Consider the following 72,089-nt stretch of genomic DNA (forward strand, 5'->3'; position numbering starts at 1 on the left):
TGCTCACAAAAAGGGGTGATTTACCTTATTAAATGCTCTTGTAATTTATTTTATATTGGTGAAACCACTAGAATGCTACGAGATAGGATTAGAGAGCATCTCTGCAACATCGAAAAGGGTAATCTGGATACCCATCTCTATAAGCATTTTAGGGAAACCCACAATAATAGTCTGCAACACTTCAAATTTTGGGGTATACATATAGTGAGAGGAGACTGGAGAGGGGGCAATTTTGAAAAAAAGTTATTAAAGAAGGAATCTGAACTCATATATCAATTTGACACCCTCCATCCAAGAGGTCTGAATTCAGAAATGGACCTATCACCATTTCTAGGAGTCTAAAAGCAAGAGAGACCCCCCAAATTATAGACTATATGTAAAGTATAAGCCCAAAGTGACCAATTCACATCTTCTGTTTTTTATATAAAAAAAAATTCCCAGATTTCTAATAATATGTACTACCGAAAAAAACAATAACACAATTCTATGACAAAGCCAGGCATGGACCATTTAACAGTACCGATATACATCTTAAAATGTACCTTCAGGAGAACAAATTCTAATAAATAAAGTCCATAAAAGATATCATATTTAGAAGCCAGTAAAGAATACAGAGTACAATCTGATTACTAACTCCTTTTATTTAGAGTAAATTGTTTAAACTATAGAGTAAATTTAGAGTAATTTTTAAACTTTGGAATACCACCTAATGGAATATACCACCCTAATAATGTTTTTTCTGTTAATGCATTTAGCACTTTATACTTCAAATAGTATTTTGAAGAAAAACTTTAATGTACGGATATAACCCATGTCAAATAATCGAAATTTCCTGGGGCCAGTAAAAACTTATAGAAACTCCTTTAAATGACTAATATTCAAATGTTGCAGCAAAAAAGTTTTGCTCTGGATCTCTACATACCACCTTAACAAGCAACTCACCTTAAGATCTAATTGAGGAAAATGATCATCCAATTGAAACACAGCAGCGGATTTTTAAACATGAGTTCCGGGAGCAACTATCATGTTGAGTAAGCCCATCTACACGGGTGAAACGCGTAGAGAAAGAGAGTTGCTGACCCTGTCAAGAACTTACAACTAGGTACCTAGTAGATTACCCGCGCGTGGAATACGCTAAGAGCGGAGGTTGCTTCACAATATCAGCTCAGCTGATTACCCTTTTGCTACAGCTGCATACAACCAACGGAGGTGAAAATCTGTAAAGACGCTGATTGGAGAGGTAACGGTTTCAGAGAAGAAAAGATTCCGGCATTACCCCAGCTGCCTGTCAAGTGTGGTCATCTGATATACAGCCGTTCAAGATTGTCATCGAACTTGGCGAGGAAAAGATTCCGGTATTACCCCAAGCTGCCTGTCACAAGCGATCATCTGGCACACAGCCGCTTAAGAGTGTCATCGCACTTGGCGAGGAAAAGTTCCGGTAAAAAGTATAAGTAATTTTTGCTAAGTAAAATGTCATACAGCAGGCTGTTAAGGTGAGAAGTGTATACAAATACTAATAATCAGTGACTATCGAACAAGGCTCACAGAGTCAATATTCATTTATCTGTAGTGATCCAAATATACCTTTCTTCATAAACAAAGTCCCACCTACTGCACATTCTGCATATACTGAAGCAGTATTTTGGCCTACACATAAGATTATGGGAAACAATTGCTATATGTGTTAACACTTGAGGAGTTGATACAAACATAAGGAGTAACTACTATATTGACACTTTCTAATCAGCAACATTTGTTTTCCAACCCTGATACACACTGGATCCCACAGCAACAAAGAGGAACATCTGACGTTTCCTTAGATTGGACATTCTCTTAGCCAGCAATATTGTTTTTTAGATTTTTGTTTTTTGTTTTTTGATTTTTGATATTTTTTCATTTTTTACATTTTTAATTTTTAGGGTGGTATTCCATATAGTACTTTTCTTTTGATTTATTTTATTTGTAATATTTATCCTCTGCAGGGAGACGTCCCGCATATTGTGCAATTTATTTTTGATAGTAAAACTTTTTAAACTACTTGGTGTATTGTTTTCTTTATTATGGATGCCTAATTAATGCTGATTAAGTGTGTTGGTTTCTCTTAGCTTTTAGCGCCCTCTCATTTACGGTTTTTGTTGAACAAAGCAAATTTGACAATAGATGAAAATTGAAACGTTCTTTAAAATTACATGCGTTATCTGTCCATGAGCTAGTGACGTATGGGATATACAATCCTACCAGGAGGGGCAAATTTTCCCAAACCTCAAAATGCCTATAAATACACTCCTCACCACACCCACAATTCAGTTTTACAAACTTTGCCTCCCTATGGAGGTGGTGAAGTAAGTTTGTGCTTGTTTGTCTGCTATGATATGCGCTTCTCAGCATTCTGAAGCTCAATTCCTCTCAGAGTACAGTGTTTGTCAGAGGGATGTGAAGGGAGTATCGCCTGTTCATTCTATGGTTTTCCTCGAGGGAAATCTTTTTCATAGGTTCTCTGTTATCGGTCATAGGGATTCATCTCCTACCTCCCTTTTCAGATTGACGATATACTCTCATATTCCATTACCTCTACTGTTACAGTACTGGTTTTGCTATCTGCTTTATGTGGAAGGGTGTCTTTCGGTAAGTATGTATCATTATTTAAGACACTCTCAGCTATGGTTTGGCGCTTTATGTATTAATATAAAGTTTTAAATATATGTATTCTACTTCTATTTGCTATGAATCAGGTCTATGTGTATTTCCCTTTTGCAGTATAAACAGTTTCAGTATAGGAATCATGTTTGGGAAGTTTATTTAAACTTTTTTTCTTACTTGGGGTTCAGTGTTTTTCTAATTTGACTTTCTTTTTTTCACGGGCAAATCTAGGCTCGCGAGGGCGCAAAATGCTGTTTTTTATTGCGTAATTTTTGGCGCGAAGTTGCACCCTTGATGTTGCAAATTTCATTATTTCCTGTGTCATTGTTGGCGCTAGTTGTTTTGGCGCCAAATCGAGTTTGTTATGACAAAGCAGGAGCAAGCTACATTGAATGTAATGGCGCGGTCGGGCCAGGCTGTGACTAGACAGCTGACCAGATGTGCTCAGAGTGAAAACCAGACCCGCTCAGTAGAGCACAGAGGGCGGGGTCTGAAAAATCCTCTTTTTTAATAAAAATTCCAGCGGCAATATTATATTACATAAAGCTAGCACTAATATAATGTTATATAATTCTGCACTATGTGCAGAATTATATAACATTATTTTCTAGGTTTACTGCCCCTTTAAGTTTTTTTCTACTGATGAAGGTTTCTTTGGCTCAAAGGCTCCTGTATCAGACAGTTTGTTGAAAATTCTCCTTATTTTTCATTTGAACATTTTTTGTTCTTTGTATAGGACATTTATAGCTTTTAGGAGTCTAATCCTCCTATTAACTTTCAGCCAGATTACGAGTTTTGCTTATGAGTGGCTCACTAATAACTTGCAAGTTATTGTCACCGCTCACCTTTAATAGCGCTGCTATTACAAGTTTGAAAAAACCCGGCGTTTAAGGGCGATATGGCTGCGTTGAGTTCCATACCGCACACAAATACAAGCGCTGCTTTGAGCTGCTTTGACGTGCTTGTGCATGATTTCCTCATAGACAACAATGGTGAGAGCCAGCTAAAAAAAGCCTAACACCTGCAATCACGGAGCGTAAAGCTCCGTAATGCAGCCCCATTGATGTCTATGGGGAAAGAAAATGTATGTTTAAACCTAACACCCTAACATAAACCCCGAGTCTAAATACCCCTAATCTGCCACCCCCGACATTGCCGACACCTACATTACACTTATTAAGCCCTAATCTGCCGCCCATATTGTCGCTGCCACCTACATAAATGTATTAACCCCGATTCTGCCGCCCCCAAAATCGCCGGCACCTACATAAATTTATTAACCCCTAATCTGCCGCCCCTAATGTCGCCACCACCTACATTACACTTATTAACCCCTAATCTGCCACCCCCAATGTCGCCGCCACTATACTAAAGTTATTAACCCCTAAACCTCTGGCCTCCCACATCACTAACACTAAATAAATATATTAACCCCTAAACCTAACCCTAATCCTAAATCTAACCCTAACGTAACCCTAACACCCCTAACTTTAACGTACTTAAAATAATTCTAAATAAAACTTACTATTAATAACTAAATAATTCCTATTTAAAACTAAATACAGGTGAAACTCGAAAAATTAGAATATCGTGCAAAAGTTCATTAATTTCACTAACTTAAAAGGTGAAACTAATATATGAGATAGACTCATTACATGCAAAGCAAGATAGTTCAAGCCGTGATTTGTCATAATTGTGATGATTATGGCTTACAGTTCATGAAAACCCCAAATCCACAATCTCAGAAAATTTGAATATTGTGAAAAGGTGCACTATTCTAGGCTCAAAGTGCCCCACTCTAATCAGCCAATTAAGCCATAACACCTGCAAAGGGTTCCTGAGCCTTTAAATGGTCTCTCAGTCTGGTTCAGTAGGAATCACAATCATGGGAAATACTGCTGACCTGACAGTTGTGCAGAAAACCATCATTGACACCCTCCATAAGGAGGGAAAGCCTCAAAAGGTAATTGCAAAAGAAGTTGAATGTTCCCAAAGTGCTGTATCAAAGTACATTAATAGAAAGTTAAAAAAAAAATGTGGAAGGGAAAAGTGTGGAAGAAAAAGGTGCACAAGCAGCAGGGATGACCGCAGCCTGGAGAGGATTGCCAGGAAAAGGACATTCAAAAGTGTTGGGGACTTTCACAAGGAGTGGACTGAGGCTGGAGTCAGTGCATCAAGAGCCACCACACACAGACGGATCCTGGACATGGGCTTTAAATGTCATATTCCTCTTCTGAACACCAAACAATTTCAGAAGCGTCTTGCCTGGGCTAAAGAAAAACAGACCTGGTCTGTTGCTCAGTGGTCCAAAGTCCTCTTTTCTGATGAGAGCAAATTTTGCATCTCATTTGTAAAATTTGTATGGAGGAAGAATGGAGATGCACACACTGCAAGATGCTTGAAGTCCAGTGTGAAGTTTCCACAGTCTGTGTTAATTTGGGGAGCCATGTCATCTGCTGGTGTTGCTCCACTGTGCTTCATTAAGTCCAGGGTCTACAAAGCCGTCTACCAGGAGATTTTGGAGCACTTCATGCTTCCTTCCGCAGATGAGCTCTATGGGGATGCTGACTTCATTTTCCAGCAGGACTTGGCACCTGCCCACACTGCCAAAAGCACCAACACCTTGTTCAATGACCGTGGGATTACTGTGCTTGATTGGCCAGCAAACTCGCCTGACCTGAAACCCATAGAGAATCTATGGGGCATTGCCAAGAGAAAGATGAGAGACATGAGACCGAACAATGCAGAAGAGCTGAAGGCCGCTATTGAAGCATCCTAGTCTTCCATAACACCTCAGCAGTGCCACAGGCTGATAGCTTCCATGCCACGCCTCATTGAGGCAGTAATTGCAGCAAAAGGGGCCCAAACTAAGTACTGAGTACATACAGTATGCATGCTTATACTTTTCAGAGGTCCGATATTGTTCTATGTACAATCCTTGCTTTATTGATTGCATGTAATATTCTAATTTTAGGAGATTGTGGGTTTGGGGTTTTCATGAGCTGTAAGCCATAATCATCACAATTATGACAAATCATGGCTTGAACTATCTTGCTTTGCGTGTAATGAGTCTATCTCATATATTAGTTTCACCTTTTAAGTTGCATTAGTGAAATAAATGAACTTTTGCTCGATATTCTAATTTTTTGAGTTTCACCTGTACATACTTACCTGTAAAATAAAACCTAGACTAGCTACAATTTAACTAATAGTTATATTGTAGTTATTTTAGGTTTTATTTTAATTTCACAGCTAAGTTTGTATTTATTTTAACTAGGTAGTTTAGTTAGTAAATAGTTATTAACTATTTACTAGCTACCTAGTTAAAATAAATACAAACTTAGCTGTGAAATAAAACCTAACCTGCCTCACACTAACATTACAATAAAATAACACCTAACATTACAATAAAATTAAATAAATTAAATTAAAAAAATACATTTATCTAAATTACAAAAAATAATAAACACTAAATTACACAAAATAAAAAAAGAAATTATCAAAAATAAAAATGAATTACTCCTAATCTAATAGCCCTATCAAAATAAAAAAGCCCCCCCAAAATAAAAAAACCCTAGCCTACACTAAACTGCCAATAGCCCTTAAAAGGGCCTTTTGCGGGGCATTGCCCCCAAGAAATCAGCTCTTTTACCTGTAAAAAAAATACAAACAACCCCCAACAGTAAAACCCACACCCACACAACCAACCCCCTCAAATAAAATCCTATCTAAAAAACCTAAGCTCCCCATTGCCCTGTAAAAGGCATTTGGATTGTCATTGCCCTTAATAGGGCATTTAGCTCTTTGACATTGCCCAAACCCTAAGCTAAAAATAAAACCCACCCAATAAACCCTTAATAAAACCTAACACTAACTCCCGAAGATCAAATTACAGTTTTTGAAGACCGGACATCCATCCTCATCCAGCCAGCAAAGACCTCATCCACGCGGCAAGAAGTCCTCAACGAAGCCGGGAGAAGTCTTAATCCAAGCGGCAAGAAGTCCTCAACGAAGCCGGGAGAAGTCTTCATCCAAGCGGCAAGAAGTCATCATCCAGGCGGGCAGAAGTCTTCATCCAGACGGTATCTTCTATCTTCATCCATCCAGCGCGGAGCGGGTCCATCCTTAAGACATCCGGCGCAGAGCATCCTCTTCATACGGTCCCAGCTGTACACTGAAGGTTCCCTTTAAGGGACGTCATCCAAGATGGCGTCCATTGAATTCCGATTGGCTGATAGAATTCTGTCAGCCAATAGGAATTATGGGATTGAGCTTGCATTCTATTGGCTGTTCCAATGTACTGCTGGGACCGTATGAAGAGGATGCTCCGCGCTGGATGTCTTGAAGATGGACCCACTCTGCACCAGATGGATGAAGATAGAAGATGCCATCTGGATGAAGACTTCTGCCTGCCTGGATGATGAATTGTTGCTGCTTGGATGAAGACTTCTCCTGGCTTCGTTGAGGACTTCTTGCTGCTTGGATGAAGACTTCTCCCAGCTTCGTTGAGGACTCCTTGCCGCTTGCGTTGAGGACTCCTTTCCACTTGGATGAGGACTTTGCTGCCTGGATGAGGATGGATATCCGGTCTTCCAAAACTGTAAGTGGATCTTCGGGAGTTAGTGTTAGGTTTTATTAAGGGTTTATTGGGTGGGTTTTATTTTTAGCTTAGGGTTTGGGCAATGTAAAAGAGCTAAATGCCCTTTTAAGGGCAATGCTCATCCAAATGCCCTTTTCAGGGCAATGGGTAGCTTAGGTTTTTTAGATTAATGTAATTTATTTATTTTAGTGTAATGTTAGGTTTTACTGTAAGACAGGTTAGGTTTTATTTTACAGGTAAATTTGTAATTATTTTAACTAGGTAGTTAGTAAATAGTTAATAACTATTTAATAACTAGTCTACCTAGTTAAAATAAATACAAACTTACCTGTTAAATAAAAATAAAACATAAGCTAGATACAATATAACTATTAGTTATATTGTAGCTAGCTTAGGTTTCATTTTACAGATAGGTATTTATTTAGTTTTAAATAGGAATAATTTAGGTATTAGTTGTAATTTTTATTTGGAATTATTTTAATTATGTTAAAGTTAGTGGGTGTTAGGGTTAGGGTTACGTTAGGGTTAGGTTAGACTTAGGGTTAGGTTTAAGGGTTAATAACTTTAGTATAGTGGCAGCGACATTGGGGGCAGCAGATTAGGGGTTAATAAGTGTAGTTAGGTGGCGGTGATTTTGGGGGCAGCAGATTAGGGGTTAATAACAGTAATGTAGGTTGCGGCGATGTTAGGGACAGCAGATTAGGGGTTAATACGTGTATGTAGGTGGCAACAACATTGGGGGCAGTAGACTAGGGGTTAATATTATTTAACTAGTGTTTGCGATGCGGGAGTGCAGCAGTTTAGGGGTTAATATGTTTATTATAGTATTTGCAATGTGGGAGGGCCTCAGTTTAGGGGTTAATAAGAAGTTTATGGGTGTTAGTGTACTTTTTAACACTTTAGTTATGAGTTTTATGCTACAGCTTCGGATGCTTTATCTGTGGCTGACATTACTGTTCTCTCATCCTTTAGTTAAGAGTTTTATGCTACAGCTTTGTAGAGTAAAACTCATAACTACTGACTTTAGATGGCGGTACAGATCTTTTAGTTATAGGCTGTACCGCTCACTTTTTGGCCTCCCAGGAAAAACTCGTAATACCGGCGCTTTGGAAGTCCCATTGAAACATGACTTTTTAAAAAGTGCGGTACTTACGTTGCGTGACGGCCAAAAAGGTGTTCGGTACAGCTATACCTACAACACCTGTAATACCAGCGGTAGTGAAAAAGAGCCATAATGCTGCTTTTCACTCATAACGCACAACTCATAATCTAGCTGAAAGTTAGTAATCCTTTTCAAATCTGGATTTTAACATTTTTGCTTTTGAGTTTTTTTCCTATTCAATATACTATCTGTATTATATTCTAGAGTATGGTTATTCTGATTCCTTCTTGGGACTGTACTACTATTTCTATGGAAATTGGTACTTGTTTTCAGGATTCTTTAGAATTTGAATATAACCTTAATAGAGCATATTCACATACTGTTTATATTTTAGCTCAGCTTTATCTGTGGCTGACATTACTGTTCTCTCATCCTTTGTTGAACAGTTAGCATAAGCAGTTTTCATATTCTTAAGTATATAACTCTGTTTATTTATTTTAGATGTATTCATTTAATTATGTTTACGATATCTATTATTATGATTTCAAATATATTTTATTATCTCTCTCTTGTTAGGATAATACATTATTTTGATTTCTATTATCTCCATTATTTCTGGAGGTTTAGAGTTTTTTTCTGTCCTACTTTTAGTCCAGTGATATAGATCAGTTGGTGAATGTCCTGACTTCAAATGCTTGTTCTAGACCCAAGGGTCATAGATTCATTTCCCGGCAGTGTTATTACAGCCCTTTGGCCTTTGAGATCAATTGATTGTATTTGGGTAATAATAACTACTGTTTTTATCAGCTGCTAATCTGGTTAACTCCAAGTGTAAGCACTGAAGAAGCATTTTTTTTGTATCCTTCTGGGTGTAAAACGCTATATAATTACTAGTTATTAGTCTGCATAAAGGAGGGCAGATTACATTGTTTTTGGATGAATTCAGTCCAAATTCTATAATATTCTTAGAGTTTGAATAGATTACTAGAATGAGACCTTCTATGGGAAGAATCTTTCTTTCTCAGTACACTCTGTTAATTTTTTGCAGGTGTGATTATGCCAGTTCTTTTTGCAGGAACAGGATTTGGGGTTCTATTTCAATTCTATTCTTTGTCTCTAAGAAGGAAGGTTTATTTAGTCCATTCTTGTATCTGAAGACTTTTTTGTTTTGTTAGAGTCTCCATTTTTAAGTTGGTGATTACAAGGACTATTATGCCTTTTTGTTAAGGCCATTGCATGCCCACTTCATTTTTAAGGATGTTTATCCTCATATTTTATTAAATTCAGACCACTTGTGGTTTCTGAGATTTTCTTTTAAGCTTTACCAATTTGTCGCTTTTCCTTTTGGTTTAGTCACAGCTTTATGAATCTTTTCAAAAGTGCTTGGTGCCCTTCTTTCTGTCTTCAGACAGTAGGGTATTGTGGGGCTTCCTTATTTGGATGGTATCTTGGTATTAGCATAAACTTTTCTTTTACTAAAGTCAGACAGATAGCTCAGCATACTAATGCACTGTGACTGAGCTCTGTAGCAACATGAGGGTTGCAGGTTTGATTCCCGGTGAGGTCTATTCAGCCTTTCATCCTTCCGAGGCCGATTAATTGGGCAGCATCTTGTGTCCCCTACGGGTGATTAGACATGCTTTATGAGTACCCAATACATATGAAAGAGCAGTTTTCAAATATATGGATTTTCTTTTTGTGGAATCCCTCATAATTCAACTAAGTTTTGCTTCTTCAATACATGGTTAGAGGATTTAATTTACCGAAGAGTTTCGTGTTTCCTCAGACAAGGATCACTTCTTTTTGAGTTTCTAGATAGATTCTGTGTTCATGTCTTTGTCTTTATCGGACAAAAGTCAATTGTAAGTGGCATTAGCCTGTCTAACTTACAGTCTAGAACATTTCTTTCAGTGGCTATGTGCATGGAAGTTGTAAGGTCTCATAACTGCAGCATCGGGCATGGTTCCCTTTGCTTGTTTTTCATCTGAGATCTCTTTTTGATTTGCATACTGAATCAATGATACAGGGTTTGTTTTTAAATATCACAATTGATATTTTTAAATCCTAACACTCTACTCTCTCTGTTTTGGTGATTAGTCTATCGTTATTTTATTTAGGGGGCCTCCTTTTGTTCATCCTACCTGGACTGTATTAATGGATGCAAGTCTTACAGGTTGGGGAGCTGTCTGAGGGTCTTTTGACAGCACAAGGAGTTTGGGAACTTCAAGAGGCGAGGTTTCCAATCGATATTTTGGAACTCTGTGCTATTTTTCAGAGCTCTTTTTTTAGGCTTGGCCTCTTTTATGAGAGAACTTTTTTTCATTTTTTTGCTTTCAAACATTCAATATCACAACTGTGGTATATGTCAATCAACAATAGGCAATAGGGACTCGCAGTTCCTTAGCAATTAAGAGGTATCTTGAATACGTTCTTAGATGGAATTCATCTCCTGTGTATTTTCTACGATTTTCGACATTTGAGAGGGGAATTATCAGTCTTTACATCTGGGAGAGTGGTGTCTCTATACAGATGTGTTTTCTCAATTTCCTAGGTACCTTTTCAGGTACAGGGATCCTAAGGTGGAGATGGTGGATGCATTAGCAGTGTCTTGGTTTTTCAACCTGACTACATCTTTCTGCCTTTGTTTTTTTCTTCCAAAGGTGATTTTTAAGATCATATTGGAACAGTGTCATGTGTTTCTGATAGCTTTAGCATGGCCTCACAGGTTTGGTATGTGGATCCTGTTCGGATGTCCAGTTGCCATCATTGGCCGCTTCTCTTTGGCCAGCCCTATTGTTTTAGAGACTATATTTTCCATCGGGATCTCAAATTACTAATTTGGGGGTATGGAAATTGATTAGTGTTGAGTCATAGAGGTTTCTCTGACTCAGTTATTATCGCTATGTTGCAGGCTTATAAGTCTGTGTCAAGGAACATGTATGTTTGGAAAACCTATATTTTATAGTGTTTTTTTCATAAATTCTCTTGGTGTTCTTTTAGAATTCCTAGGATTTTACAGTTTTTCAGGATGGTTTGGATACGTTTGTCTGCAAATTTTAACTTCCTGATATTCACTGTTTTGTTCAGGATTTGGTTGGTATCAAGCCTGTTCATTTATTAATTTCTCCTTTTTGGAGTCTTATTTGGTTTGAAGAATATCTACTTTCTTGGAAAGTGTTGTTTCTTTTGACTATATCTCTGCTACAAGAGTTTCTGATTTATCAGCTCTCTCTTGTGTGTCTCCTTATCTGATTTTTTCATCTAGTTAAGTTGTTTTGTGGACTTCTTTTTTTCCTAAGGTTGTGCATTTGGACAACATTAGTAGAGAATATGTTGTCCCTTCTTTGTGTCCTAATCCTAAAGAATTCTTTGAGAGTTCTTTACATTCTTTGGATGTGGTAAGATCTTTATATTTCTATATCAAGGTTACTAGGATTTCAGAAGACTTCTAGTCTATTTGCTGTTTTTCTGGTTCCAGAAAAGGTTAGGGAGCCTCTGCCATTTCTTTGGCATCCTGATTAAAGCTTTTGTTTTTCAAGGATTATTTGGAGGCGGGGCAGGCTCCACCTCAGAGTTTTACAGCTCATTCTACTAAGTTCAGTCACCATTTTTTGGGCTTTTCAGAATGAGGCTTAGGTTGATCAGATTTGCAAATCAGTAATTTGGTCTTCTTTGCATACTTTTATTGTTTTTACCATTTTGATGTATTTGTTTCTTCTGAAGCAGTCTTTGGTAGAAAAAGTTCTTCAGGCAATAGTTTGATTCTACTGCTTTTTATTTAAGTTTTTTTGAGAAAAAATGTCATTATTGTGTGGATTTAATTTCTCAGTGGAAATGGCTGTTGTTATTTTATCCCTCCCTCTCTAGTGACTCTTCTGTGGACTTCCACATCTTGGATATTTCTATCCCATACATCACTAGCTTATGGACTCTTGCCAATTACATGAAAAAAACATAATTTATGTGCAAGAGTCCATGAGGCCCACCCTTTTTATGGTTGTTATGTTTTTTGTATAAAATCACAATTATATTTCCAGTTCCTCTTTTTGTATGCTTTTTTACTCCTTATTTTATCACCCCACAATTTGGCTATTCATTAAACTGAATTGCGGGTGTTGTGAGGGGTGTATTTATAGGCATTTTGAGGTTTGGGAAACTTTGGGAAACTTTGAGGTTTGGGAAACTTTGCCCCTCCTGGTAGGATTGTATATCCCATACATCACTAGCTCTTGGCAATATGAAAGAAATGAATTTATCAGGTAAGTTTTTACATAAATTATGTCTTATTACTTTACTATCCCTTCATGGGATGTATATTTTATCTCTAACTTAATTTGACTAAGATAGTCAATGGGCGAATTTGGTAAAAGTGCAATTCACTTGGTAGAAGAAATAGTCCTGTGGATATTCGTTTTGGATAATAAAATGTTGATAAGAATGAAAATCCATTCAAATTTGGTAGTCAAATGTTATTTCCGGTTTTTGAATGTTCCTTTCATTTTCAAATGTTCAGAATTAGATTGAATATCCATCAAATTTAGTAAATTTATACATAATAGATAAAAATATATCAATTCAAAATGTTCTATTTAGAATATTGCATTATTTGAATATTACAATAAAGAGAGCAATAGAAATACTATTACAAATATATCAATTCAAATTTTTCAAGAATTGCATAATTCGATTTAAATTATGCAATATTTTATTTAGAAAAAAATGAATTGAATATTACATTTAAGGATAACATTAAAAATACTATTACATTAAACAAATATTTTATCATTTGAAATAAAAAACAAACAAATTCGATTCATTTTTTGAATGTTGCAAAACATTCGCCCACCCCTAGTAACAGGTGATTGAAGAGACAAAGGCTTAGATTCAATAAAACCCACTCATGTAACTAATGCTTTGTAGAAAAACTCACTGCAGCATTATGACTTGAAAATTTGTCAATTCAAAGAAATTTGTACTTGACCCTCATCACATCAGTGCATTGCAAGTAACTATTTATTCTAATCAAAGAAGCCGCATGTGTCTTCCAGCAATTCACCTACTGGCACATAAATGAGTTTCACTATGAAAACCTAACAGAAAAAAATGACTTAAAATGGGATAAAACACCATAAATTAACATATATGTATATAAACATATGCACAAAAGAAAACTTAAAAAAAGTAAAATAAAACAAAAAATAAATAAAATTAAATCAGGACAACCTTGTCAATTCTGAAATAGTAAGATAAAAATTCAAAACAAAATATTTCACAAGAGTACAAAAATATATTTATTTCATGTAATTGGCAAGAGTCCATGATCTAGTGACGTATGGGGTATGTGACGCATGGGATATACAATCCTACCAGGAGGGGCAAAGTTTCCCAAACCTCAAAATGCCTATAAATACACCCCTCACCACACCCACAATTCAGTTTTACAAACTTTGCCTCCTATGGAGGTGGTGAAATAAGTTTGTGCTAAAATTTCTACGTTGACATGCGCTTCTCAGCATTTTCAAGCCCGATTCCTCTCAGAGTACAGCGAATGTCAGAGGGACGTGGAGAGTATCACCTATTGAATGCAATGATTTTCCTAACGGGGGTCTTTTTCATAGGTTCTCTGTTATCGGTCGTAGAGATTCATCTCCTACCTCCCTTTTCAGATCGAGGATATACTCTCATATACCATTACCTCTACTGATAACTGTTTCAGTACTGGTTTGGCTATCTGCTATATGTGAATGGGTGTCTTTGGGTAAGTATGTTTTTATTACTTAAAACACCTCAGCTATGGTTTTGGCACTTTATGCATTTATATAAAGTTCTAAATATATGTATTGTACTTATATTTGCCATGAGTCAGGTTCATGTATTTCCTTTTGCAGATTGTGAGTTTCATATTTGGGGAAAGTTAATATTAAGAAATATTTTTTCTTACCTGGGGTTTAGTCTTTTTTCAATTGACTACTTTGTTTCAAATTGCGGGCTGACTTAGGCTCGCAGGTGCGCCAAATGCTATACTTTATTGCGTCATTCTTGGCGCGAGAATTTTTTGCCGTGAAAGGCACGTCCGTTGATGCAAGTTCGTCATTTCCGACGTCGTAATTGACGCAGAGGTTTCACATAGGGTTGTGTCGTTAGTGACGCGAATGTGTCATTTCCGGACATGGTTGGCGCCAAACAATTTTTAAGTTATGTTGTGTGTCATACTTGGCGCCAAACTTTTTTCATTATTTATTTGCCCTATTGCTGTTTGCCTCTTGCCTTTTTCTATGTCAGAGGGCTATGCTATTTGCTTTTTTTCCCATTCCTGAAACTGTCATATAAGGAAATTGATAATTTTGATTTATATGTTGTTTTTTCTTTTACATACTGCAAGATGTCTCAATCTGATCCTGCCTCAGAGGTATCTGTTGGAACTTTGCTGCCTGACATCGGTTCTACCAAAGCTAAGTGCATTTGTTGTAAATTGTGGAGATTATATCTCCTAATGTCATTTGTATTAGTTGCCATGATAAACATTTACATGCAGATAGTGTGTCCATCAGTAATAGTACATTGCCGGTTGCAGTTCCTTCAACTTCTAATGTACATGATATACCTATGAATTTTAAAGAATTTGTTACTGATTCTATTCAGAAGGTTTTGTCTGCATTTCCGCCTTCTAATAAGCGTAAGAGGTCTTTTAAAACTTCTCATAAAGTTGATGAAATTTCAAATGACCAACAATATAATGAATTATCCACCTCTGATGAGGATCTATCTGATTCAGAAGATCCTTCCTCAGATATCGACACTGACAAATCTACTTATTTTTTAAAATGGAGCATATGCGTTCTTTGTTAAAAGAAGTGTTAATTACTTTGGATATTGAGGAAGCTAGTCCTCTTGATATTAAAACCAGTAAATTCGTGGTTACTCCAGAGGTTTTTCCTTTTCCTGATGCTATTTCTGATATGATTTCTAAGGAATGGAATAAGCCAGGTACTCCTTTTAATCCTTCTGCAAGGTTTAAAAAATTGTATCCTTTACCAGCAATTTCAATAGAGTTTTGGGAAAAGATCCCCAAAGTTGATGGGGCTATTTCTACTCTTGCTAAACGTACCACTATTCCTATGGAAGATTGTACTTCCTTTAAGGATCCTTTAGATAGGAAGCTTGAATCTTATCTAAGGAAAGCCTATTTATATTCAGATTAAATTTTTTAACCCCTAATCTGCCGACCGCACACCGCCGCCACCTACGTTATACTTATGTACCCCTAATCTGCTGCCCCTAACACCGCCGACCCCTATATTATATTTATTAACCCCTAATCTGCCCCCCTCAATGTCGCCGCTACCTACCTACAATTATTAACCCCTAATCTGCCGACCGGACCTCACCGCTACTATAATAAATGTATTAACCCCTAAAGCTAAGTCTAACACTAACACCCCCCTAAGTTAAATATAATTTAAATCTAACGAAATAAATTAACTCTTATTAAATAAATTATTCCTATTTAAAGCTAAATACTTACCTGTAAAATAAACCCTAATATAGCTACAATATAAATTATATTTATATTGTAGCTATTTTAGGATTAATATTTATTTTACAGGCAACTTTGTATTTATTTTAACCAGGTACAATAGCTATTAAATAGTTAATAACTATTTAATAGCTACCTAGTTAAAATAATTACAAAATTACCTGTAAAATAAATCCTAACCTAAGTTACAATTAAACCTAACACTACACTATCAATAAATTAATTAAATACAATACCTACAAATAAATACAATTAAATAAACTAACTAAAGTACAAAAAATAAAAAAGAACTAAGTTACAAAAAATAAAAAAATATTTACAAACATTAGAGAAATATTACAACAATTTTAAACTAATTACACCTACTCTATGCCCCCTAATAAAATAAAACAAGCCCCCCAAAATAAAAAAAATGCCCTACCCTATTCTAAAATTAAAATAGAAAAGCTCTTTTACGTTACCAGCCCTTAAAAGGGCCATTTGCGGGGCATGCCCCAAAGAATTCAGCTCTTTTGCCTGGAAAAAAAACCATACAATACCCCCCCCTCCCTCATCAATGATAGACGATAAAAAAAGGGTATATAGACACAAAAACATCAGCTTTTTTATTTGTACCTCATCCAAAAACCCCAGTATTCCATATGTTCCCAAAGGTACATAAATCGCTAGATGTGATGAAAGGCAGACCAATTGTCTCCGGAATTGGGTCAGCATTAGAACCTCTATCCCAATGGGTAGACAGTATCCTTCAACCTATGGTGGTCCAGCTGTGGAGTTATCTGAGAGATACGAAACATCTTTTAAATCTTCTCTCAGACTTTGAATGGAAAGATACCCACAGCTGGATCACCATTGACGTAGTGTCACTATACTCTTCTATCCCCCATAAATGGGGTTTAGAATCTATCAGATATTTTTTGGAGTCAGCAACAAATTTTAACAAAGACCAAGTAGACTTTTTTGTACATATAGTACAATATTTGTTAGAGCATAACTACTTTGAATTTGAATCCACTTTTTATCTCCAAAGATGTGGGACAGCCATGGGCGCAAACTTTGCGCCCTCCTATGCCAACCTATTTTTAGGTTGGTGGGAGGCGTCCCACATCTTTGGGGATAAAAACCGTTTTCGATCTTCAATCTCCTTTTACAGGAGATTTATAGACGACCTTATTATTATATGGGAAGGTACACAAATAGAAGCAGATCAATTCCTTAACTATTTGAATACCAATGATATAGGTATAAAGTTCACTATGGAAACACATAATACAAAGATTAACTATCTTGATGTTACATTATCAGCAAATATAGCCACAAGACATATTGAGACATACACATATCGTAAACCTATAGCTAAAAACAATCTTCTCCATAGTACAAGTAACCATCCAAAAAATACAGCGAAAGCTATTGCCAAAGGGCAATTTGTACGGATGAAGAGAAACTGCTCTACAAAAGAGACCTATCTAAAAGAATGTGAAAAGCTAAGTAGAGTTCTAATGCAGAGAGGTTATAGTACCAAAACTATTTCAAGGGCATACAGAGAAGTTGAATCTATCCCAAGGAAAACGATGTTGGAAGATAAAGTTATTACTAAAGCCAAACATCAGAAAGATAAAAATCCGGTCACTTTTGTAACAAACTATAGTGACCAATACTATGATATCTGCAAAGTAATTAGAAAACACATGCCGATACTGTTAGCAGATACTAAATTGAAAAAGATAGCTGAGGCAGGATGTCGCTTCTCCTATCGAAGAGGGATTACTTTAGCTAATGTGCTATCACCTATAGTACTCCCAAAGAAAAGAGGAGGTAGCAGTTGGCTCACCCATGTAGGGACCTTTAAATGTGGCAGCACGAGATGTAAAGCATGTGAACATATAACAGTGACGTCAGAATTCCAATCATACAGAACAGGCAAGGTCTATAACACCTCACAGTGCATAAACTGCAGTATGTGTTATGTAGTCTATCTAATTTCCTGTATAGAATGTAAGTTGCAGTACGTGGGCCTCACCACTAGGGAGGTGAGGTCCCGTATTCGTGAACATTTAATTAACATAAATTGTAAAACGGAAAGTTCTGCACTTGCAACACATTTTATACAAAGGCATAATCAGTCAGTAATTTCATTCAAATGGCAGGCCATAGAACTAGTTAACAGCCCTAGAAGAAGTGGAGATAGAGATAAGGAATTGGCCCGCAGAGAGGCATACTGGATATTCCAACTTGAAACAAGATATCCTAAAGGGTTCAATTCAGTATATGATATTATGAACCATTGGGAAAGATAGATTCTTCTGTAATTTTTTTTAACATCTATCTCTTTAGTGAGGAAATGCTTAGGAGATATAGAAATGGAGAATAATCTTATAACTTAAAAATAATCCTTAAAAACAATTCTTTTTAAAAATAACCCTCAACAAACAAATCCTTTGATTAACATCTGACACACATGTTTGAAGATAGAATCTAAAATAAGACCCCTACCAGGCTCAAATATTACAGTATGTTAATTTAGAAACTAGAGATAGCATATGAGACACTTCTGGTAAGTTTAAATATGGTCTTACAGTTTAAATATGGTCTTACAACTTAAAGTTATATCTTAATTATAATCTAGATAGATCTCTACCTAAAAGAATATTACTGTTTTGATCTATATCTGTTTCTTTCTCTTGGATTTCTATCTTGATTATCTCAATGACAATTTTTAATATTTGTACAAAACACTACTATAAACAAGACTTACTATAAATATTACCTAATTATACAATGTCTAGGACAAAGTAGTACAGTACAAATTACAAAATTCTAAGACTATTTATCACTATAGATTATAGTTAGTCAGATACAAACTGATAATACCTTATCACTAAGTATACTCGTATTTAGTAAATTCCTTAAGATGATATCATTATTTTAAAATCCTACTAACTCCTGATCTGGCTTTTGTTCTTCAAGGCAATTTTATTGTTAGATCATTTCTAAATATAGATCAATAGTTGAAATTGATAACAATAAGGGTACTAGTTACAAATAACATTATATCAATAAAACCAAAAATGACGTTATATGTGATATACTTTGTAAGTCATTTGGACTTTTAACATTTTATGCTTACAAAGGAAATGATATTACATAAATTTTAAGTATTGGGAACGAAATTCTTTAGCACAGTTAAATATATTTAAACAAACAATCAAAAAAGTGTTAGTTTTGGTTATTTACATAAATCAATTGTAAGCAGTGATATAAAATTGCAATAAGAGGCTAAGTTCAATAATAAAAAGTTGAGATAACAGGCTGAATAAGTAGGTTTCACTTAGACATTTATCATCATGCTTACAAATGAAAGGGTAACACATATATCTGAATTACAGGGAATGTAATTTTCTAGCATTAGAATTGCCCGTTTAAACAAACATTTTAGAAAAGTTTCAGTTTTGGTCAGTGATATACATTTATTGCAAGCATTGATATATAGTTGCAGCAAGAGGCTAAGTTAAATAATGGAATTGTTGAAATATCAGACTGAATAAGTAGATATGATATATATGACCTGTTAAAACATTTAATGCAACTGTAAATAAGTTAGAGACTGATAATACGTGCAGTGTAAAATATGCTTTGCTAGTAGCTAATAAGATGCAGTAAGAAAAGCGAGGTTAAGAAACAGTTAAGTAACTGAGCTGAAATAGTAACTTAGTAATCATGCATCAGGTGTGTAAGTGCAGGTGAAGACATAAGTATTAACAGGCTACTCCCACAGCTATGTGTGAATACGGGGCAACCCGAAACGCGTCCTTTCTGTGAGGATGTCTGTTTGTAACAGTTTTTAAATTTGTTATGCTTGTATCACCCTCGTTGGTTTATTTTTATATGCACGATTTCTACAATAAAGGATGTTTTATATAGCCGCTCTAGCAACTACTTTTTTTTGTGATGTTTTATTTTTATCCCTACCTCTCTAGTGACTCTTGCGTGGAGTTCCACATCTTGGGTATTTGATATAATTTAAAGGGGAGAAAACTTTTGGGTAAACTATCCCTTTAATACATATTCTGCTATGTGCAGAACATTTGATTGTGAAATATGTACAGTAAATACACAGTATAACACTTTATTAAATATTGCATAAATATGCTTTTACATGTTTTCATCTACTTATAGGGACATTAAACGCAAAAAAAAAATCATGATTCAGATAGAGGATACAATTTTAAACAACATTCCAATTTACTTCTATTATTTAATTTGCTTCATTTATTAGATATCATTTGTAAAAGAAATAGCAGTGCACATAGGCAAGCCAATCACATGAGGCATCTGTGCAGCCACCAATCAGCAGCTTCTGAGCCTATCTAGATATGATTTACAGCAAAGCATATCGAGACAATGAAGCAAATGAGATAATATAAGTAAATTAGAAAGTTGTTTAAAATTGCATGCTCTTTCTAAATCATGAAAGAAAAAAAATTGGGTTTCCAGTCCCTTTAACTGCAAAGGGCTCCGATGCACTTATATATGTGTATAGTATATATACTTATGCATTTATATGTGTATATATGTCTGAAACTACATAGATACACATATAAATACATACATACATATGTACACACATATATATATATACTGTATATATGTACTGTATATATATATATATATTTATTTAGACATGTATATGTATGTGCCTCTATGTTAAAGCCCTTTGCCAGCCTTTTTTGTTTCTTACACCTGAGACCTCATATCATTTTGCCCTTATAACTTTTTTGAGCAAATTTTTTTTTCATAATTTTTATTAGATAGTGTTAGTAAGAATTTAACTGTGTTTTGTAATGCATTTTAATGTGTTTTGTAACACTTTTTTGTTTAGCAAAACAGTTAACCAGAGCTCTGAGGACGCACTATCCCGACGCAAATTAAATTCACTTGCTCTCAAGCAATTGCATTTACTTTCAATTTGTAATATGAGTGATAAACCTGATGCAAGCAAACACCCACGATAAACCCCTTTTCGCTTGTGTGTAACTGTTAACATGCTGCTAGTAATCTGGCCCTCTATCTGCTGTGACATTTGGTTCCTGAGGGATACTCTTTTATTGCTCTTTGGATAGGACACTGGCAATTCTTCTGGATTACCCCTGGGTGCTGACGCTTGGTTCTGCTTATCTGTCAATGACCTTGTCCTGTTCCTGACATCCGTTACACATTTCTTGCAAGCTTGGTTCCAGACCTTTAACAAAGTAAATCCCTTATTACCTTATTATTAGGGTGACCATATTGCTGCTTTAAAAAGGGACACATACAAAACATTTCTTTAAACAGCCCTGAAAACAGCCCTGACATATGTATTTTTCATATGTGTCCCTTTTTAAAGCGGCAATATGGTCACCCTACTTATTATGAGTTTATGATTCAATGACGACTGTCAGTAATATTTTCAGACACAAAATCTACTACTCAACTTAAATTCAGAGAATATGTTATTGCCTTGACTCCTTATAATGCATTTGTTCATCATGCAGTTCTACTGTATTTAATGCTCCTTTAGGATCTACCATTGCATAAAGCTGAGACTGTGATGCATTTAGTTTCTGTTCCCCTGAACCTCCTACCCAAACAATTTTATCTCATATTTGCCTCATATGATTCTCACAACCAGAGACCAGGGATTATGAGGGGTAACATGCACACCCATAAGACAACCATGGATCCCTGATTTGTAATACAAATAATAATTAAAACATTACAGAGCTTAAGAGAGGTTAGACGTTGTGCCATGGAACTGGACCTTACAATGTGATGCTCCCCTAAGTACAGGCCTAGTTAAAGGGGTAATGTAAGAGGTTAGTTACTATGGAGGTCTGGTTGCTCAGGGGTTAGCTGTGATATGGGATCTGGTGTATAGGGGGTTAAGAACCATGGGGTCTAGCTGTTAGGGAGTAAATTATTGTGGAGAATCTGGTGATTATGGGATTAGTTGTGGTTGGGAGTCCTGTGGTTATGGTGTAAAATGCCATGGGTGGGGGTCTGATGGTTAGGGGTTTAGTTGCTGTGGAGGGTCTGGACTTGAGGTTAGGGGTTATTTGAGGTGGGAGGGCTGTTGTTAGGGGGTTAGTTGTGGTGGTGGGTTCAGGGTTAGAGCATTGAGGATCAGGCTGTTAGGAAGTTAGTTGCGGTGAAGGAATCCAATGGTTACAGGTTTAGTTAAAGCTGATGTTCAGCGGGATAGTTACAGTGAGGGGACCAGCATTTAATTGATGCCTTAACCCATCATCTGCAATTCATAGCAGTTGCACCGCATTATTAGTTTTAATAATAACAAGACAGATATTGAAAAATGTATTAATTGTTTGCATTCTGCCAATATACAGTTCTGTGTTTGTGATTTTTTTTTATTATTATGACTTAACTAATAACTGCAATTTTATATAATCAAACTTTTTAAATAACACAATGGATAAACGTTTAAATAACATAATGTATATCTTATGCAACTATTGCTGCTAGGAGTATATGTTCTCTCAACATTGAATACATTTTGTTTCATGCTTTTTAAAATAGGAAACAGCCATCCATAAGAAGAAACAGGCAAAAATATTTTTGAAAAGGCAATTGTAAAATTACTCAGAAAATCTTGTAAATGATTTATAAGAAAAAAATCACACCCCTCTAAAATATTTGTGGAAAAATAAAAAAAACTGGGACGTTCATTTGCAAAAAATATTAAATGCCAAAGTTCAAGTTCTTATTAAAATACACAAAAACTGTGATATTTTGAAGTTAAACTTTCCACACTCCCTGGGAGGTTTTTGTGACTTAATCAAGGACATTGCAGATCAAGGAACAAATTATATTACTTGACGCTTAATGGAGCTTGAATGTTAATATAGACATGCTTGATAATACTCCTGAAAATGCATCCACAAGTTGGTTACCATGTAAAATAGATAGAATATACATAGGTGAGGATACACCCCTCCAGCACATATGGCCAAGCAATGATCAACTAACATCTACATTAGTCTAGAAACCAAAATGCAAGTGGCTATTTTTTTTTCTTTATAACATTTAACACAATAGTAACTATTTCCCAAATAATAGTATTTTTTAAAAGGGGTTTATTGCAGCTGTTTGCATGCATTGGATTTACCTCTTGTATAAAAAGTTTAAAGTAAGCACAAACTCATGAGCGCAATCGCACTGGTTAACTTTTGCAAAACAAAAAAAGTATCACAAAACACATCAAAAACACTTTACAAAGTATACACTCATAAAAACACTATCTAATAACAATTATTTAAAAAAAATTATTGCACAAAAAAGTTACAAAGGCCTCAAAGATATGAGATCTCAGGTGTATGGCTTTAACATACATATAGATGCATATACATGTCTAAATATGCGTATATGTATATGCAGTATATATATGTTATATGTATGTACATATGTATTTGTGTTTATATGTATTCAGAGCCGCCATCAGGGGGTGAATAGGATGACTCCTGTCAGGGGCCCAGTGGGCCAGGGGGCCCAATGAGGCAAGCACAACTATTATTTAAAAAAATATTTTTTTTTACATTTTGGCAGCCACCAGAGGCCCTTACAGAAGAGTGCTATTGAGCGTGGGAAATGTCATTACAAGGAGTAAAGCATTAGCATTTTAAAGGATTTCTGAGTGTTCACTAAACCACTATGCACACTGTGAGACCGACTTGGCACTTGGTACAGTGTGTGCCAGTGTCAGACGGCAGATCACTTTCATTTGCAGAGTAGGTAGGACTTACGTGTGTTATTTATTTGTGCAATTTCTGATTGTAACTTCAATGTGGTAGTTGTGTGGTGGGGCCAGGAGTCCATAAAAACACATTTGTTTTAGGAATATGCAGCAGTGTATTTATGATTATTTGATAATGCTGAAGTAATTCTATATTTAAAACCATGCAGAAATGTTTCCTCCTCAATACACAAATGGTAGGTGCCCTTTTGGCTGATATGATTTTTTTTATTTATAAAAATATTTTAATTACATCCCAGTTTACTGTCCTTTTATGCAAGGACTTTCCAGATGCCAGGAGGCATTTTATCTAAGATTTTTACATCTGCATAAAATGTTATACTCTCAGGCTAAGATTGCTCAGTGTTTGAAATGAGACAGGTTAACTTAATACTGTTCAGTTTACATTACAGCTGAGTTAATTTGAAATACATACAAACAAGCCTTAATTCTGCATTTAACCAGATTTAATGGTATGAGACCTAGTGCCACAGCTTATGGTTCCACAAAGACCATATAGAATACAGGATTTTCAAAATCCATAAGTGCAGCTGACAGATGGGAACATTTGTATACCAGATTTGAAGTGGTGCTCTTGGTTGGGGAAAATGGTGGGTGGGGAACCCCAAACATATGTTGACCTTTCAAAAGTACTTTTCTTCATCTACCCATTCTGTGTAAGGATATGGATATACTAGTATCCTGATATTATGCAGGACCACTCAGTCTCACACCTTACCTCGGGTTCACTAAGATCTAACTTGTGGAACCCTGTTATGCTCATAGATCTGAGGGTCACTACTGTTGGATACAGTGTGAAGATGTTAAAATGGAGAATAAGGAATGAGTTAAACCAGGGTATGGTACATGATATTGGATAGCTCTAATTCCAAAAGGGTAGTAAAGTCAAAATGAGAATCACTTTCCAGAGATAAATATTCAATCTTCGATCACAGTCATATAAAATATATACATAGGTTTGCACACACACACACACAGAGAATCTTGAGGTTTACTTATGCAGAGTAGATTCACAGAGTCATATATAGAGATCAAGGAGGATTGAGAAGCTGATATGATGAACTTAGTTTTAGCACATGTAAGATGATAAACCTTAATGCCTGTGTAAGCAAAGCCTGGAAGTGTTATGTCAGAATAGACATAGTTGCAGTCGGTTAGCAAGTAAACTTTTATGAGGCAAACAAGCAGATGAAATGGTAGCAGGTTAGCGTATGCATATGCTGATGTAACAACACAATATGGCAGACAGACTAGTTTACTTGAGGCAAATAGCTTCCAACAGTTATGCAGATAGAGAGTAGTCTTAGCGGTACAAAACATACAGACCGGAATTTGCTGAGTGCTTTCTTATACAAACCGGCTTCCCAGTGACCTTAGTGTAGCGTAGTCCTTGAGCGGAAGATCAGAGGAGGAGATGTAGTCAGCGTGAGCCGAGTCTGTGTGTGTGCGGTAGCAGCCGTTGAATGCAGAGACAAGTCGGGCGTGACGTCACACGCCAAGCAAGCATGCGAGGGAGATCCGGAAACAGGCAGCAGCGAGACAGCCACTGAAACTCTGTCTGAACAGAGAACTATTTCCCAGGTGAGGTGCTGCAGTATCACAATGATAGAGTAAGTTAAAGTTAAGCAGCAATGCAAGGAAATCCCAACTTAGACAGAAGGGAATAGCTGGAATATAGCGATCAGTAACTCCAGGAGACTGAACAAATTACCAAGCAATGATCAACACTAGGTGGAGCCTTAAATAGTGATATGGTAATTAGAAGTTAAAGGCACAGAGAGGAGAATGATGCATGAATCCTGACATTCTGGTAGATCAATATTGTACAATTTTGAATTCACAGAGGTATTTTTGTTTGCACATTTACAAATATGATTCTCTAAAAAGTGATCTCTTAATTTCTGTTTTTTTTATCATGCATGTCACACACTGTTGATTTAGGGGATGGCAATGTGCATAAATGTTACCTCCTGTGATTGTTGGGTGTCTGTGTTTATGTCTTTGTGCTTTTGTTGGTATCTCTATGAGTGTGTATGTAATGTTTTTCTGTGGATCTCTCTGTGAGGGTTTGTGTGTCTGTCTTTGTGAATTTTTAATGGATGTCTCTATGAGGGGGTGTGTGTGTATGTCTTTGTGTGTTTTCTGTGGATGTCTGTGAGTGTATGTCCGTGTGTTTTCTGTGGGTGTCTGTGAGTGTATGTCCGTGTGTTTTCTGTGGATGTCTGTGAGTGTATGTCCGTGTGTTTTCTGTGGGTGTCTGTGAGTGTATGTCTGTGTGTTTTCTGTGGGTGTCTGTGAGTGTATGTCTGTGTTTTTTATGTGGCTGTTTCTGTGGGTGTTTCCTTGGGTGTATGTGCAAGTTTGTGTTTGAGTTTGTGTGTCCATTTGACATTTTGACCTTACTACTGATTATTCACACCATTCTACGGACTTTGAGACCAATGAGACCTTTCTGGAAGTCACCAATCCACTACTTAACCTTTAAGTTATTGTTTATGCAGTTCAGGGCCCTTCATTTCAGCCACTGCATGCTGTTGTCATCATATAGTTGGCATCTTCCTTGACAAAAAGATAATCAGAATTCCATATTTTGTCTTGTAAATCTCCTTTTTTGACAAAACTGTAGCCTACCTCATTACTTGTCAGGTCAATGTAAACAGGTGCTGAGTGTCTGTGTGGGTGTCTGTGTCTGTGTGTGTTTGTGTGTTTCTTTGCTTGTCTGCTAGAGTGTCTGTATGTGAATCCTTATGTGTGTCTGTTTTTCTCTGTGTTTGTGTGTTACTAGCTTTACAACATTTCCAAGTTTGACTACACTTAAGAATAAAGTGCTTATATACATTTTAGTCAATTGGTCAAAAATTGCACATGTCAAAGGGGGGGGGTGATCAATGGTTAAGTAAGGGGCCCCAATATTTCTAGTGGTGTCCCTGTATGTATTTACAGAAATATATACACATAAATACATATGTAGACATACTGTATATAGACATATAGAAGTGCATTGGAGCCCTTTGCAGTTAAGTAGATGAAAACATGTAAAAGCATATTTATGCAATATTCATATTGAATAAAGTGTTATACAGTGCATTTACTGTAAATATTTAACATTCCAATGTTCTGCACATATCAGAATATGTTCTCTGTATTTATAAATAGATATTACTTTATACAGTTTATATATATGTAAATATTTATACCTATATAGGGTGTTGGTTGTTTTTTCCCACTGATTTTGCTCCATTGAGTTCTAGGGGGAATACATTATCGCATGAGTGATATTCTAACTTCGGCATTTTACACATATCTTGTTAGTGCGTAGCCGAAAACTGTTTACTTTCAACTTGTAATACAAGAGCTACCCGACGCATGCAAAAAGCTTACTTCTTGCAGAGTTAGCACTCAAGTGGGAGTGTTAAATACTTCTCCACAAGTAATCTTGCCTTTTATGTTTAATCATTTTCCAGACCCAGCAATAGACTAAGTGGTCAGTTTATAAAACCAGGAACAGTCATTCACTTTGTATTTTGTATCATCGTACTTAAAGGGACAGTCAAGTCCAAATTTTTTTTTGCATGATTTAAATAGGGAATGTAATTTTAAACAACTTTCCAATTTACTTTTATCACACATTTTGCTTGGTTCTCTTGGTATTCTTAGTTGAGAGCTAAACCTAGGAGGTTCATATGCTAATTTCTTAGACATTGAAGACTGCCTCTAATCTGAATGCATTTTGACCACTAGAGGGCATTAGTTCATGTGTTTCATATAGAAAATACAAGTCTGTCAAAAGAACTGAAATAAGGGGACAGTTTGCAGCGGCTTAGATACAAGGTAATCACAGAGGTAAAAAGTGTATTTCTATAACATTGTTAGTTATGCAAAACTGGGGAAAGGTTAATAAAAGGATTATCTTTCTTTTTAAACAACAAAAATTCTGGTGTTGACTGTCCCTTTAAATACACTCTCATGGATAAAAACAAATAATTCCCAAAGAAAATAAATCTTAATTTGTGCATTGATGCTCAAACTGTTTTCAGCCACTGTGCAAAGCTCAACTGTTTCCTGGATTTATCAGTTCTTGAATGCTAGCAAAATTACACTCTGAACAGCAGTTTACATTCTCCACTAATGAAGACACTCACTCCATATGAAGATACAAGAGCCCTGCATCCTTTTTTTGTTATTATACAAATTAAAGTGTTAGGAGGCACATACATTGCAATAGTAGTTTAACACCCCTTGCTGAGCAGTGAGCAGTGTTAGCTTATTTAAACCATAGAATTTAAACCATAGAATTCAGAATATTCATACATTTTACAGCTGCTATTATAAAAATATGTTGTCACATTGTACTAAATATAATAAATAACAAAATAATATGTTATAACCCCACAGACAAGACCAGCCTTGTGTAACTCTACCCATTATCTCTTAATGTAATACTATAATTAAAAGTGTGAAACTTTAGGAGGTCATTGATGTTGTGATATGTCCTATGACCAGTGATGCTATTGATGATAATGCTGTAGATGTTTTTAACCCCTTAGTGACCACAGTACTTTTCCATTTGTTGACCGTTTGGGACCAGGGCTAATTTTTAAATTTCTGCAGTGTCTGTGTTTAGCTGTAATTTTCCTCTTACTCATTTACTGTACTCACATTATTATATACCGTTTTTATCGCTATTAAATGGACTTTCTAAAGATACCCTTATTTTTATCATATCTTATAAATTACTATAAAAAAAACTATAAAATATGATGAACAAATGCACTTTCCAATTTTTCCAGCGATAATTGCTTTGGAACACTGATATCTGTCAGGAATCTCTGAATAACCCTTGACACACACACACACATATATATATATATATATATATATATATATATATTAGTAGACAACCCAAAGTATTGATCTAGGCCCATTTTGGTATATTTCATGCCACCATTTCACTGCCAAATGCGATCAAATAAAAAGAAACGGTGACTTTTTCACAAACGTTTTCACAAACTTTAGGTTTCTCACTGAAATTATTTACAAACAGCTTGTGCAATTATGGCACAAATGGTTGTAAATTCTTTCCTGGGATACCCTTTGTTCAGAAATAGCAGACATATATGGCTTTGGCATTGCTTTTTGGTAATTAGAAGGCCGCTAAATGCCGCTGCGCACCACACCTGTATTATGCCCAGCAGTGAAGGGGTTAATTAGGGAGCTTGTAGGGTTACTTTTAGCTTTAGTGTAGAGATCAGCCTCCCACCTGACACATACCACCCCCTGATCCCTCCCAAATAGCTCTATTCCCTTCCCCACCCCACAATTGTCCCCGCCATCTTAAGTACTGGCAGAAAGTCTGCCAGTACTAAAATAAAAGACTGTCTTTTTTTTTTAAACATTTTATAAATATATATATATATACATATATATACTGTATATTGAGCAGTGATGGATTCCCCCTTAGCTCCCCACCTCCCTGATCCCCTCCAAACAGTTCTCAAACCCTCCCCCACGCTACCTATTTGCACCCATCTTGGGTACTGGCAGCAGTCTGCCAGTACCCAGTTTTCCAGATAATTTTTTTTTTAAGTCCAAATTTTCTGTAGTGTAGCTGCCCCCACCTCCATTACCTACTCCCCACCCCTCCCAGATCCTTGGATAATATTTATCCCCCCCCCCCCACTCCATAATTTTAGCTTTTTACTTTTCTATAGTGTAGCAGTCCCACCCACTCCCTCCGCTCCCACCCCCGTGTGCACACCCGTATCCATGCGTGCTCCCGGTGCCCATGCACTCAATCCCGTCCCCCTGTAAAGCATTTCCCCCAGCGATGGGCCACCCACCTGCCTCCCTGCAATTGCTCCCACCCACCAACAATTGGCACCTTTGATGGCCGATGCATTAGTGGGTAAAAAAGGTATTGCAGTGATGCCTCTATATCGAGGCATCACTGCAATACCTTTAAAGCAATCACGGTCGCTTCCACTGCTTGAAACCCCAGAGAACGTGTTAGGCATGTCCTTGGTCCTTAACTGTATTTTTTTGTATGACGTGCCTGACACCTCCTCGGTCGCCAAGGGGTTAAAGGAACAATTAAAAGTCCAAATTAAACTTATATGATTCAGATAGAACAGGCAATTTTAAACAACTTTCCAATTTACTTCCATTAACAAAATATCCACAGTCTTTTTATATTTACACATTTTGAGCCAACTCCTACTGAGTTATGCGAGAAATCACAGAATTTAGGTATATGCATTTGTGATTGGCTGATAGCTGTCACATGATACAGGAGTAGTGGAAATAGACATAACTTTGATATTTGTCAGCAAAAATCTACTACTCATTTCAGACTGCTATTGCATTGTTTTTTTAGCACGTGTTTGTTGATTTTGCTAAACTACTGTATTTACTAATACCTTTAAGACAGGTATCATCAATGATGACATAAATTAAGTTTTATGTGATGTCATCAATTATCTCAATGATGATGTAAAGAATCCCATGGATGGCATAAACTTATGCCACAAATGGGATATATAGAGAACTAGTGTAGGGTTATAGCCAAATGTTTAGTTACAACTTCACACTACTATATTCAGCACATGAGCAACTTGCAAACCATCCTTGTTAAAGGGCTAAACTTTACCTTCAGGGGCTCCATAAAATTTATTGGAAAAGCTCTTTGAATAGAATTTTGAAGAGAAACAAACTGTTTTCAAACATGAAACCATTTTCCAAAAGAAGAAATGCAAAAGGGACAGCACAGACCTCAAACGTATAGGGAAAGCCAGGACCTGAGTTTTGTAGTATGCCTCATAGAAATCTAAAAGGGGAGGGATTTAGCGCAGTCATGCTATAAGCATGTTAGCCAGCCTGAGGCTTTCACTCAAGTGCTACCTTCTTTATTTGAAATTAAATATGAGAGCAAGAATAAGAGCGCTATCGATTTAACTTGAGATGTGTTAGCACTCAACAGCGCTTATATTTTTGTGCTCCACTTGTAATCTGGGGCATAGTTAAAATCAGCTTCAGAGGCATTTAGTGGCACATGTGTGCAACTACCAATCACCAGCTAGTTCCCAGTAGTACATTGCTCCTCCAGAGTCTACCTAAGTATGCTTTCGAACAAAAGATACTATGAGAACAAAGTACTTAAAATAAAAAAAGTCTATTCAAATTGTATGCTTTATCTGAAAAATAATAGTTTAATTTTGAATTCCATGTTACTTTAAAATGATAAAATATTTAAAATTATAAAACAGTCACAAAAAATATATCAAAAGGTTAATCAAACAATGAATTGAGCTTGTTAAGAATATCAGAAAAACTGCAGTCAAACACCCAAGAGAGTCAGTAGTTATAATAAAACATGTTTTGCATGGTGTTAGTCTTTCATTGGCTGCTTATTGTGTAGTTTTTTGTGTGTTTTTCTCAGTCTGAATATAGGAAATTCCCACATATTTCTAATTGACTGGAATATTGCCAAAAGGAAGACAATAAACTCCAAAAGATTAGAAACAAGGCCTGTGTTTCACACACAATAAACAGTTTAAGAAATATAAACCCCACAAAACAGTATACAAGATGCAATACACTGTTTTAAAACTTTTGATGAGATGGGTGCATGACGCAGTGTCTCCTCCCACAAACACCTTACATAGGGCCAGATTACAAATGGAGTGATATTTAATGTTTATACGATAACTCCGCTAGAAGTAAGCTTTTTGCATGTCGGATAATGCTCTTATTACAAGTTGAAAGTAAAAGTTTTTTTCTATGGCGTGCGCGCAAAAAGTCGGTTAGAATATCGCAAATTGTTAACATATTCCCCCATAGAAGTCAATGGAGCAAAAAAAGTGGAAAAAACACCCTGCTTGCATGTAAATCCAATCACATTTTCTCAAATGCGCTAACCGACATGTAAATATGAATATTTCACATTCCAATGTTCTTTACATAGCAGCATTTATTCATGGATATATATATATGTCTACATATATCTCCCCCTCCACCACTCTCAGTACCTTCCAACCACTGGGAATGAAGTGAGTTCCCTAATATCTTCCTCTCACCTCACTACCTGCCCACTTGACCCTATCCCTTCATATCTAATACCTTCTCTGTCTTCTACCCTCACCCCAGTTCTTACTCACATATTCAACCGATCCCTTACTATTGGTTAATTTCCATCATCCTTCAAACATGCAAAGGTCACCCCCATCCTCAAAAAACCCTTCCTCGACCCCAATTCTCCTGCAAACTACCGCCCCATATCACTGCTTCCGCTAGCTTCAAAAGTCCAAGAAAAACTAGTTTTTGATTGCCTAACCCACTTCCTCTCCTCCAACTCATTGCTTGACCCCCTTTAATCTGGCTTCCGTCCCCAACACACAACTGAGACTGCCCTCACAAACAATGGCCACTATTCTATACTTATCTTACTTGACCTATCTGCTGCCTTTGACACTGTTAACCGTCCCCTCCTCCTACGGACTTTCAGCTCCCTTGGGCTCTGTGACATTGCCCTCTCCTGGATCCACTCTTATCTCTCTAATAGGTCCTTTTCTGTCTCATTTGCTGGCGACTCCTCCTCTCCATTGCCTCTGTCTGTTGGAATATGTCAAGGCTCTGTTCTAGGCCCTCTTCTCTATTTATACTTCCTCACTGGGTAAACTTATCAGTAGCTATGGCTTCAACTATCACCTCTATGCTGATGATACTCAGATCTACCTATCCACCCCTGCACTCTCTCCTTCTGTCCTTTCCCACATCAGTGTCTGCTTATCTGAAGAGAAACAAACTGTTTTCAAACATGAAACCATTTTCCAAAAGAAGAAATGCAAAAGGGACAGCACAGACCTCAAACGTATAGGGAAAGCCAGGACCTGAGTTTTGTAGTATGCCTCATAGAAATCTAAAAGGGGAGGGATTTAGCGCAGTCATGCTATAAGCATGTTAGCCAGCCTGAGGCTTTCACTCAAGTGCTACCTTCTTTATTTGAAATTAAATATGAGAGCAAGAATAAGAGCGCTATCGATTTAACTTGAGATGTGTTAGCACTCAACAGCGCTTATATTTTTGTGCTCCACTTGTAATCTGGGGCATAGTTAAAATCAGCTTCAGAGGCATTTAGTGGCACATGTGTGCAACTACCAATCACCAGCTAGTTCCCAGTAGTACATTGCTCCTCCAGAGTCTACCTAAGTATGCTTTCGAACAAAAGATACTATGAGAACAAAGTACTTAAAATAAAAAAAGTCTATTCAAATTGTATGCTTTATCTGAAAAATAATAGTTTAATTTTGAATTCCATGTTACTTTAAAATGATAAAATATTTAAAATTATAAAACAGTCACAAAAAATATATCAAAAGGTTAATCAAACAATGAATTGAGCTTGTTAAGAATATCAGAAAAACTGCAGTCAAACACCCAAGAGAGTCAGTAGTTATAATAAAACATGTTTTGCATGGTGTTAGTCTTTCATTGGCTGCTTATTGTGTAGTTTTTTGTGTGTTTTTCTCAGTCTGAATATAGGAAATTCCCACATATTTCTAATTGACTGGAATATTGCCAAAAGGAAGACAATAAACTCCAAAAGATTAGAAACAAGGCCTGTGTTTCACACACAATAAACAGTTTAAGAAATATAAACCCCACAAAACAGTATACAAGATGCAATACACTGTTTTAAAACTTTTGATGAGATGGGTGCATGACGCAGTGTCTCCTCCCACAAACACCTTACATAGGGCCAGATTACAAATGGAGTGATATTTAATGTTTATACGATAACTCCGCTAGAAGTAAGCTTTTTGCATGTCGGATAATGCTCTTATTACAAGTTGAAAGTAAAAGTTTTTTCTATGGCGTGCGCGCAAAAAGTCGGTTAGAATATCGCAAATTGTTAACATATTCCCCCATAGAAGTCAATGGAGCAAAAAAAGTGGAAAAAACACCCTGCTTGCATGTAAATCCAATCACATTTTCTCAAATGCGCTAACCGACATGTAAATATGAATATTTCACATTCCAATGTTCTTTACATAGCAGCATTTATTCATGGATATATATATATGTCTACATATATCTCCCCCTCCACCACTCTCAGTACCTTCCAACCACTGGGAATGAAGTGAGTTCCCTAATATCTTCCTCTCACCTCACTACCTGCCCACTTGACCCTATCCCTTCATATCTAATACCTTCTCTGTCTTCTACCCTCACCCCAGTTCTTACTCACATATTCAACCGATCCCTTACTATTGGTTAATTTCCATCATCCTTCAAACATGCAAAGGTCACCCCCATCCTCAAAAAACCCTTCCTCGACCCCAATTCTCCTGCAAACTACCGCCCCATATCACTGCTTCCGCTAGCTTCAAAAGTCCAAGAAAAACTAGTTTTTGATTGCCTAACCCACTTCCTCTCCTCCAACTCATTGCTTGACCCCCTTTAATCTGGCTTCCGTCCCCAACACACAACTGAGACTGCCCTCACAAACAATGGCCACTATTCTATACTTATCTTACTTGACCTATCTGCTGCCTTTGACACTGTTAACCGTCCCCTCCTCCTACGGACTTTCAGCTCCCTTGGGCTCTGTGACATTGCCCTCTCCTGGATCCACTCTTATCTCTCTAATAGGTCCTTTTCTGTCTCATTTGCTGGCGACTCCTCCTCTCCATTGCCTCTGTCTGTTGGAATATGTCAAGGCTCTGTTCTAGGCCCTCTTCTCTATTTATACTTCCTCACTGGGTAAACTTATCAGTAGCTATGGCTTCAACTATCACCTCTATGCTGATGATACTCAGATCTACCTATCCACCCCTGCACTCTCTCCTTCTGTCCTTTCCCACATCAGTGTCTGCTTATCTGGCATTTCTTCCTGAATGGCCTCTAACCACCTAAAAATCAACATGTCCAAGACTAAGCTTCTTCTAACCCCCCCATCTAATTCTACTCCAGTTTCTAACTTTACTATCACTGTTTGTGACACCACTAAGTCTGCTGTGTAGGAGTTACACTTGACTCTAATCTGTTCTTCATACCCCACATCCAATCGCTCTCTTCATCCTGTCGCAACCTCCTATGCAATATCTCCAAAATTCATCCTTTTCTGAGTGCTGAAGCTACTAAACAGCTAATCCATTCCCTAGTAATTTCCCGGCTTGACTACTGTAACAACCTACTAAATGGCCTTCCTCTCTCCCACCTCTCCCCCCTTCAATCCATCCTAAATGCCTCTGCTAGGCTAATCCACCTCTCCCGATGCTCTGTAACCGCTATACCCCTCTGTGAGTCCCTTCGCTGGCTCCCAATTCACAACAGAATTAAATTCAAAATTCTCACTCTGACCTACAAAGCCCTTACCAATGCAGCCCCCTCCTACCTGTCCTCACTCATCAACAAATATACTCCAGCCCGTCCCCTAAGATCCAACAATGATCTACTCCTTGCCTCTTCTACCATCACCTCCTCCCATGCTAGACTACAGAACTTCTCTCGTGCGGCACCAACCCTCTGGAATGCACTTCCTCGAGCTGTCAGACTTTCCCCCAACCTCTCTTCCTTTAAACGCTCCCTAAAGAGCTTCTTGTTCAGGGAAGCCTATCACCAAATCAGTAACTAATGAATTCCACTTGCCTAATAGTTGCCCTCATCTAACTCCACACTAACATCATTCCCACCTTTGCAGTCCCCACCTCCTGTTTCTCACTCTCCTACCCATTTAGATTGTAAGTTCCCCCGGCTCCCAATTCACCCTGTATTTGTTTGTTAAATGTTGTCTGGTGTCTCATATTGTACTGTCCTTTTATCTTTGTTACCCATGGACAGCACTGCGGAATCTGTTGGCGCTTTATAAATAAAGAATAATAATAATAATAATAATAATAATAAATACAAATATATACTTATAAAAATACTCTACCACCTGAGACCTTATATCTTTGAGACCTTATTATTTTTTGTGCAATTTTTTTTTAAAATCATTTTTATTATATAATGTTAATATGAGGGCAACTGTACTTTTAAATGTACTTTTGATGTGTTTTGTGACACTTATTTGTTTTGCGAAATAGTTAACCACAGCTCTATCCTGATACGCAATAATATTTATTGTGCTCAAGGGATCACATTTTCTTTCAACTTTTAATATGAGCGATACATCCGGCGCACACAAACATCCACAATAAACCCAATATCGCTCGGGAGCAACTGTGAGCACCACTCGTAATGTGGCCCATAGTAAGGTTCAGCAACAAAGTCCTCAGCAGATAAAAAATAACCAGAAAATGGCCCAGGCAGCAATGTAAAATCCAATTTTATTTAGAAAATTTTAAAACAGGGCAACACATCATAAATTGCGTAAAGACAAGGCCATGATCAACTGCGGGGCATCAGCAAAAAGTCTGTGGAATACTTTATCCTACTTGTTTCCTTGTTTTTACTCACTTTATAATATGTTGCCCTGTTTTTAAAGGGACAGTAAAGTCATATATTTTCTTTCATGACTCAAATAGAACATGCAATTTTAAACAACTTTCCAATTGACTTCTATTATCCAATTTGCTTTATTCTTTTTGTATCCTTTCTTTAGAAGCATATCTAGGTAGGCTCAAAGAGAAGCCATGCACTACTGGGAGTTAGCTGCTGATTGGTGGCTGAACACATACATCTCTTCTTCAATAAAGGATACCAAGTGAATGAAGCAAACTGGAAAGTTGTTTGAAATGGATATATGCTCCATTTGAATCATGAAAGAATAATTTTGGATTTTACATTGATGCCTGAGACATTTTGTGAGTACCAAAAGAGTACAGAGGATTTTGTGGATGCTCCTTACACTGTTTTAAAGGGACATGGAACCCATTTTTTGTTGTGTTTTATAGAGAGCATGCAATTTTTTTTTGTAATCTTTTATTTATAATCTAACAGTGTAAATCATAAGTCAGTCATTTTCCCTTGCAACACGCAGGATGCCAGGGGAGAATCAGAGAAAAGAAATATGAAGACAACAAAATGACATCTGTTCTGTCTTATACATAAATCAATAAATGATCATTGTAAAATAATCTCTATGTCATAATTTAATCTATGAAACACTAGTTCAAGCAAAATAAACTATAATTCACAACCTCATATTTGCTCTGAGGTACCTTTAACAAGTATCCTATAATCAATTTTACTGACTTTATTCAAAGAATACTAACACTGTTTTTCTTTTTTCTTTTAAAAATGCAAGACAACAAAAACAACAACAACAAAAAAACAAAACAAAAAACCCATGAACATATATTGATATTACTCCTCCTCTCTCCTCCTCCGTCCCCCCATCCCCCCCAGTCTCCCCCCGTCCTACAACTCATATTCTCGACTATTCTCTTAGAAGCTAGCGGCTAGCACTGATACATATAATCAATCTCTAACATTTCATATCCACCTTGTCATATATTCCTGATATCAGGGACCAATCTCCCTGGGTCGCGTCAACCAAGCTGGGGGGAATAAATTAGATATAACAAGCTCTGCACACGAGATAGAATTCAAAAATAGGGTGAGCATACATCTCTGAATTGGGAGTGGGCAGGATTTAATTAATGGAAGCCAGTCCTAGTTTCAGCTAAGAATTTCATATGATAGGATTCGAACAAGATCTGATGCTGGATTTCTTTCAAGAAAAATGAAAAACTCGGAGCTGCATGGTCTTTCCAGCTTTTAACTATTAAATGTCTTGCAGTAAGAATAATAGTATTTAAAACTTTAGCCATTCTTTTAGGTCTGAGATCAGAACTTATTATCAGCTGTAAACTGTCTCAGATCTTTATAGAGTTTGCTATAACAATACCAAATCTTTTGCCAAAATTGCTGAATTTTAGGACAAGACCAAAACAAATGCAGAATATCGGCTTTGATAAATGAGCAGCGTGGACACCCAAAGGTTTGTGATGGGTAAAATCTAGCCATTTTATCTGGGGATAAGTAATAATTATTAATTAATTTTTTATGTGATTCTCTCCATGACACCGAAATCTGTCATTTGTCTACTGCCAAGGAACTTTGTTTTATCCTGGCCTCTTCTAAGGCGGGAAAATACTCCCCCCAAAAGTTAAATAATTTATTTACATATAATTCCCCCTGTTTGGCCAGCATGATGTCATATAACAAAGATATTGAAGTAAAACCTAATGAAAATCTACGAATTATATTCATGATATCGGACCAGTCAGACAAGGCTTCAATGTCCCATTTCTGAGAAAAAACAAAATGACGCAACTGGAAATAAGCATATAGATTAGACCTTGGAAGACTAAACTTTTGAAAAAAGGACTCTGAGGTCATTATTTGATTTGCAGTAAAAATTTGGTGAACATAAAGTAATCCACGATCCACCCAACCTCTAAATACATCTTGGGATATACCAGGAATAAATTCTGGATTACCGATCATAGGGAGAAACTCTGAAAACATCGGGGACACCTTGAGGACAGTGCAGATTTTGTGCCATGCAATAATAATATTTTTTATAGATATCAGTTTAGCAATATTCTAAGGCAATTTCTTTAATGTGCAGTGTAGGATAGCCTTTAATAAGAATGGTATTAAAAGAAATGAGTCCAGATCTAATGATATAAACCGATTCAATTCGGTGATCCACTCCAAGGCAATCTTGGCCAAGGCTGCACAATTATATAATCTTAGATCTGGTAAAGCCAACCCAGCTGTCAACCGATTTTGCATTAATTTTTTAAGAGCAATCCAAGGCTTTTGTTTGCCCCAGATAAATTTAGACTGCCAGCCATAAAGATCGGAAATATTTTTATTAGATAATAATAATGGAAGATTTTGCAGCACATACAGTAATCTTGGAAAAATTATAATTTTTATCAAATTAACTGTTGCCCAAAGAGAGATTAGCATGTTTCAAGATCAGTTTTAATTTTCTGGAGCATCGGAAAAAAATTCAGTCTATACCATTTTTCTGGATTTCTGTGTAGAACTATCCCCAGATATCGGAAAGAATCAACCAATTTGAATGGATGATGCAATGATTTGAAACCCATTTTTGTTGTGATTTACAGAGAGCATGCAATTTTAAACAACTTTCCAATTTATTTATATCATCTAATTTGTTTTGTTCTTTTGGTATCCTTTGTTGAAAATCATATTGAGATAGGCTCAGGAGCAGCTGATTGGTTGCTGCACATTTATGCCTCATGTTATTGGATTACCGATGTGCTGTTTCTTCAACAAAAGATACTAAGAGATGGAAGCAAAAATAGGAAAATGGAAAGTTGTTTAAAATTGTATTCTCTATCCAATTCATAAAGGAAAAAAATTTGAGTTTCATGTCCCTTTAAACTATTTTGCACCATAATAACTCCTCAGATACTTTGTACTGTGACCACTCACTAACAGTAGCTTGTTAAAACACTTTTCACAGGAGTTTTCATAAGATTTTTCTTATTATTTGATCTGACAATATTGCACATTTTAACAAACATTATTTTCTAGTTTCATTAAAATACTAAAATACTGAGCAAATCAGACTTTTGAAATATGAAACGTGTTCACAAAATGAATCTCTTTCTCTGAAAGGGACATTTTAGCCAAAACTGAAAATCATATCAGTGCATTTCACTCTTGAATAGAAACATTTTTGCAACAAACTTGCTTTAGCAAAATTACTGTTAGAAAATGCTATCACTTTTAAATGAGAGCTTTTTACTTTGCATGTGCACATGAAACATATCTAAATATTCTACATACAATAACATTTAAACAGTGTGTCTAATAGGAGAGATGGCATTGCCTTGTGTTGACGATCACTTAATTTACATGACCCAAATCACCGCCTGTGTTCTATCAGAATCTGCTCCTTTGTCCGAATCTGCTACCTCTGACTGCGCATGCTCTGTATTACATAATCGCACTCCACATATGTTAAACAGGAATGTATGTAATGCGATTATGGAAATCAGCAGCATGGACACTCAGAGGTAGCTGATATTCCTATTTAACATATGTGGAGTGCAATTATGTAATACAGAGCATGCGCAGTCAGAGGTAACAGATTCGGACAAAGGGGCAGATTCTAATAGAACACCAGCTCTCTGAGCAGACACATTGTTTAAAATGTTGGTGCATAAAACATATTTAGATATACCTCATATGCACCAGCACAGTAAAAGCTGTCACTTAAAACGATACTGTTTACTACTAGAACCATTTTCCTAATAAATATGTAATGCAGAAATGTTTGTATTCAAAACCAAAATTAACTGCTGTGCATTTTTGGCTGGAATATCCCTTTAAGTGCTCACATGCTAAAAATAAAATGTCAATTACATTTATGAAGAACATTTTAGTTTAGGGTTGATTGTATACAGTTAGTTAGGAAACAATACCAACCTGCGATAAAATAAAATAAAAGAAGGCAGCATAAATGAATATTTTAGTTCCATTAGTTGCTTTTTACAAACATGGTAGTGATACTGTATTTATGTTATATGTGGTTTGTTTGTGTCCATTTACCATGCAAACAAAACAAATGCCTTTCAATAAGTAGGTTACAACTTTAGAGGTTTTTACTGAAAGTAAACTTTCTTATTTTATTGCTATTTTGTAATGAAACAATTTACTTTTGTGGTAATGAGATCATTAATTTTAAAAATGGTTTTAAGGCTCAACGGTACAAAGTTTTGTTATGCTACTACATTGATCAACCTGATTAATAAACCAATATATAGAGGACAAACAGTAACAAATTCTTTCTATTTCAGATCAAAAAGACCACATACTCCCAAGGGGAAAACACATTTAACAATAATTGCTTTTTTTTATTTGGAACAGATTCAGTCTACAAATTGTAACTCCTAAATGAATGGTTCAGTTAAAGATCACACACATATATTCTTAACAACTGTGTTTAATATTTCCTCTAGGTTAAAAAACAAAAAAAAATGTACCACCCATACACTGCATGAGAAAATGTAACTAAAGTTGTTTTTACACGCAAAAAAAAAACCATGCTAGAGTTTCTCTAGCAACCTAATCTATTTTTAAATTACCCACAATTAAAATGGCTGAATTTGGGCATGAAAAGATCTTTTAACAATTAATAAAAAAGAGCCACTGATTGAATAAAAAGAAAGCATTGAATTAGAAAACGATCATATAAAAAAAAAAAATCAAGTTTTAAACATGAAGACTGCATTTAAAAACTTTATTAAACAAGCACATTACAGGCTTTTCAAGCAAGTTTTCACAATCAGTTTTCAGAGAGCAAAGGCTAAAAGGACATTAAAGGGACATGAAACCTAAAGGTAGGGTTGCCACCTCAGCCATATTTTCCTGGACACTTATGAGTTACACATGCTGCAGGGAGGAACATGTATTGTGTTTCTGGAGAGCACTATTCATATTCCACCCTGCAGCCTGTGTAACTTATAAGTGTTCTGTATTTTAAGGGACGGTGGCAACCCTACCTAAAGCATTCCTTTTATGATTCAGATTTTTAAACCATTTTCCAATTTACTTCTATTAACAATTTTGTTTCATTCTCTTGATATCCTTTATTGAAGGAGCAGCCATGAACTACTGGGAGCTAGCTAAACACGTTGGTAAACCGATGGCAAAAGGCATATATGTGCAGCCACCAATTAGCAGCTAGTTCCCAGCTCCTGAGACTACCTAGGTATGCTTTTCTACAAAGGATACCAAAAGAACAAAGCAAACTAGATGATAGAAGTAATTTGTAAAGTTGTTTAAAATGACATGCTCTATCTAAGTTATAAAAGAAAAAAATATAGGTTTTGTGTCCAATTAAAAACACCTTCTGCTTTTATTTAAATTTGTGCTTGTCCCACTTTCCCTAGGGATGCCAAAAATCTGTACGCTTCAAACCCTACAAATCAAATAGCCGGTTTAAGAATTTTGCACCTGAACTTAACTTAGGTTACAGATCTTGCTTTTTGGCTTCTTTCAGGAGCATGGGACAAAAGTAAAACATTTACACAAAAACAGATCTTGAATGTCCCTTTAAGCAGTCAAATGAATAGAAAACTAATTTAAAGGAACATGAGATCCATTTTTTCTTTAATGATTCAGAAAGAGCATTACAATTTTAAACAGCTTTCAAATTTACTTAATTCTCTTAGTATCCTTTGTCAAAAGAGCAGAAATGCATTACCTGAAACTAGCTGAACACATCAGGTCATATATATTCAGCCACCAAGGAGCAGCTAGCTCACAGTAGTGCACTACTTCTCTATGTATTTCAACAAAGGATACCAAAAGAACAAGGCACATTTGATAAAATAAGTAGATTTGAGTGTAGTTTAAAATTACATGCTCTATCTAAATCAAGAACGTTTAATTCTTACTTTAATCTCCCTTAAATATTGATGATACTGCTGATAGTAGATTTTGTCTGTTAACTAATAATATTAATTCATTACATGCAATTATTAATTTATTTTAAAAAATATGTATTTTTTATTTCGAAAAATGTCTTTAAAATACAATAGCGGTTATACAAAATTGAGTAATTATAAACAAAGCGAGATTTTCAACAAATTGTAGTCCCAGTTTATAATCAGTTGGTAAAAATGTTCCACTGTTTTACTTATCTCTTAACAATTGAGTCAATTTTAATAATAAATATCAATAATATTTTTGTAATGGTAGTTACATATGACAATTGGCGTTTCTAAAGAATGAGTACATGAGAAAAGGAAGGAAAGAGAAAAAAAAAAAGGTTGCGGGGAAGGAAAAAAGTAAAAAGAAATATAAGCTCCCCCCTCTCTACCCCTCTCCCCCTCCCTCAAGCCTCTTCTAAGCCACAGCGTTTCAATTCAATTGCTGGGAGAATTTGTGTAATTTTAAGTTCTAAGGTTGACCCCAAATAGATAATGCACCTGCCCCAGGTTGCAATAAATTCTTCAGTTCCCATAGATTTATAAAACTTGGTATCATAGGCCTCCTGGATAGCTTGCTTACAAAGCATATTTTTATTGCGCCAATCGATGGAGGGCGTCTAATAATCTATTTATTAAAGATTAGTCGTCTAGCTAAAATATATGTCCAATGTTTAAATTTATGAAAAGTTCCCCACGTTACACCTCTATTTAAAAAGGGTATATTTTCTATTTGTTAGAATAATTTTTATCCCTAGTATTAATGAGAGCAGGAACTCTACTTCACCCCAGAATTTACACAACTTCAAGCAATTGTATAATAGATGAGAAATATTATGGTCTTGCTCTAAACATTTCTTGCAAGCGTTTTCAACTTCTTGTAGAAAAACTTTTTAGAATAAGTGAGTCATTATTTGAATTAAGTAATATTCTATTTTAAATTTAAATTTTTAAATATTCTTTAATTGTTTTCCCCTCAAGAGTCGCTTGTAGAAGATTATATATAAGCGATAATAGGCACTTTTAACCATAGGACAATCTAAGAGGGGATGATTCTGACAGAGATAGGGTGAGGTTCTCAGTATCTGGGATAAATAATGTTTTGCTTGCAGAAAATAAAAGCCATCCTTTAAGGGTACATTATATTTTTTCTGAAATTCTTTAAAGTTATAAGGTTGTTTAGTTAAGGGATCCACCAAGTGATTCAAAAAGAAAATCTTTTTTCCTTTCCAGAGTTGGATTACCTTACTATGAAGGCCTAGAGGAAATCGAGGGTTTTCTAACAAGGGTAACAATTTTGTTACTGTATTTCTGGATCCCATTAATTTCATTGTTGTTCTGCAAGCTACAAAAATATCTTTTAATAAAAGATGAGAATAGATTTTAGAACCCAATTCTCTGTTTGAGGCATGGAGGAAAAAAGGTAAGGGAAAGAGGGGTGCAGATTGTTAAATCTAAGCTTCCCTTAGTAAATTTGTCTTATTGAGACATCCAATCTAGGCAAGGTTATATATCTTTATATTAGGTAAAGCCAAGCCCCCTTTAGTAAGTGTGAGATAGAGCTTATTGAGTTTAATCCTAGGCCTTCTACCACTAGAAAGAAAATATCTTAAAGTTTTTAAAAACCTGTCAAGATCTTGTGACTTTATTGACAGAGGCATTCGAAGAGTATAGAGTACTTTTGGAAGGATGAAGATTTTTTCCACTTTTATCAAACAAAACAAACAAAAAAATATCTTATCTATTAATGTGAAATGAGCATGAGCAAAAATGTAAAAAATGCAAAGGAAACAAAAATAAAATAATTCAAAGACATTCAATCTAAAGTCCAAAATGATCTGCCCTGATTGGATCTGTGTTGAATTGTTGCCATGCTTGATATAGTGGTTGATTTCATGTCATAAATACATTTGAAAAGAGTTAGATAACTTGGTTATTATTGCATTTCACATGTTGGAATAGATTTGAATTGGAAAGTTCCCAAAAAATGTGTGATGCATTTTGTAAGGGAATTCTTATTGACTGAAATGAAGCCCAGTGTATTTTTTTAAGAGAGATAAGAGTTAGTTAATAATTTTATATGGGGAAAGAACTAATATTAATTCCTAAGTTTATGGGGGGGGGGGTTAAAGCAGGGAAATTTTGGACTATACACCCACACACATAAACATATATATATATAAACATATACAGTATATATATATATATATATATATATATATATATATATATATATATAATTTTCACTTATGGAATAGGACACTTTCTATCAAAGATAACCACAAGTGTATCATTTAAATGTTCTTCAATTAAAACTCAGCTCATTTTCAGATGAAAACAAAATCAATTTATTTAGTTACAGAGATCCAACTTTTCAGCCCCAGCTTGGGCCTTTCTCATGACCTTGCCGAAGAGAGGATGTTACAATATAAAATGTTACAATACTGTCGGATATATAACGTTTTATATTGTAACATCCTCTCTCTGGCAATTGGATTAAATTCATTTGGGATGGCGCCAATTGTGTGTATATAAACCGATATGGAAGCAGAAGTAATTATAGCTCTTTATCAAAGTTTTAAGCTCTTGAATAAGGCTGTGTAATATTGCTGAAATGCGTTAAGCATACTAAAGCTTATTATTGCTATACTTTTACATGAAGGAGATTTCATTTGGTGTCTTCAATAAACTGGCTGATCGCTATCCATCCTGTAAGTATTTTTATTTTTGGTAATTTTCTACATTGGCATACTACATTATTGTGAGTTCTTCCATAGTGTTGATACGAAATTGCATACTTTGTTGGCAAAGTACCTAAGGTGTTTCCAGCATTTTCAAGTCCCCTTGGATCAATGCCTCCTATATTACCTTGATTATAAACAGCACCATAGTATTTGGAGAACCCTTCTAAAGTACTTATAGGTTTGCATAGTGCACAGGGGTCTGTAAAAATGAATATATAACCTGTGTGTGCTATTTATGCAAGCAAGTATGACATCATATGATATAGCAACATATACTTTGAATTTGTCTACCCAGATTACATGTTACTTTTTTCTTAGGATACCCTAATGCATGTACCAGGCATTTTTTAATTATTTTACAGTCTTCGTGTTTACCACCTCTTATTAAGTCTCATGAATCCATCACCCTTTCTGTAAACATTATACTAACAAACTTCTGTAGTATATAGGATTATGTCTGCACCAAGTTTTTGTGCTGTATAATTATGTCTGGATTAAAGGGACATTGTACACTAGCTTTTTCCTTACATAAATGTTTTGTAAATGACCCATTTATATAGCCCATACGGGAGTGTTTTTGTAAAAATTTATAGTTTTGCCATTTTTTCAATAACACTGATTTTTAGACTCCTAACCAAGCCCCACAGTGTAAGATGTATACTTGCGTTTACAGATTCTTGCTGGCTTCTGTTTATGCTACTGTCTTTTCATATGCACGGAGGGGGGAGTGTCTGCACTTGATATTTTCCGAGCCCCTAACCTCAACAGTGCTAAACTGGGTGCTTCTAAGTAAGTTTTTAAAAGGTTTTATTCCTGTTTTTTTAGATCAGTATCTGTGCATATTATTCTTTATAGTAGTGTCTATTACATGCAGTTAAATGTATATGTGGTGTACAATGTTCCTTTAAAGATATAGTTGTATTTTGTAAAAACTTATATATATATGTAGATAGTAGATATCTACAGGGGTGGGAAAATCTTCAAAGTATAATAAAGCATGTTATATTATTACATTTATCACATACATTTTTTATGATTAATGTATAATGATTTACTTCACTTTTTTACATACATGTTATATCTATACTCTTGAATTTTATGTGCCTAAAATCAGTAATAACCCCTTACTAAGACCTGTTAATTGTCAAATTTTTAGATCCTCTATATTTTAAAGTAAGAGGTTTTCATTATCATGAAAAAACATCTTAGGCTATTGCTGCTGAAACACTTTTAAGTGTCATGTAATTGAAGAAGGATGAGTTAAATAATGAGATTTCTAGCTGCCTGCATTAGCAATAGCCAGTATAAATGTACTGAAAGTATGACACAAAATTAAAGAAGCTATTTCAGATCACTATATCTTCCAAAATAGAATGATCTTTTTTACACTATAATTTTGACTAAAATAGAATTAACTACTTCAGGCTACAGATCTATACTATAACTGCGTTTGTAATGTCCGTCGCTAGTTACGCACGCATCCTCAAAGGAATATTGGCAGTGCGAAGCAGCCAACAGAGGTTCCTCTTCATGCGATCGTCCACCTCACACTGAAGAAAGAATTAAAGGTACCCCATATTTTTTGGGGTACCTTGAATTCCTATTGGCTGAAATTTTCAAAATCAGCCAATAGGATGAAGGCTACTGAAATCTTATTGGCTGATTTGAACAGTCAATGGGATTTCAGTAGCTCTCATTCTATTGGCAATTTTGAAAAATTAAGCAGCCAATAGAATGAGAGCTACTGAAATCTTATTGGCTGATTTGAACAGCCAATAGGATTTCAGTAGCTCTAATCCTATTGGCTGTTTTGAAAAATTCAGCCAATATGAATGCAAGGTACCCCAAATTGATTGCGGTACATTCTTTCTTCAGTATACCATGGACGATCGGATGAAGAGGAGCCTCCATGTCGCCGAGGACCACCACCACAGATGACCGCTGCTTGCAAGGACTGCCACCACCGAGGACCACCGCTGAGGATCGCCACATCTGGGAAGACCGCTCCGGACCTCTGCTCCATGCTGCCTTAGCTGTGGATGAAGATAATGGACCCGCCTGGAAGAAGACCTCCTCCGCCAGACTTCAGAAACCGTGAGTACCTATTTGGGGCTTTAGTTTTTTTGGGCACTTTGAAAAAGAGCTGAATGACCTTTTAAAGGCAGTGAAAAAGAGTTGAATGCCTTTTAAGAGCAATGCCCATACAAATGCCCTTTTCAGGGAAATGGGTAGATTTGGTTTATTAGTGTTAGATTTTTTATTTTGGAGGGTTTGGTGGGTGGGGGGTTATACTGTTAGGGGGGACATTTTTAATGTAAAAGAGCTGTTTAACTTAGGGCAATGCCCTACAAAAAGCCCTTTAAGGGCTATTGGTAGTTTAGCTTTAGATTAGGGGGTGTTTTTATTTTGGGGGGCTTTTTTATTTTCATAGGGATTAGGTTTAATTTTTTTATTTTGGATAATGTGTTTATTTTTTTCTGTAGTTCTATTTTTTATTTTTTGTATTTACAACATATAGACTGCCCTCTGGGCAGGCTTAGCAACTAGTACTTCTATAATCATCATAAAAAAATAACTAATATTTAGGCCTAAATTACAAGTGAAGCGCTAATTTATTGAGCACCTGCAAGCGGGTAAATTTGCCCATTTGCAGGCGCGTGATAAATAACCAGCCATTACAAAATCAGATCTCTGGTTAATTTTATAAATGTCCACCAAATGTCCCCAAAATCAAGTGTAATATACTTTATTATAAAAAAAAACATAGTAGCGTCTTTATTTTTGCACTTAGCAGTTTTTGGGGGCTAAAGTTTCCAGCTGTAGGGTGTTAAAGTGCCCCAAATGCCCTCAAAATAGAGGGTATTATAGTTTTTTATTAAAAAAGTAGCCCCATTTGCTCTTAAAACAATAATACATAATCCTTTCTCTAGACTACCAGCAAATGCTGCACAAATGTATACATTTAAATACATAATATTAGCATGGCAGTGGGTTTGCTCTGAGACTCAAATTAGTTTCTGTAGATCAGAGTTCGTGCCTATATAAACATAGGCAGAGTAAACATTGGACCTGTCCCAAAATTACAAAAATAGCAAAATTGGAGCAAAATTATTTTTTAGGTAAACAGGGTTCACGCAAGTAGTTTAACACTCAAGCCAAGACACATTTTTTTTCTTCTTAGTCATTCTGATGCATATACCAACACTAGATTTATAAATACAATAATTTTGATTGGGTGAAATATTATTCTTAGAAATTGGAAGAGTAAGCAGAAACCTAAGTTTAAGTTTACAAAGTCTGAGAGGTTCCAATGAAAAACAAATGCAACGATTCTTCCTCAAATGGGAAAAGACAATTCTATCCTTACCCTTAGATGCTCAACTACAAATAGTTGCCCCATTGAGAAAATCCAGATGGGTCAGACAACAAATTGAAACAGGAATGTTTCCATCTACAGATTAAAAGGTTTTTTGTTTCTTTTGTTTGTTTTTTCCCTTGTCTCTGTTTGTCTTCCGCTCAACGGTGGGCAGTTGGGTCACAATGATCTATGGAACCTAACCCTGCTCCCAAAGGACGATGCATGTCTCCCTTTTGAGATAGTTATAGAAATTAAGCTACAACAAACAGCATATAAATCAATATAAAGTTCCATAATCATCTATTTTTATGCTTGCCCCCTCATTAGTCGGTCAAAATTTATATGATCTAGTTTAAAATCCTTATTTGACAACATAACTGACATTCTAAAATCATGAATTTGCTATGTTAGACAAATATATAGTCACATATATGTTACATAATTATAAACCATATAAGTTTAAGGGAACTCAATAATAGACACCTTTTTCTTCTAACTTCTTTTTCCTTTTCTTTTTCATTTTTGTTTTACCAATATAGAGATACGTGGAATAAATATATCTAGTTGTATTGGACAATATCATGATATGGAGAAGGAAGTTTCTCTTTTGTTTTTATTTCTTCTGTTTTTGTTAAACTACTACAGGAAGAGTGGTTAATACCAATAATAATGTAATATAGTATCTCACAAAAGTAGGTACAACCCTCACATTTTTGTAAATATTTTATTATATCTTTTCATGTGACAACACTGAAGAAATGACACTTTGCTACAATGTAATCTAAAGAATTGAGTGTACAGCCTGTATAACAGTGTAAATTTGCTATCCCCTCAAAATTACTCAACACACAGCCATTAGTGTCTAAACCGTTGGCAACAAAAATGAGTACACCCTTAAGTGGAAATGTCCAAATGGGCCCAAAGTGTCAATATTTTGTGTGGCCACCATTATTTTCCAGCACTGTCTTAACCCTCTTGGGCATGGAGTTTACCAGAGCTTCACAGGTTGTCACCGGAGTCCTCTTCCACTCCTCCATGAGGACATCACGGAGCTGGTGGATGTTAGAGACATTGCGCTCCTCCACCTTCTGTTTGAGGATGCCCCACAGATGCTCAATAGGGTTTAGGTCTAGAGACATGCTTGGTCAGTCCATCACCTTTACCTTCAGCTTCTTTAGCAAGGCAGTGGTCATCTTAAAGGTGTGTTTGGGGTCGTTATCATGTTGGAATACTGCCCTGCGGCCCAGTCTCTGAAGGGAGAGATTCATGCTCTGCTTCAGTATGTCACAGTACATGTTGGCATTCATGGTACCCTCAATGAACTGTAGCTCTCTAGTGCCAACAGCACTCATGCAGGCCCAGACCATGACACTCCCACCACCATGCTTGATTGTAGGCAAGACACACTTGTCTTTGTACTCCTCACCTGGTTGCCGCCACACACGCTTGACACCATATGAACCAAATAAGTTTATCTTGGTCTCATCGGACCACAGGACATGGTTCCTGTAATCCATGTCCTTAGTCTGCTTGTCTTCAGCAAACTGTTTGAGGGCTTTCTTGTGCATCATCTTTAGAAGAGGCTTCCTTCTGGGATGGCAGCCATGCTGTCAGGGTGCCAGGAATCAGACTGAGACGAGATGTGCAAAAATAATTACACCTTTATTAATAACAAAAAAATAATAAAAAGTCCACAAGTCAAATAACAAGCCAGGAGTCAAAACCGGAGCTGGTTGAAAGACGAGCCGAGTCAGGAGCCAAAGCGAATAGACAGACGAGCCGAGTCAGGAGTCAAAGCAAGTAGTCAGACGAGCCAGAATCAGGAACAAGGAAAACAGCAGAGTCAGGAACAAGCCAGGGATCAGGAACCAGGAGGGACGTCAGACAGCCAAGTAATACACAGGAACTGGAACTCACAAACAGGTCTGAGACAACACAAGGGCAAAGCATACTGAACAGAGGCCCTTTAAATAATGAGTGATGAAATCACAATTCTGAGACTGCAACCTGTCTCACATGGATGATGTACATCAGTCTGGCCATAAAAGTGCGTGCAGGAAATGAGCAGCATCACACACTATGCACCAGAGTCAGCAAGAGAGGTGAGTAAAATGGCTACAAGCAGCACATGGCAAACAAAGCAGGGAAAAAACCCTGACACATGCAGACTAATTTGATGCAGTGTGCAGCATATGGTCTGAGTACTGACAGGCTGACCCCCCACCCCTTCAACCTCTGCAGCAATGCTGGCAGCACTCATAAGACTATTTCCCAAAGACAACCTCTTGATATGACGCTGAGCACGTGCATTCAACTCCTTTGGTCGACCATGGCGAGGCCTGTTCTGAGTGGAACCTGTCCTGTGAAACCGCTGTATGGTCCACCGTGCTGCAGCTCAGTTTCAGGGTCTTGGCAATCTTCTTATAGAATAGGCCATCTTTATGTAGAGCAACAATTCTTTTTTTCAGACCCTCAGAGAGTTCTTTGCCATGAGGTGCCATGTTGAACTTCCAGTGACCAGTATGAGAGAGTGTGAAAGCGATAACACCAAGTTTAACACACCTGATCCCCATTCACACCTAAGACCTTGTAACACTAATGAGTCAAATGACACTGGGGAGGGAAAATGACTAATTGGGCCCAATTTGGATATTTACTCACTTTTGTTGCCAACAGATTAGACATCAATGGCTGTTTGTTGAGTTATTTTGAAGGGACAGCAAATTTACACTGTTATACAGGCTGTACACTCACTACTTCTAGAAAAGTGTAATTTCTTCAGTGTTGTCATATGAAAAGATATAATAAAATATTTACAAAAATGTGAGGAGTGTACTCACTTTTTTGAGATACTGTATGTTCTGTTGTTTTCTTGTTTTTCTCTTATCTTAAATGATGGGATTAGTTAAAATATGTGGTCACAATGTTTTTGTGGGTATTTCTGTACAAATAACATTTCAGAATTTGTATTGTATGATGATGATCTTATATATATTTGAACTTGTATGTGATGAAACAGATACAATTTATTATGTCCTTTTATATTTTACTGTTTCTCTTTTGTACCCATCTATTATTTAAGATATGGATTATTTGTTGTACTATGGATTGAATCTTAATATTTTTTTTTTTTTTTTTAAAAAGTAGCTTTTTAAAATAAATAAAAAACAACTGCACTAGGTAGTTTTAAGGGTTTAAAAGTGACAGAAGTGGGGTGTTAGAAAAAAAGTGGCACTGAAAAGAGCCTTTAAGAAACAAAAATTAGCCAGAGATAAAAGGGATTAGGATTTTAATAAAGTATATACATGGCAAAACAATACAGGGAAGGGCCAACATCATACTAAAATGTCTCATAAAATCAGGACAGAGATTCTGTCAAAGAAAAATAAGAAAGTGCAATATGCAGAGACAGAGTATGATGTTGACACCTCAGACCATGACTCTAATGATAAATTGGTAGACTCAGGTGGGATGTCAGTGCTAGATACACCACAGGTAGAAATTGATACACAGTCAAAAAACGAGTGGTGCACAGGGACAAAATAAAAGCTAAAAAACAAGAAGGGGCAGTAGAGGGAAAGGCTAATCCAAAGGAGGGAAAACAAGATATCAAACACGCACAAACATGAGAAAATATGTGTAAAAAAATGTGGTTAACCTCTCTAAACATGATCTGACTGACATTAAGATAGAGGTACTAAGATTGGGTCTGGGTTTTGCACCAACAGCACATTTCAATTTGTTCATACACGATTTAAATAGATCTGATGATGGGGAACACATATCTGATATTGTAAAAACCTCAAACATTGCCAATAATAGGGAACTTTTAACCTTTGATGAACAATGTCTGGTTTTGGACCTTACATCTATGCTCAATGAAAATACTGCACAAGACACACAAGGTGCAGTACCCTCTTTCAGGCCTAGTATAAAAAAAGTGCCTTTTACCCTGTGCAAAGCAGGAGTAAAAGTATAGATAGATATAGATAAAAGTATAGATATATTCCAATGCACCGTTGAACATAAATTAAAAGCCTTATCACAGAAAACTGTAGCGAAGAAAGCCTCTAAAGATTATTACATACACAACCTTACGTATGAACCAAAAAAAGCAATACAAAAGCTCAAATCCAACCCAGACATTGTCATCAAGGAACCCGATAAGGGAGGATATGTGGTAATTTACTCTGTTATTTACCAGCTGGGTCCTGCAACGTTCTAAGTGGCTGTCTGGAGCTAGGCCCTTTCTCCTCCTCCCCCAAAGCCCGTCGGATGACGTCATACCCCAGTGTCGAAAGTTGCTCAGAGATGCAGATGGATTCACCAAGGGGGAGAGAATACACAAGTTTGCCTTGCATGGTTTAAACCCGGCCCGTACAGGTAACGGAGGCTCTTGTAGTTCACTGTAGATCACTGACACTGGCACCTTCGGTTGAGAGAAGCTTGGAAGCAGCAACCTTGAAAGTAAGGTACTGTCGTGTTACACTATTGTTTGTTAAATGAAACATTGTATACAAGGGGGTGAGAGAGTGAGATGAAGAGCCTGAAGACTAGATTGATAACGTACTTGATTTCCTCATACAGTATGTGGGATCAGTTTGTCGATAATTGCTATACCGCTCTACCTTTCATGTGTACTGTATTATTTGATATCTGCTAGTGATATCTTAGTGCATTATCGCATATTGTACAGCACACTGAACATTATGGAAGTTCCTCAGCAACAATACTTTTCCTTAATGCCTGCTGCTGCTCGGATTAACCCTCTACATGATTGCGAGAGAATATTTTCTAATGATAAAGGGACACCGACTTTAATCACACTGCTTGAAACAATGAAAAATGTATTATTTAAGGAAAACAAAATTAATTTGACAAATACATTAAAGCAGGAATGATTCCCAGAGAACTAAGGGTTTATAGATTCCCTACCTTTGATATAGACAGAAATGATAATTAGTTTTTTGATGCTTGGAATGTTGTTTTGTCAGAATGTTCATCACGTCTAATGTTACTACTTAATGATATCAAAATTGAAACTGCAGATTTGCAGATGGAATTGAACAAACGTAGTACAGATTTAGAATTTGCAAAATTTGTTGGTATATTACACCAATCTGTGGCTCAGGGTAAACTCTCCATTATGGAAAATAAACACATCAAATTCATAAGGGACAAACAGGATTATTCTATCAATTCTGTATACATTTGGAATAAAAAAACAATGTAATGACTACAGATGTAGTTTAATGTCGTTTAGTGCTACGCCCTCCATGTTCGTTTGCTGTTGCTGTATGGATTCTTCCATGCTGTGAAGCTTTTAAAGATGTGTGAATAAAAGCCATATTTTAAACTATCAGGACCTCTTCTGCCTTTTTTACTCCAATATGTGTTTCTACATATATATATATATATATATATATATATATATATATATATATATATATATATATATATATAAAAATATATATATATATATATATATGTATTTACAATTTGCTGCCATCGCTTGCATGACTTATCCCCTTCACTACGCTAGTTCTCATGCTGCATCTCACAGGATTAGAACCTCTTGTGAGCATAATGCTTCCCAGCAATATTGTGGCTAACTTGTAATACCAGCGCACATTTGCGTGCGCTGTTATTACTGAGTGGAACACAAATAACGCTTTAGTGAAAGTAACATTTTTTTGCTCCACTTGTAATCTAGCCCTTAATTGTTATAACCTTTTAAGTAAAAGAAATCCATTTAAAATGCATGCTTTACATCTTTATGCTAGGAATAATCTACCCCACAAAATCTATCTCTCTGCAAAATTTTGTGAAGATTGGTGCAGGCCTTTGGGCTGAAGTGTTGTCAAAAAATTAATAGCCCATGTGTGTGCTGAAGTGTGTAGTATGGAACAAATGCCAATCATCTGTCGCATCACTCTTCTGCAGTGAGATGACTCTGTAAGCAACATCAGCACAAAAACTTTGTGTTGGGAGCTTCATGGAATGGATTTCCTTGACCTAGCATGAAAGCATTTTGTCTGGAGCGATGAACCATGTGCCATATGTCAGGAGAATGCTACCTACCAGAATGCATTATGTCTATTTTAAAGTTTGGAGCGATAGGGATAATTGTCTGGTGATGTTTTTCAGGGTTTGGGCTAGGCCCCATAGTTCCAGTGAAGGGTCATCTTAAGTCTACAGGATACAAAAATATTTTAGACAATATGGTGTGGCAACAATTTGGGGAAGTGGGATCCATAGAGACATGGTTTAAGGAGGTTTGTGTGGAGGAACTCCCATAGCCTGCACAGAGCCCTGACTTCAACACTACTGAACTCTTTTGGGATGCATTGGAACAAAAACCAACATCAGTGCCTTATCTCTCCAATGCTCTTTTGACTAAATGGGCACAAATTCCCACAGCACACAAAAGCATGGGGAACACCTCCACAGAAGAGTCATGGGAAAGCTATCCCACAAACTCCATTTGCTTATGGTTTTGGTATGGGAGAAAGTTCATATGTGATGTCATGTGTGCACATTTGTTTGGCCACATAGCACTCCACTCGTAATGTAGCACTAAGGGGTCAATTTATCAAAGTGTCAACTGAAAATGTGCTTGAATTCCACGTCGTATTTGTCACAAGATAGATCCGCCGTAGTTATCAAAGCATAAAGATCGGCAAATGTCGAAATTTGTGATGTGATATACGATCCCGCAAACTCAATCCGATGCAGATCGATGCTTGCGTCATTACAGATGTTTTGAATTCAGATTCAACTCTATTTGACCCTTTTCCAAATTGATCAAACACTTAACAGGTACGCTTGAGTGTATTCCGACACAGTGTACCTAGTTTTCAATCTGCCACCCTTGAGGTTGCGGATGCCATAGAACTCAATGGGAGTCTGAAAACACAGAAAGCTTATGTTCGATGCTGCAAGAGAATGACGCATATTACATAATAAAAGTAAATTAGAAACTCTATTGAAATTGTATACCCTTTCTAAATCAAACAATATTATTGCTCTACATTTGGTGCACTAGTAGATATAGGGATAAAAATGAAAATGACTACTTATGGATTATGCTACAAAGCAACAGGACAAAATTTCTACAAATTTGTTGAGAAGTTTTGCCCAAACTTGTTGCACTAATAGATATAGAGATAAAAATTAAATAAATACACAACATAATATAGCTAACTTCCTTTTTATTTTTTTGGGAAAAATCTATATGCATATGTTTGAGCCATGTAATACAAGTCACACTCTCCACTTCGCACCAATTTTGACGCAACACTTTTCGCACCAATTATGAGGCACTCATAAGTATGTGTAAAGATATATGTACAAATTCTAGCATTAATAATCATTTATAAAAAAAATATGAGATAAAAGCATATCATGAATTCTAGAAATACAAATACACATTCATTGATGTGAAAGTATCATATAACATATTTTTTTGTATAACAAATAAATATAAAAATAACTTTTTATGAGATTGTTTGTTGAGGTGTAGCTATTTGTAGCTATTTCTTGGACATTAACAGTTAAAAAATAAAAGATTAGCTTTAGAGAAATGTACTTGTCCATGGACAGTAATGAAATGGTATAAATAAAGTTGGGAAAAACCTGAATAACCATGACATCGATGACTGTTAGTTAACAGAAACTGTTATCAGAAACTGTAAGTGGATAATCGGGGGTTAGTGTTATGTTTTTTTAAACTTTTTTTGGGTGAGTTTTTTTTTTAGATTAGGGTTTGGGCTTTTCTTAAAAGAGCTAAATGCCCTTTTCAGGGCAAGAAAAAGAGCTGAATGCCCTTTTAAGGGCAATGCCATACAAATGCCCTTTTCAGGGCAATGCGTAGGGTGAGTTTAACTGTTTGGGGTGGTTGGGTTGTGGGTTTAACTGTTTGGGGGTCTTTGTATTTTTTTTCATGTAAAAGAGCTGATTTCTTTAGGGCAATGCCCTACAAAAGGCCCTTTTAATATTTTAATATTGGTAGTTTATTGTAGGCTAGTTTTATTTTTATTTTGGGGGGGGGGGTTATTTTTAAAGGGGTATTAGATTAGGTATAATTGTTTTTATTTTGGATAATTTCGTTATAATCGTGTAATTTAGTATTTTTTTATTTTTTGTAATTGTAGATTTAAATTTTTTTAGTAGTGTTAGGTTTTTTAATGGGTGATTTAATTTATTTAATGGATAGTTATTTTAATTTTAGTATAATAGTAATGTTAGTTTAATTTATAGCTTAAACTTAGGTTTTTTAATTTCCCAGGTAAATATTAATTTATTTTAAGATAGGGATATTGTAAATTTAATTTATAGTGGCGGCTATGTCGGGGGCGGCAGATTGTTAATAACTTTATTTAGGTGTCGGCGATGTTGGGGGCAGCAGATTAGGGGTGTTAAGACGTGGAGTTTATGTTAGGGTGTTAGGTTTAAACGTAACTTTTTTTCCTTATAGACATCAATGGGGTTGCGTTATGGAGCTTTTCATTCCGCACTTCAGGTGTTAGGTGTTTTTCTAACACTCACTCCCCATTGATGTCTATGGGGAAAGAGTGCACGAGCACATCAAAGCAGCGCTTGGATTTTGTGCGGTATGGAGCTCATCGCCACCATATCGCACGCACAAGGAGGCTTTTCAAAAACTTGTAATGGCAGTGCTATGGAGGGTGAAATAACGCATCTTTTGTTGCATTCATTTCGCACCCTCTTTAGCACAAAACTTGTAATCTAGGTGTCTGAGAGCTAAGAGTACTTTGGAACCGGTATCACACAATCACAGTATTAAGACATATATGAGATTAAACACTCAGGATCTGCAAACATCTATTGACTCAAACAGGGATAAAATAACTTGCAATTTGACTAAAATAGGAAAAGAAGCCCTGATGTCTCTTAAGGACAATAAGAATAGCATGATCCGTGAAGAGGACAAGGGAGGCGCAATAGTGGAACAAGACTACACAGATTACCAAGCTGAAATCCTAAAGCAACTAAATCACACTACTACTTACAAAAAATGAAGAGGAGACCCTACTAATATATGTAAGGAACAGATTGACAACACTGTAGGTCTATTTTTTTAATTGGGGTAAGTGAATAACAAACTAAAATAGTTTCTCCAGGTTTCTCACCTGATAATGCCAATTATAAACACACTTCCAAAAATTCATAAAGACATGCAACATCCTCCTGGCCATCACATTGTATCAGCCAGAGAGTCACTACTACAATCATTGACACAGTATGTGGACTCTATCTTACAGTCACTAGTTTGGAATATGCCATCTTATCTGAGAGATTCTGGACAATTAATTACCAAGTTGGGGCACCTGACAAATGTTGATACAAATGACATCCTTGTCACCCTAAATGTCACAAGCATGTACACGGTAATACCACATATGGAAGATTTGGCAGCAATAACAACACAATTGTGTAGATATTCATATGTGGGTCCCCCATTGGAGGTCATTGTAGAATTACTTTGACTCTGCTGAACTTTAAATTACTTTAAGTTTGAAACATCTTATTATTTGCAAACAGCTGGTACAGCCATAGGCTCCAATGTGGCACCCTCCTATGCCAACTTCTATGTAGCTGAATTTGAAGGAACCAGACTGCTATTTGACAGGACTGATATAAAGACATATTTCCGCTACATTGACGATATTCCTTTTGATCTGGTGAGGACTAACACTAACCCCCTGAAGATCTCCCTACCTTGAGTCGCCTTCACTCAGCCGAGCCAAATTCAGATTTTTCTTACCTTAATTCCGATTGGCTGATAGAATCCTATCAGCCAATCAGAATTCGATGGACACCATCTTAGATGACGTCCCTTAAAGGAACCGTCATTCGTCGTTAGTCTGTCGGTTGAAGAGGATGGCTCCGCGTCGGCTGGCTGGAAGATGGCTCCGCTCCGCTCCGGATGGATGAAGATAGAAGACCCCGCTTGGATGAAGACTTCTACCGGATCGGATGGAGGACCTCTTCTTGCCCCGCTTTGATGAAGACTTCTACCGGATGGAGGACCTCTTGTTGCTCCGCTTGGATGAAGAATTCGGCTCGGCTGAGTGAAGACAACTCAAGGTAGGGAGACCTTCAGGGGGTTAGTGTTAGGTTTATTTAAGGGGGGTTTGGGTGGGTTAGAGTAGGGTTGTGTGGGTGGTGGGTTTTAATGTTGGGGGGTATTGTATTTTTATTTACAGGTAAAAGAGCTGATTACTTTGGGGCAATGCCCCGCAAAAGGCCCTTTTAAGGGCTGGTAAAAGAGCTGGTTACTTTTTAATTTAGTATAGGGTAGGGCATTTTATTATTTTGGGGGGCTTTTTTATTTAATTAGGGGGCTTAGATTAGGTGTAAGTAGTTTAAACTTCTTGTAATTTTTTTTTATTTTCTGTAATTTAGTGTTTTTTGTATTATAGATTAGTTTATTTAATTGTATTTTAGTTTAGCTAATTGTAGGTAATTTATTTAATTAATTTATTGATAGTGTAGTGTTAGGTTTAATTGTAACTTAGGTTAGGATTTATTTTACAGGTAATTTTGTAATTATTTTAACTTGGTAGCTATTATATATTTATTAACTATTTAATAGCTATTGTACCTAGTTAAAATAAATACAAACTTGCCTGTAAAATAAATATAAATCCTAAAATAGCTACAATGTAACTATTAGTGATATTGAAGCTATATAAGGGTTTATTTTATAGGTAAGTATTTAGTTTTAAATTGGAATAATTTATTTAATTATAGTAAATTTAGTTTGTTTTATTTAAATGATATTTAAGTAAGGGGGTGTTAGGGTTAGACCTAGGTTTTGGGGTTAATACATTTATTATAGTAGCGGTGACGTTGCGGGCGGGAGATTAGGCGTTAATATTTGTAGGTAGGTGGCGGCGATGTTAGGGAGGGCAGATTAGGGGTTAATACAATTTATTATAGTGTTTGCAAGCGTGAGTGCGGCGGTTTTTTAATTATAGTAAATTTAGTTTCTTTATTTAAATGATATTTAAGTTAGGGGGTGTTAGGGTTAGGGTTAGACTTAGATTTAGGGGTTAATACATTTATTATAGTGGCGGCGAGGTCCGGTAGGCAGATTAGGGGTTAATAAGTGTAGGTAGGTGGCAGCAACAGTTGGGGGGACAGATTAGGGGGTAATAAATATATTATAGGTGTCAGCGATGTTAGGGACAGCAGATTAGGGGTTCATAGCTATAATGTAGGTTGCGGTGGTGTCCGGAGCGGCAGATTAGGGGTTAAAAAAATTATTATAGTGTTTGCGATGTGGGGGGGGCCTCGGTTTAGGGGTTCATAGGTAGTTTTTGGGTGTTAGTGTACTTTATAGCACAGTAGTTAAGAGCTTTATGTTCCAGTGTTAGCCCATAAAGCTCTTAACTACTGACTTTTTTTGTGGCTGGAGTCTTGTCGGTAGAGGGTCTACCACTCACTTCTCCCAAGACTCTAAATACCAGCGTTAGGCAAATCCCATAGAAAAGATAGGATACGCAATTGACGTAAGGGGATCTGCGGTAGCCTCGAGTCACGGAAAGAAAGTGAGCGGTAGACCCTTTCCTGCCTGACTCTAAATACCAGCGGGAGGTCAAAAGCAGCGTTAGGACCCCTTAACGCTGCTTTTGACGGCTAACGCCAAACTCTAAATCTAGCCGTAAGTTTATTAAAATTGTGGTAAATTAAAAGCAAGCATATTAAAAGCATGCACTGAAGTACATGTGTTGTGTGTTCAACTGTTCAGAACTTCATATATATAATTTTTAAAAATGTATTTTTTTTGGTTTACAATTATTTGGGTCTTTTGCAATTAGTAATAGCCTATATGAATAATATACCCCAGTGTTTCTAAATAATAAAATTTACATATTTCAATGCACCTCTCGTTAAAATTTCCTACAGACAGCCCAGTAATGCAATCCAACACCCAAATTTTATATTTAAAAATGTATAAAAATGGATTACAAAGTGCTTGTTGCTGCTATGCAGACTCTTGTATTTAGTATTAACTTTATCCTTTTAAATAAAAGCCCGTGCAGGTGAATGTTTGGTGAATATGATTTTTGTTTGAGATTTTATGAGACTAACAATAATTTGACATTTAGAGGTGTAATATAAATATGTCTTGTTGAAAATATGTATTCAAGTATTATCACAATCTGCTGTTTTCTTGTTGACCTCAAGTTATAAGCAATCTCTCTGCAGCAGTGCATGGTCTCATATTATTCATGCCAGGACATATAGCTGATGTTTGTGTCTGGCTATTATAGCTATATAATTTATGCATGGTACGTAGCTTTTTTCTGTTACTACATACCCATACACTTCTTTATTAAAAAACACTGAACAATGCCCCTTTAAGTCATACAGTGTTTCTTATGCACCATGTATCTCAATAACTATAATCCATTTGATAAAGATATCAGGTGTGTAAATGGCAGTGGCGCTGCTTATACATTTGTTTTGTGGTTTTTGATACAATATTGATGTTTCTACATGGGGTAATGAATCAAAGTATTATATTTAAAACTAATAAGGTATTAAATTTGTTCTCCTAGCAATGTCTAACTCCCATAATTACTAGTGTACAACTGTACATACATGATACTAATGTAAAAAGGGACATTATTGTACAACGATTAGAGCATGTCATTTTTGTACTATGATGTATCTTTCTTTAATCATACACAATTTAACAGAATTCATTCAATTCTGTTATCTCAGTTTCTGTCCCAGTGCCAAACATTTTTTTCTTTCATGCATTGCTCACTAAACCTTACTTAAAGGGACAGTGAGTCTACACTCTACACCATAAAATTGTTAACAACGTTATTGTTTTAAAAGATATATAATCCCTTTATTACCCCTTCTCCATTTTTGCATAACCAACATGGTTATATATTATTTTTTATTATACTTTTTTACCTCTATGATTAGTTTACCTTATATCTAAGTCTCTGCAGACTCCCCCCTTATTTCAGTTCTTTTGACAGACTTGCATTTTAACCAATCAGTGCTGGCTCCTAGGTAACTACACTTGCATGAGCACAGTGTTATCTATATGACACACAAGAACTAACACCCTCTAGTGGTGAAAACTGTCAAATCCATTCAGAAAAGAGGCGACCTTCAAGGTTAAAGAAATTAGCATATGAACCTCCTAGGTTTAGTTTTCAAATAAGAATACTAAGAGAACAAAGCAAAATTGCTGATAAAAGAAAATTTGAAAATAGTTTAAAATCACATGCCCTATCTGTTAAAGTATAGGGCTCCATAAATTAAGGTGAAATTCGGGTGCAATTTGTGTGACCGGGAATAACCCCAATTTATATCCACATAACTGGATGTGTATATCCTGTGTGTAACTATTTTGTGTACCTTTTTTATAAGTAATTTTAAATTTAGTAAATATTTGAAATTAGTCACTGTCTTTTTTAAATCTATTGCTGGGGTTTAGTCCTCTTCCAGTGACTTTATTGATTTCTTGCATTTTTTTTCTCTCCAGATTTTACTCCCACTCTAGCTGTTCGTTTTTTTTATCATATCACTGCTCTATCCAACAAAGGGCAACCATGTCAGCAGTGTAGAAATTTCAGTGTTTCTGATAAAGACAGCAAATTTGCAATCTGTAATGTTTGTTCAGCTAAAATTTCAAGAGGGGGTACGGTGCCAAGGCATTTTTCCACAACAGGCTTAATAAAGCACCTGAAAACCCGACATCTAGTTCAGCATGCAGAGTACAATAAAGAAACAAAGCTTAAAAAAAGTTGCCCAACTACTAGCACACCAACACCATCTGATGTCACAGTCTTCGAAAAGGTAAAAAAAATTGTGAATGATAGTGCCAAAGCACCTGGCATTACAGAGAACATAATGGAGTTTATTGCTTTGGATGACCAGCCATTCTCTGTTGTGGAAGACATTGGATTTCGTAGGCTCATGCAACATACAGAGTCCCGTTACACACTGCCAAGCAGATGCTATTTTGCAGAAAACTGTCTACCAGAAATGTTTACCAGTGTTGCAAAACACATTCTTGAGCTCATGACCACCGACATCCCAGCTCTAAGTTTTACTACAGACATCTGGAGTTCAGACTTAAAAGAACAGTCTACACCATCATTTTTAAGTTTTAAAAGATAGATAATGCCTTTATTACCCATTTCCCAGTTTTGCATAATTAACACTCTTATATTAATATAGTTTTTACCTCTGTGATTACCTTGTATCTAAGCCTCTGCAGACTGCCCCTTTATCTAAGTGCTTTTGACAGGCAGTTTAGCCAATCAGTGCAGACTCCTAAATATCTCCACGGGAGTGAGCACAATGTTATCTATATGACACACATGAACTAGTACTGTCTAACTGTGAAAAACTTTCAAAATGCTCTGGCAAAGAGGCGGGTTTCAACAGTTTAGAAATCAGTTTGAGCCTACCTAGGTTTAGCTTTTCAGAAATACCACCAAGGAAACAAAAGCAAATATAATAATAAAAGTCATTTGGAAAGTTGTTTAACATTGCATGCCCTATCTGAATCATGTAAAACCGGAGAGGAAACAATGGCACTACTCAGTTAATTGGTATATTTTAACGTTCCCCTATTAATTCATAGAATAATGAGTGTACTTGGTGTTAGTACACTCCAGTATTGTGTATCTGATAGGGATAGGTGCTTGTACCGGAGACAAACTTATACAGAGAATCAGTAAGAGACTGAAAAAGGGTACAAATGTAGCACTCTATGAACGTATTAATGTAACATAGGATGTGTAAGAATTGAAACAAATTAAAATATAACTTTTACTAGATCAAGTTAAAAACAGGGGATTTACAAACATTTTTAAAAGAATTTGGATGTACTACCTATTAGCTATGTAGTGTACCTACTAGCTATTGGGAGACCTATACCCTTGTAAGGTGGTGTGTAGTCTCTAGATAAATCAAATGACAGGGTTATCTCTGGTATGTTACTCTAGGTACAAAATTAGGTGAATTGCCATAAACACTCGAGACTAATAAATTTGGATCACTGCTGTGAACCACAAACATCCAAAGGAATTATAAAGTCTTATTGATTCTCATTTGTTACCTGTTAGTACCACAATGAATTGTGCTAGAATTTCTTTAAATAATAATATGAGTACTTAGTCGATAAGCTCTAATACTGAGTTATTAATTCTCATTTATTACCTATTAGTGCCACAATAAATTGCGCTAGAGTTTCCTTAAATAATGTTGTGAAAACTCTAATATTGGGTAACCTTTGGTTATCGTTTTAATTGTTTACTCACAAGTGTATAGGGGGGTAATGGTGTTGATACCTGCAGTACTATACAGCGTGAAGAGTCTGAGAAACTCCTTGTGCTACCTCTTAATACTGTAATAAACTGTACTTATATTTCCTTTGGAGTAGTTATATAGAGTCAATTATTTACCTACTATAGTAAATTAGAACCATTCATTAAGTGTCGCTGGTTAGTATAAAAGAGGTCAGACCTTTATAATGGCACTTGCAGTGCTATAAGAGTTGAAGAGTCTAATAAACTCCTCGATTTTACCTATTAATACCGTGATGATAGTACCTGCAGTGCTATAAGAGTTGAAGAGTCTGATAAACCGGTGGGAGGAGCGTGAGGAGGACGTGCACGCTCGAGCTCTGTGAGAGGGAGCCAACTCACTACCATACCCCGCCAAACTTACTCCTATTGCTGGGGGTGAGAGCCCTGCCTGGGGAGACAAATTTACACCAGGAAGCCTAACTACACCCGAGTTTATGCCGGTTGGTCCCGGCTGGAGGCACGCATCACAGCGCTCTGAAGACGGACCCAGACTCCCGACTCTGACCAAGTCGTACGCCACGGCGTGCGGGACTTCTGCCCTGCCTGGGTAAAGCTTGCGGCTATCTCCAAAAACCAGCCGGAAACGTCAGCTGTTCCAAGCACCGGGTGCAGATGGGAGGTGTCCCGACTGCAGCCGGACAGACGGAGAAGCAGCGAAGGAGCTGTGGAGCTGTGACCTGGAACGCCGCATAAAGAGTACCACAGGAGCGCAAGTATCACTTCTACCTTTCTTTTTTGGTGGTCAGAGTTCGGAGGGTTTGTGCAAAAGGGGTCATTGATGCGTCTGTGTTGTCAACCTAGTAAAAGAGCCAGAGTGAGAGTCTGGGGAAGCATATAGATCCCGACCTGAAGTACAGACTTTAAAGGGGGCGCTGTGATAGCGGGAGAGTGTGTGGTGACTCAGAAAAACCTCCTCATTTAAAGCTGGGGGCAGGGGAGAGTATCACAATAGTAAAGCCTCTTGAAATATGTTGGACTATGAGAATCTATCTAATATACGAGCCATAAGTCAACAGACTCCCTAAAAGCGGAAAGGTTACGTATAATAATCGTATAATATCTGAAAGAGAGCCCTATGTTGTGTGAGAAGAGGCTGTAAAGTTGGAAACTTTATGTTGTGTCTGGTTCCTGCCGCATTCTGTCTTTTCATGTTTACACGTGTTTGCAAGGAACGCTAAGGCTAGAACAGATCAGTGGAACTGTCCGGGCAGAATCTGCAGTTGGACTGATATACAGTCAAAAAAAAGCAAAGATACGGAAAGCCCAAGATCTGGAGATAAAAGGAGGACTAAGAATAAAGTCTCCCAACCATATATATGGACTAAGAGAGCAGAAAATAGTCAAGGCTAACATTGTGGCAATTGCTAACGGACACATTTATTGCGCCGCTTATTGCCATTAACTTTTATGTAAGCTGGCAAGGAAAGTCTCTATTTACAGTATCTTGAGACATTTTCTAGGTGGTGATAAAATTTGTCCAGGGTGTTAGAACCCTATGGTTACTGTTTTGATGGCTATCAATAGAATTACATTGTTGTACTGTATAAGCTAAAGTAAATCCAGTGTTAAAGGAAAAAGATACCGAGGGTTCAGGGATTTGGTCAACACAGTCAGGGAACAGGGCACCAAGGTCTATAATAATTACTCTCTAGGCCGAAATTACCACTCATACAGCGAAAAAAAAGATAGATAGTGCTGGTCTACTGGGACAGAGTATTGACCTTACTATTTTGGTTATAAGCTACAGGGGAATGTCTGTTTTGATGGCTATCAATAGAATTATATTGTTGCACTGTATAAACTAAAGTAAATCCAGTGTTAAAGGAAAAAGATACTGAGGGTTTAGGGATCTGGTCAGCACAGTCAGGGTACAGGACACCAAGGTCTATAATAATCACTCTTTAGGCCGAAATTACCACTCATACAGAGAAAGAAAGATAGATAGTGCTGAGAGTACTGGGGCAGAGTATTGTCCTTACCATTTTGGTTATAAGCTGCAGGGGAACGTGAATAGTTTACACAGTCACAGGGAGGGGGGAGACATAGCGAGACAGTTTGATACGGTCAGCTTATTCAGGCATTTTTTATACTTCACATAATAAATTACACAGGCATTTGAAGCCTCACTTAGATTCCACAGTGGGAGTTTTGGTATTCTTTGTTGGAAAAAGGAAAAGAGCAAGTGGGGGATAGAGGGGGAGAAGGGAGAACGGGGAATAAGGGGATAAATCACATTAGTAAAGTAGATTACACTGGCAACCAAAGTTGCAATAACACTTTAGGCACCAATAGGTAAGATTAGTATAAAGTATATCCCCCCCGTCAGGTACTGGTCAGTAGTAGCCCCGGCACCCAGCAGGCTGAATTAGTGGAAACTGTGTCCAAATAAAAATTTAAATTTTCAGGGTCTAGGCTCTGCAGAATATCGGCTTAAAAATTATATTGTTAAATATAACGGTTGCAAGGCACTGTAGCTGGGCCTGTTGGTATGAAAGTATGTAAAAACCCCTCTTTTCCGATATAATTTATTTCTTCGTCAACTAGTGGAGTGGTAGCCAGCGAGTTGATGGTGAAGGGTCTTGGGTTTCTGAAACCGATTGCAAATGAATTAAAATAGACCACACAAAATCACATCAGAAGGGAGGGAAGAGAAGGGGAGAGTACACAAAAAGAGTTAGAATATCTTTGCCCCACTCAGGAGTGTACATATCACAGCCATTTCCAGAGAGAGGTGCTAATAGTCTCGATGGATAAATACATGGCAAGCACTAAAAATAAGTCCCCGGCCATGCCCCCAAGGAAGGACAGGAAGCAGAGATTAGGACCAGAAGTAGGTAGCGAGGTTAACCCGGAAAGTCCTCTGGTAAATCAGGACACACAAATGACTATAAATCAATTAGCGGATCTTTTACTTCCACAGTTTGAACTGGTGAAAAAGGATATTGCAGACTTATCGCAGGAGATCAGGCAGTTTTCAGTCAGAATGGCAGAAATAGAGTCCAGGGTCTCAGAAGCAGAAGATAAGCTTAACATTCAAGACATAAATATGAAGGAAAATACGGATAAAATTAAGGCACTTTTGTTAAAGGTGGAAGATCTGGAGGATAGATCCCGCCGAAACAATGTTAGGGTAGTGGGTCTTCCAGAAAGTAGGGAGTTTCAGGACCTTTTAAAATTTGCGGCAAATACACTTCCCAGGTTATTAGGGATTCAGACAGATAGAGACTCACTCCAGGTAGAACGCGCACACAGGGTAGGAAATATCAGGACCAATATAGATGGAAATACACGTCCCAGGATGGTTTTAATTAGATACCTGAATTTTCAGGACAAGACCAACATAATGCAACATTTTAGGAAACTGCAGACATTAACAATCGAAGGAAAGAAAATCCTGCTATTTCAGGACTTTTCGTTCGAGACTGCCTCCAGAAGGAAAGCCATGGCTCCATTTTGCTCAGGGTTGATCAGAGCTGGGCTCAAAGCAGCTCTGATCTACCCTGCCAAAATAACAGTTTTAACCATGGAAGGGAGAGTAGTGTTAAACTCAGTAAAAGAAGCACAAGATTTTTGCCAGGAGAATAACATAGAAGTCCAAACGCGTATTAGCAGGCTATTAGGTCATTAAAGGCAATGAAAATGTTCATAATTTTTAATAAAGGCAATGAGAATGCTCATAAATTTTAAAGTTTCAAGAGGGAATTTACATATTGAGAGGGCATTGAAGACCAGAAGATTATATCATAAGGGTAAGATAGTCAGCATAATAGAGGGTTATAGGAGGGGGGGGGGGGAGGGGGGGTCTCTTGTGGGGGTCTTATTTTGCCCCTTTTTCTTTTTTTTTTTTTTTTTTTTCTCCTTCTTTCTCCCTTTCTATTTTCTTATTTTTTTTTCTTTTTTCTCCTCTTACCTTAGATTAAAATGTCAGACCCTTTAAAATTAGTGTCGTGGAATGTGGGGGGCATAACCTCCCCCATTAAGAGGAAAAATGTCTTGAGGTTATTAAAAAGTGAGAAGGCAGACATTATTTTTATGCAGGAATTACACTTAAAGGATCATGAAATAGCAAAACTGAAAGTTAATTGGGTGGCAGAAATTGTAGCCACTCCTTGTAATAGGCGTAAGCGAGGTGTGGCCATCATCATAAATAAAAAGGTTAACTATAAAATCCTTAGTCAAGAGTGTGATCAGCTGGGTAGATATATAGTCCTCCAGATGCAGATAGAGGGCATCTGTTGGACTTTTTGCAATATTTATGCTCCAAATAAACTTGAGAAAAGCTTCTGGCAAAAAATCCAGCAGAAACTCATTCCACACTTGGAACAGAACCTGATTATAGCCGGAGATATGAATCTCACGCTATATCCAGAGATGGATAGGTCCAGAGTTAGAGGCTCTCAGATAAATAATAGAGAAGCGAAATTTTTTAGGAACTATATCAAGACGCTAAAATTAAATGACATTTGGCGTCAACAACACCCGGATGCCCGGATATATTCATGTGAATCTAAGGCTCATAAAAGCTTTTCCCGTATTGATTTGTTCCTAATAAGTCAGCAAATAGTTAAGCGTCAAATTGAAACTCATATAGCAGACATATTGCTATCTGACCACGCTATTATAAGTTTGCGGGTCTGGCCAGACAAGCGGACTGGAAGTCCAGGGAATTCGTTCCATTTTCCGGCTTATATGAGTCAAAATATACAGTTTTCTAATTGGTTAAACAGAAAGTGGTTAGAATATTGTGACCTGAATAAAGGTTATAATAATAAAACAGAAACCTTTTGGGAAGCAGGGAAAGCCGTCATGCGTGGAGAAATCAAGGGATATATGGTCAAGCTAACACGTAAATTGAAAGCTAGAGAGCTACAATTGGCCAATCAGCTTAGGAACGCATACAATAGATACCTCCACTCTCCAAATTCAGTTACATGGAATGGATACACCTCTGCTAAAAATGTAAGGGAAGATTTTCTCAGGGAGAAATGGGCAGGGGAAGATCTCAAAGCAAGGGCTAAGTTTCAAGGATATCAGGGGGTTGCAGCCAAACATCTGGTTAAATTAATAAAGTTCAGACAAAAGAAAAATATCATAGCAACAATAAAAATTGGTAACAAGGTAATCACTCAAGCGACAGAGATCAGGGAGGCATTCTATAAGTACTTTCATAACATATATACCAGCAGTGGAATTGATGAAAAAGCTAAGGCAAAATTTTGGGAAAAAATCAGACTACCTAATATATCAGCAGGTGATCTAGAACAAATTAATGCGGCTATAACAGAGTCAGAAATTGCCAGAGTAATACTAAAGTGCAAATCTGGAAAAGCAGCAGGCCCTGACGGTCTTCCGATCGAATTTTATAAAACTTTATCAGCCACAATTGGCATCACATTAAAGAAGCTATTCAATGATTATTTCTTATCACAGACCTTAAAGTCTCCTTACTTCTCCGACTCAATTGTCACTTTGATATACAAGAAAGGTAAAAAGCCAGAGGATCTAGCGGCATATCGCCCAATCTCCCTGTTAAATCAGGACTATAAAATCTTGATGTCAATTATTGCAGACAGATTAAAGAGAGTCATAGGCAAATTGATACATACAGACCAGACTGGCTTTATTCCAAACAGGAACTCGGTTCGAAACATGAGAAGAGTATTGACAGCTGTGGACCACTTTCACCATACCGGCCAACAGAGCCGAAGGGAAGGGCATAATAATAAGGAAAACGACTTTGCCTTAATTACCATAGATGCTGAAAAAGCTTTCGATTCCATTGAATGGAATCACCTTATAACCTCCCTTGAAAACTTTGGTTTCTCGGGTCATTTGGTCGATATGGTGAGAATGGTCTATAGGAAACCCAGGTCACAGCTTTTAGTGAATGGGGAATTAACGCAATATATTACTTTACAAAAAGGAACCCGTCAGGGTTGCCCACTATCCCCGCTCCTATTTGACCTCGCCCTAGAACCTTTGGCAGTATATCTACGTCAGACAATACAACCAGTTAAGATTGGTAGGGAGACTTTACTCATCTCACTATACGCTGACGACATATTACTTTTCTTACAAGACACAGTAAATTCCATCCCATGTGTTTTGGAAATTATTACAGAGTATAGCACATTCTCTGGCTATAAAATTAATCCTAATAAATCAGAGTTACTATGGGTCAACAAAACAAGGCAAAGTCACAATTATATTTTTAAAGAAGTAAAAGCTATCAACTATCTAGGGATTAAGATCTCTAGAAACCCCAGGGATTGGTATCAATTAAACTTCAAGGAATTCTTTGATAAAATTCAAGCTAATTTAAATAAATGGAATCTACTTTTCCTGTCAATCTCGGCTAGATGTATGATCATTAAGACAATCATATTTCCTAAAATTTTATTCCTGTTGCAAAACTTACCTCTTCTTGTGACAAGGAAAGACATAGTTAAATATAATAAAGCTTGCTCTTTCTTTATTTGGGGGAAGAAAACACCAAGAATCTCTATAGATAAAATGAGTAATTCTAAAACATATGCGGGATTCGCTATTCCAAATATTAAACATTATAATTTAATAGCATTAGCTAAATTTGGATTAGACTGGCTTACTAACTCAGACTACGTAACATATTATAAGCTAGACGCGGAGCTGATTAGACCCTTCAGTCCCCTTGCTATGCTACATTGTCCATACAGGAAGCTGCCCCAGAATGTAGATAGTATGTTAACATTTGCTAATATCATTAAAGGATGGCAGTTATACTGCTCTTTGTTGGGACAGGAATTTTGCGTGTCCCCATACCTACCGATTATCGGGTGTGTGGATTTCCCAGCAGGTTTTAACCATAAAGTATTTTTTGATTGGAGGGAGAAAGGTTTAACCTATTTTTCGCAACTAAAAGATGTAAGGGATGGTCAAACCCGTACTTTTCAGAGTCTTATAGAACAATATCACCTTCCAACCAATAATTTCTATGCATATCTGCAGGTACGCCATTATATCGAAAGAGCAAACAGAGAAGTGGTAACTGAATGGGGATTGGCCCAAATAATGCCGGGCTTAAAATTATATCAAGCGGGGAAACGGTCAATTTCCTGGTGGTACCTAAAAATTCTGACAAATAAGGGGCTGGAGCATATTGACCTGATTAAGGGAAAATTTAAGAAATATTTTGAATGGCTACAAGGAGAGGACATATTAAAAAGTATTGAACTTACAGCCGAGGCGACTTCATGTATTAGCTGGAGAGAATCTCAATGTAAAATTATAAATAATTTCTATTTGACTCCAGCCAGAATGGCCAGATGGGGGGAGCCAAAGGCAGGGAGCTGTTTCAAGTGCACCCACGTAGGGGCAGACCTCCTACACTGTATCTGGAGCTGCCCAAAAGTCAGACAATACTGGGCCAAGGCCCAGTATTGGCTGAACCGTCATCTTCAGAGCAAAATCGAGCTGCAGGCAGAACATATATTTTTCCTTAAGAAGTTGGCTATCACGGGGGACAGACAACTGGTTAATTTAGTTATACTGGTAGCCCGTAGTTTGCTCTTTAAAAAATGGAGACAACGAGAAACTCCCTGTATGAGGGAGGTCACCAACACCATTAAAGCGCAGATGCTCGTAGAAAGGCAGAATCTCAGGGTAGACTCAGAAAAGCAGTTTAAGAATTACTTTAAAAAATGGGGAAGTCTGATTAGTTCCTGGACATCAGAGCAGCAGGGGTACTTCCTAAAGCCTTTCCAGAATGCCACGCCATTTTTAAACCTAATTGTAGCTGGGGTACTGCCTAGGTCGTGGTTATCAGAAAGGGCCAGTGGTACATAAGGGTAGTGGTTCTCCTCTTTTCATATTTTTTTTTTTTTTTTGTTTTTTTTTTTTTTTGTTTTCACTGTTATGCTTTCTCCCTACCCCGCCCTTCCCCCCCTTCCCTCTAGGCTTCAATGTTTCAGTGTTATGAGCCCCTGGGTTGTTTTATGGTGGTGAGGCATTTGGATGTCCAACGAAGTAAAAATCTAAATGTATATAAACTAGCATTGTTTTTTTCTCTTGTTGTGTTCCTCCCACTTACCTTCCTTGCGGAAGCAATACTGTTAGTATGTAAAAAAGTGAGGTTTAGAATAAGTGGTTTTTTCTTTTTTTGTTCGTCTCTTGGGTAGATACTTAATCCCGGTGAGGGAGTAAACCATGTTATGTATGATTTAAAAATATGCTGTGATATGAATGTATCTACAAAGATTTATCCTGACGAATTGATCATGTTGTATTATATGCCGAAATTCAATAAAAAAAATAATTAAAAAAAAATAAAAAATAAATAAATATAATATAGGGGTCGGCGATGTTAGGGCAGCAGATTAGGGGTACATAGGGATAATGTAAGTAGCGGCGGTTTACGGAGCGGCAGATTAGGGGTTAAAAAAATATGCAGGTGTCAGTGATAGCGGGGGCGGCAGATTAGGGGTTAATAAGTGTAAGGTTAGGGGTGTTTAGACTCGGGGTTCATGTTAG

The sequence above is a fragment of the Bombina bombina genome, chromosome 6, assembly GCF_027579735.1.
Source record: "Bombina bombina isolate aBomBom1 chromosome 6, aBomBom1.pri, whole genome shotgun sequence".
Taxonomy (NCBI): Eukaryota; Metazoa; Chordata; class Amphibia; order Anura; family Bombinatoridae; genus Bombina; species Bombina bombina.